This window comes from Lactuca virosa, chromosome 4, assembly GCF_052849685.1.
Source record: "Lactuca virosa cultivar CGN04683 chromosome 4, Lactuca_virosa_CGN04683_v6, whole genome shotgun sequence".
In the NCBI taxonomy this organism is placed as follows: domain Eukaryota; kingdom Viridiplantae; phylum Streptophyta; class Magnoliopsida; order Asterales; family Asteraceae; genus Lactuca; species Lactuca virosa.
The window spans coordinates 337,650,816-337,722,904 of NC_136429.1; positions in this window are offsets into that span (position 1 = coordinate 337,650,816).

Below are 72,089 nucleotides of genomic sequence, written 5' to 3' on the forward strand. Positions count from 1 at the left end.
GAGAAAGCTGGAGGAGATAAAGAAGAAGAAAGCTGCTAACGTCTCTATGAATGCTTTGATTGTGCAGGAAAACGTTATTGATGATGAGTTTGGTGGAGTGGATGTCTGGTCTACAGATTCTAAGGATGAAGAGGTACGAAGACCCTCGCATGGAAGAGCATATGTGGCGAGAGAAGGAGTTGCTGAGTCGGATGGGAGATGCTTAATGGTTACAACCGAAAGTAAGCATGAGGAAGCAAAGGTCTTGGAAGACAAATGTTTCGCTGCCAAGCCCATGAGTGAAAAGATCAGCGATTGCGATTAGTTGATCAAAAAGGTACAAACTATCCTAGAATCTCATAAAGTACCAATAACAAACTATGAAATAGACTTAAATGAATTAAAATTCAAGTTTTCTAATTTAAGTGGCAGTCTTATGCAAACTCGCCTAGCTAATTCTTACCTAACTGACCAACTCAGCAGGGAGTCTTCCGAGAGTGAGGAGAGAAGGATGTGGATTCAGCAGAAGCAGTTAGAATTAAGTAGGGCTAGGGATGAACTCATTTATGTGCAAAGATACAATTTGAAATTTTTGAAACAAAGAAATGTTTTCTGTTTGATTGATAAACGCCTATATACTAATATCACTCAGTTACATTTAGATTGTGAGATAGGAAACAGATTCAAAAAATGATTTTGCCCTTCCTTGAATTTAAGGAGGACGAAGTCATTGCTGAATGTGAATCTATAATGTCCTCGGATGAAATTTCAGTCAACTACAAATATGGACTGGAAAAAATTGAATCTTACATTGAGTCTAAAGAACATAAGTGCATGCTTAAGAATTTGTTGGACGAAAACGATAAACTAAAAATCAAGACCGAAACTATACAAAAGTTTGACTCATCCAACGCCAAAATAAGTTCAGAAAATAAAATAAATTTAGAAACCACTTCTAAATTTGATGAGGACAGTGGGATGAGCGAGATATCTGTATAAGACGTGATCGATTGTTCAAAATTTCTTAAGAGCGAACCCGAACCAACAAAACCCCTTATATCTAAAAATTCGGTTGAATACCCTCGGGTGTCAAAGGACAAGTCAAAGAAACTCAAAGAAAAAGCCGTTGTCTATCAGAAGGTACAAACTACACCAAACCAAGTGTATGCAGTCATTGGGGTAACTAAGAAGCAAACGGCGGAGTTGACATCAATGGTTGACAAAGATAATGCTGAAGGGTGTGATAACTTCTTCTGGTCTGCTCCCATCGATAATGCAAATGAAACAGTTGGTCTGTCAGAGAAAAACTCATGGGGAGTTAAGGGATGATATATTCCTGAACCACTCAATAATCCCTCAAGCTTTGATAAACCCAGTACAAGTGGTACAAAAGACTTACCAAACGAACCACTGAAAGCTACCAGCTACTCATCAACAACAATCGGTGCTCATGAGAAGAAAGTGAAACCTAAGGTCAACATTCACTTGACTCAATAGCAACTTGTTGAACAGAAACGACAGAGGAACAAAAGATACACGAAAAATCTCAATAAGAGAAAGCAGTTTTGGCAATCCCAAAACCCCTCTTATGTTCGCTCTGAAAAAGCTTCTACTCTCAAAAAGGAAGCACATGCCAAGTCTCATTCTAGCAATCACTGCCAGTCATGTAGTCAGGAAAACCGAACGATCCGTTTCGGTCCTAATTCTGGAAGTCACAAGAACCGAAAGTCAAGTTTCGGTCCTAACTCTTACTACGCCAAGAATCGAAAGTCCTGTTTCGGTTCCAACACAAGAGCTCAGAACCAAAAATCAAGTTTCGCTTCCAAATCTTATCCTCCTCACTCTCAACCATAGCCCAATTTTGTGAAGGATGTCAAAGGAAAGGGAAAGCTGTACTCCGAAACTGAAGTCCAAAACACCAAAAAGTCACCTAAACCTAGAATTCCAAAGAAAACATCAAGTGTGAAACCAATTAACATAAACTCACTCCAGTTAAAACAAGATGAAAATAAAATCAAAGTTTACACCATCAAACGAAAAGATGAAACCACTTTAATAAAAAGAACTTATATGGTTGATCTTTCGGTTGCAATTCCATATTCCGTAAAAGTATCACCAGGGCCCAAGAGACTTTGGGTTCCTAAATCTGCTTAATTTTTGCATGTTATCAGTGACGAGCAGTTTGACGAAGAATGGTATGTTAACAGTGGCTGCTCTCGTCACATGACAGGAAGAAGGGAAGAGCTAAGGGAGTTTCGGTCCCTTAAGGATGGTGGGTGTGTGAAATATGGAAACAACTCATACGACACGATCAAAGGGTATGGGATGATCACGAACGGAGAGTTCTCAATACAAAAAGTAGCCTACATGGAAGGATTGCAGCACAACATCATCAGTGTTTCCCAATTAGTTGTGGGAACCGGTTTCAAAGTCTCGTTTGATGATGAGGGCTCAGAGATAATTGAAAAGCAAACAAAGAAAGTTCTGTTGAAATCTGAGCGCAAATGGGAGATGTATCCTCTAAATCTCAATCCGATAAAAGGAAAGCCAGCAATATGCTTGCTGTCGAAGGCGAACTCAGATGAAAGTTGGTTGTGGCACAGAAGACTATCGCACCTGAACTTCAAAGATATTAATAAACTGGTGCTTGGTGATCACGTGCGTGGACTTCCTGTTCTTAAATTCGACAAAGAACATCTGTGCGCAACATGCGAGATGGGCAAGCAAAGCCGAAAGAGTCATCCTACTCGTATCAATACAAAGATCATCAAACCTCTTGAACTACTGCAGATCGACTTATGTGGTCCTTCTACTATTGATATATTCGGTGGTAGTAAGTTTATACTTGTAATTGTAGATGATTTTTCACGCTTCACCTGAGTTTTCTTTCTTAAACAGAAATCAGAGGCGACTCCCAAGCTAAAGGTCTTTATCAAGCAAGTGGAATTGCAGCTGCGAAAGGTGGTAAGAAATATAAGAAGCGATAATGGGCTAGAGTTCAAAAACAAAGACTTTGAAGAATTTCTGGCAGAAAAGGGAGTAACTCACAACTTCTCTGCTCCCTATACTCCACAACAGAATGGGATCGTTGAAAGACGAAACCGTTCTTTATGTGAAGCAACCAGAACCATGCTGAGCTTCGCTTCTTTCCATTGTACTTCTGGGCAGATGCAATTGTTGTTGCATGTTACACTCAGAACCGATCCTTCCTAAACAAGCGATTCTCCATCACTCCATACGAGATTTTGAATAATCGTAAGCCCAATGTGAAATTTTTCCACGTGTTTGGTTCAAGGTGCTTTATTTTCAATTCCAAAGAGAACTGAAACAAATTTGATGTCAAGGCAGACGAAGGGATCTTTCTTGGTTATTCGCTTACTTCAAAAGCATATAGGGTTCTGAATAAACGCTAAAATAAGATTGAAGAAACCTATTATGTCACTTTTGACGACAATTATCTGAAGAAAATACGAACAACCGAAAGTCCAATGGAGGAAATCTTTCCATAACCGGGTCAAGTCTCGGTTCCTATTTCCAATCTATTTCAAGAGTACATGCGGCTCTTTGATGAACCAGAGAAGGCGATTCACTCAGAAGCGAACGCAGCAGATAACAAAATCGATACCTTGAAGAAAATCATCGATGAAGCTGCTAAAGACATGGAAAGTGAGCCTCCACAATCAACTGAGAAGCAGACTCAAAGCGAACCTACTGCATCAGGTAATCATCCAGCTTCTGATGACCCTCCAAGAGAAAGCACAAGACTCCAAGGGGAGGGCTCGTCTACACCAAAAACAAACGACATGCCTTTGCAGGGGGAGAATCCTTCAAATACCCCAACCCATGAATATCCATTTGAGGAGGAGACTACTGAACCTGACATAGGATTTGGTTCGCCATTTGAGGGGGAGAATGAAAATGAAAATGACGAAGACGTGTCACACCCCAAAACCGGAACGGCGGAAACGTTATGGGGCGGAGGACATTATGTACAGTATCATAACAAAGCAAAATAGTAACGACAAGCAAACAACATCCATTGGATTAATATAATAATTTAGATACAAGTGTGTTCTGAATAGTATGTAAGACACCAAAAATGTATAATCAAAATAAAAGATGAGTCTTGTATGTGCTCCATCTTCTCAAAAGCTTCATCTGTACCTGTCTATTGATGACCTGAGAATACAAGTTATTTTGAAAGAGTTTATCAGCATAAAGCTGGTGAGTTCATAAGTATTTAGTGTCATTGCTTGTATAAAAATGTTTATAACAATGTAGGGTACTAATTGATTTCAAATGTTTTGTAGATAGTATACTCCCTAGAAAACCCCATGTTTTCCAGTAAAAAGGTAGTCTTCTACCAAGACCCAATTGTTTGTATAATTGTTCTTCTGTAAATATAAGGGTTTTCCCCAGTGAAACTATCTGTATGAAAAATATAGTTTTAGACTTCACTCTTGTAAGGTGATTTCAAAATAAGAGTAATAGGGGAAAATAATATTTTTCCTCAGCAGTGACACAGCTGGTCGTAAAGTGAATAAAACATAGACTCCAGGTGGTATAGAATGAACGATGTGCCTCGAAAAGTCTAAATGAATGAAGTGTAGACTCTCAGTGGTATCGAATGAACAATACGCCTCGAAAAGTCTATTTTCCCTTTAATCCTAAATTAAATTAAAGTTTGAATGTGAACTCGTATGTAACCATGCTGATCGACGACTGAATATCGGATGACCCTCTAGGTCATAAATAGTGAGGTAGCATTCTGTCACCCCTTGGCATTTCAGCTGGGACTCTAGCTAGCAGTCAGGATGTGGGAGTGTCTTCCCCATATAGATCTATACACACAATGCCCGCTCTCCCTCCAGGAGACTCTGGTTACAAAGTGATACCACGATGAAGTGTCGTATCAAGAAGTAGTATGTCACATTCTTTTATAGTATTTAATGTTTGTATAGTGTATAGTATATTCTCTTGTATAATGTGTAGTATGTTCTCTTTTATAGTGTATAGCATGTATTGTTACTCAATGTAGTACTTACGTAGTGACTCACAAAGGTACTGACTCTTGTATGGGTCGTTGTAATAGTAGTAGTGAGGAGTAATCCCTTAACTATACCTATTATAGTTAAATAGTAAGATGGTTTGGATGCCTTTGTTACACAAAGGTACTAAACTGAAGTGAAAGCTTTTATATCCAACATATATATATATATATATATATATATATATATATATATATATATATATATATATATATATATATATATATATATGATATATAACTAAGAATTCAACGACATTCGGACAAATAACGGAATACCCTAAGTCCACAACCAAACAAGGAACAGGAAGTAAGGTGAGCTATCAGTCCTAAGTCCTTCAAGTCTTACTTATATAAATAGATTAGTGTAGATATGAGTTTGAAAACAATGCAAGTTTAAAAGAGTTTTGGAAATAGTTTTAATATTTAAAAGTTTGATAAAAAGGGTTTTGAAACACTTGAAAATCCATATGTTTGCTAGAAATTTGAAAGCAATAGAAAATCTTTCTGTTTGTTCTAGTTATTAATCACATGTGATTAAAGCAATAACTAGAAATGTTCAACTTGTATTCCCCCCAATAAAAGCATTTAAAATCATTTCAAAGGTTAATTAAGGGGTATGAACTCACTTGCAGTGAGTAACTCGAATGGAAGATCGATATAGGATCGTTGGGTGTCAAATGGAGTCTGGAGCACAAACGAATCCAATTTAACATATAATTACACATATATGAATACATTAATGTATATAACCACTAATGGTGATAGGGACATGTCTTAAGGACATGAAAACACTTAGAATTAAGTGTTACCAACTCATATGGTTGCACAGAAGAGTGTATGGCCCTATATTGGGGTGTAAGGCCACAAAAGCATGGATTTTGTGTGTGTACGGCCAGACCTGTGTGCTACACTCACTATGAAGGGTGTCAAAAACGTGCTTCCAAGCCTTAGGGATGTTCTAGTGAAGGTGCTTTGACCATATCTTAGCCGGAATGGGAGTTTGTTGCCATTTTGGACCCTTAAAAGGGTGTGTGCGGTTGCACATGGTGTGTGTGGCTAGGTGTGTGCGGGCAGGCCTGTGTGCGGCCGAACACTCCCATACAAATGTGTCTAAATCTATTTTCTAAGGCTTGGTGATGATCCTAAGAACGTGTTTTGGTCGATGCTAAGCTTGGATGGGTGTTTAAGTCCATTTTAGGACCAAAAGATGTGTGTGCGGCCGTACACACATGAAGATCATCTAAAATGATGATTTTTATGGGTCAAACTCGAGGAAAAGGCTTTCAAACGTGTTGTAGTAATGATCTAAGGACGTTTACTTACTTGTTTTGATGATTGGAGAGGAAAACTTGAAGAACTCTTGAGAGAGAATGTTCCAGCTTTGAAAGAGTAGGAAAAGGGTGTATGGTTGACTTAGGGTCCTTTATATAGGCTGGAGTGTGAGGCTAGGAGGGTGTGCGGTTGGCTGTGTGCGGCTGGCTGGCCGCACACTCGGGTGTGCGGCCGCACACACCTTACATGGTGTGTTTGGCCCGATTTTGTGATGCTACATACATTCCAACCCTCTCTAAGACTCATATCTTAATTAAATTAAGCCCAAAGCACTTATATAGACCCAAAACTTTATTACCAAATAGCCAAACGAGGCTAACTTTGATAAAAAGAGGAATGTATAAGTTAGAAGTTTCGGGTTGTGACATCATCCCCCCGTTAGAGGGAATTTCGTCCCGAAATTAGAGTTCAAGCGACTAAGTTATTACAAATAACTAAGTAAAAAGATGAGGATATTTAAGTTTCATTTGATCCTCGCGCTCCCATGTGAATTCCGGTCCTGGCTTGGCGTTCCAGCGAACCTTCACGATTGGGATACGGCTCTGTTTCGTTCGTTTGACCTCTCGATCCATGATCTCTACAGGTTCTTCCACGAAGTTGAGGCTCTCGTTGATCTCGATCTCGTCGAGTGGGATTACAAGAGTTTCATCAGATAGACACTTTTTCAAGTTCGAGACGTGGAAGGTAGGATGTACATTACTAAGTTCGCGGGGTAAGTTGAGTTTGTACGCTACGGGGCCGATTCTAGCGAGAATCTCGAAAGGCCCTATGTATCTTGGATTTAGTTTTCAACGCTTTCCGAAACGTATCAAGCCCTTCCAGGGTGAGACTTTCAAAAGGACTCGGTCTCCCACCTGGAACTCCAAAGGTTTCCTTCGTTTGTCTGTGTAGCTTTTCTGTCGGTCTCTAGAGGCTTTCAATCGTTCTCGAATCTGAACGATCTTCTTTGTTGTTTCCCGAATGATCTTCGGACCTGTGAGAGTGTTGTCAGGAACTCGTCCTTTAGTTAACTGGGTGTCACCCACCTCAGCCCAGCACAGAGGGGATCTGCACTTCCGGCCGTAGAGGGCTTCAAATGGAGCAGCCTTTATGCTCGTGTGATAACTGTTGTTGTAAGAGAATTCGACGAGGGGTAAGTGAGTATCCCACGCCTTCCCAAAGTCGATCACACAGGCTCGCAACATATATTCTAAGGTTTGGATAGTTCTCTCACTTTGTCCGTCGGTCTGTAGATGGTAGGCTGTACTCATGTCCAGCCTCGTTCCTAGGGAGTTTTGTAGTGACTGCCAGAATCTTAAAGTGAATCTACTATCTCTATCAGAGATAATATATATAGGAACACCATGCAGTCGTACGATCTCCCTAATGTAGGTTCTCGTGAGTTTCTCCATTTTGTCAGTTTCTTTGATGGGTAGAAAGTGTGCAGAGTTGGTCAATCTGTCGACGATGACCCAAATGGTATCAAGCCCACCCGTTGTCTTGGGTAGCTTGGTTATGAAGTCCATAGTGATCCGATCCCACTTCCATTCATGTATCTTCGGTTGTTGAAGTAAACCTGATGGCTTCTGGTACTCGACCTTGACCTTCGCGCAAGTAAGGCATTTACTTACGAAGGTGGCAATCTCAGCTTTCATGTTAGGCCACCAATAAGACTTTTTAAGATCCAGATATATCTTATCTGAACCTGGGGGGACGGAATATCGAGTGTTGTGCGCTTCCTTCATGACCAAGTCTCTGAAGCCACCGTGTCTCGGTGTCCAGATCCGGTCCATGAGATATAAGACTCCGTCACCCTTGACTTCCAAGTTCTTATCCATTCCACGTAGGGATTCTCCCGCCACATTTTTAGGTTTTAAGGCTTCGAGCTGAGCCTCCTTAATTTGTGCGGATAGATGTGAATGGATAGTCATTGTTAATGACTTGACTCTTCGACCAGAATATTCCTTCCGACTTAGGGCGTCTGCTACCACGTTGGCTTTACCCGGATGATAACGAATTTCGCATTCGTAGTCATTGAGCAGCTCTACCCACCGTCGTTGTCTCATATGGAGCTCCTTCTGGTTGAATATGTGTTGTAGGATCTTGTGGTCTGTAAAGATAGTGCTCTTCGTACCGTATAGGTAGTGTCTCCAGATCTTCAGGGCAAACACATCTGCTCCTAATTCGAGGTCATGTGTGGTGTAGTTGACCTCGTGTGTCTTCAGCTGTCTTGAGGCGTAGGCGATGACCTTACCTCGTTGCATCAGAACACAGCCGAGCCCTTGGTTGGATGCATCGCAGTATACCACGAAGTCTTCTATCCCTTTGGGGAGGGATAGTATCGGTGCGGTGCATAAGGCTCGCTTTAGCGTTTGGAACGCTTTCTCCTGCTTCTCTTCCCAGTCAAAGGCCACGCCCTTCTGGGTCAATGTCGTGAGGGGTTTCGCAATTCGAGAGAAGTTCTGAATGAATCTGCGGTAGTAGCCAGCAAGGCCTAGAAATTGACGAATTTCCGTAGGCGTCTTTGGTGCTGACCAGTTCTCGATGGCTTTAATTTTGGAAGGGTCCACGTGGATTCCTTCTTTGCTAACCACGTGTCCTAAGAATTCGACTCTTCGGATCCAAAATTCGCATTTAGAGAACTTCGCGTATACCTTCTCCGATCGTAAGGTTCCTAGGACTTGTCATAAATGATCGTTATGCTCCTCCTTACTTCGAGAGTAGATGAGTATATCATCAATGAAGACAATGACGAACTGATCTAAGTAAGGACGACATACTCTATTCATCAAGTCCATGAATACTGCGGGCGCATTGGTCAATCCGAATGGCATCACTACGAACTCGTAGTGTCCGTAACGAGTTCGGAAGGCTGTTTTCGGAACATCCTCCTCAAGCACTCGTAACTGGTGATACCCGGACCTCAGATCAATCTTAGAAAAGTAGCTCGCCCCTTGCAGTTGGTCGAATAAATTGTCTATGCGAGGAAGAGGGTACCGATTTTTGACCGTAAGCTTGTTGAGTTCCCTGTAATCGATGCACATACGGAACGATCCATCTTTCTGCTTCACGAACAAGACTGGTGCTCCCCAGGGTGAGAAGCTTGGTCTTATAAAGCCCTTGCTGAGCAGTTCGTTAAGTTCACCGGACAGTTCTTGCATCTCAGCAGGTGCTAGACGATAGGGCGATTTGGCTACGGGGGTCGCTCCTGGAATTAAGTCGATTCGGAACTCGACTTGACGTTGCGGGGGTAACCCTGGGAGTTCTTCTGGAAAGACGTCGGGAAAATCGTGTACTATGGGGAGGTCTTTTAGGTCTTTTGTTTTCTGGCTCGTATCGACAACGTGCGCCAGGAATGCACGATATTACTTACGCAAGTACTTCTGGGCTTGAATACTTGAGATGATACGAAGGATCGTATTGGATTTGTCTCCGTAGATCAACAAGCTTTCGTTATTCGGTAGACTCAGGCGGACTGCTTTTTCGAAGCACAGAATGTCGGCACGATAAAGACTCAGCCAGTCCATGCCTATGATGACGTCGAAACTCTGGATAGCTACTGGTATGAGGTCGATTGGGAACGAATGATTATCTAGTGTAAGGGAACAATCTAAGTAAATCTCGTGAGAACTCTCTGTCTTGCCGTTAGCCATTTCTACGACGAAGGTTTCTTTTAGTGTTTGCGGTGATTGTTTAAGTAGGTGTTTAAATTTTTGGTTTACGAAGCTTCTTTCTGCCCCACTATCGAATAGGATACAAGCATAAGAGTTATCGAGAAGGAACGTACCCGTGACTACCGTAGGGTCTGCCACGGCCTCATTGTGGCCAATAGCAAGTAGTCTTCCCGCTCCTCCCGCACTACCAGCTTTAGGGCAGTTTCTTTTGAAATGTCCTATCTCGCCGCACCCGTAGCAGGCCTGACTCACTCCTGCACTGGGAATCTGATTGATGGGTTTGGGTTGTGTTCTGCAAAACCGGGCGGTATGGCCCTTCCGGTCGCAGTTAGTGCAGTGCATTTCACGGCAGGGGCCGTTATGATGGAAAGCGCACTTAGTGCACTTGGGTAGGTTCCCTGCATATGTTTTGGCTGGTACAAGGGCAGCAGGAGTTGTGGCAGCATGGATAGCCACTGTCTATTGTTTCTTGGAGGAGGGCTGATTTGATTTGCCCTTCTTTCGGTCCCAACGCCTTTTCTTGTTGTCAGCCGCGTTGGTTGTTGTTGGGGCAGTAGTTGTGGTTGTTGTTTGAGTAGAAGGAGCTTCATGATCGATGAGCCTTTGGGCCAATTCCTTCGCACTATCAAAGGTCGCAGGGTGTGATGCTAGAACGTTCGCTCGATATGGGGGTACCAGACCCCAGATGTATATTTCAATTTTCTTGCTTTCGGTGGGAACCATGTTAGGACATAGAGCCACCAGGTCGCAAAACCTGGCTGTATAAGCCACTATGTCGGAACCCTGCATTTTGAGGTTCCAGAGTTCTTCCTCTAGCTTCTGAATTTCGTCCCTCGGGCAGTACTCCCTTGTCATAAGGTCCTTCAGTGTGTTCCAGCCCATGGCGTTGGCTGTTACCAGTGAGAGTGATTTGACATAGCCATTCCACCATGTCAGGGCCCTTTGGGTGAAGGTGCAAGCAGCGAACTTTATCTTGCTTCCTTCAGGGCATGAGCACATCTCGAAGATTGCTTTTGTTCTCTCGATCCATTGGGACAATGCAAGGATCCCTCCGGTTCCGTTGAAGTATGTAGGTTTGCAGCTGATGAAATCTTTATAAATACACTCCCGTACACGTAGATGGATTTCACCTTGGCTAGAGTTAGTGCCAGTCCCCGTTCCACTAACACCCCCAGAGTTTACTTGTGCCAGGGCGGCGGTCACAGCTGCAGTCACAACTGCTTGAAACATCACCGGATCGAACTGCGGTGGGGGTGGTGGTGGTGGAGTTTGATTCGCAGGCGTGTTTCTGGTTGGACGCTTGCGAGGCGACATATTTTACTGAAATTTCATGAAAATGATGACAATAGTAAGTATCGACATGTAAGTAGAATGAGAGTGTTTCATGGACTAAATCGCCGTAGTCCAATTGTTAGATAGGAGCATAACAATAGAGTAGGGAAATACAAAAGTACAAACTTTCCCATAGATTAGATAACTGCCAATGTTACTGGTATTAATGATGTAAAATGAGTTCAGGAAAAGCGACCTAATAGTAGGTCTTACATCAAACCGTAAGGGAAAATGTTGGCAGCTTAGAAGTCTAGTTAGAGTACTTTCAAAGTTAGGAAAGTTTACAGACAAGTGCTCTATAGATCATAGAAAAGATAGGCTATTCCTTAATCAAAAGAGAAAGATGAGTCAACATCTTCTACTGGCGACGGGTATCCCTTGGGCTAACCCTTAGGTCTGCCAATTGACGTACAACTTCCTGAAGATGTCGCTCATGCACTCTCTGACGCACTCGGAGCTCCATGACTTCAGCTTGGGATGCAGCTAGCTGTTGCTGTAGAGCCTCATTGGTCCTCCTAGTCCTATCCATAGCCTCTTCGAGTTGGCGAATGCGGACTGTGTTAAGGCCAGAGTTGGCATCAATTTCCACTACCCGGTCGATGGCTGTATGACCTTGCTCGACGTTCCTAGCAATCCTACGGACCATGATGGGCAGGACTCGGTCAGCGGAACCTCCCTCGCTTATGTTGTAGAAGCTTCGGTCCCTGTTGAAAGGTAAGGGCTGACCCTGTTTATCACTCCATCGACTCAAGGTGGTTTCCCACAAGGGAGTGGGACCTTGAAATGTTGGACGGGGGTTGAGGTTTGGAATTGGAACTCCTTGGGAAAGGTTGTTAACTTCTGGTTCGGAGTCGGAGCTATCAGAAAAGCCTTCTGCACGGTGATCATCCAGAGGGATTGGGTGATCATCTTCTGGCTCCTCATCAAGCCATCCACCAATGCCTTGGTTGGGATAGTACGGATCGCCAGGGAGATGGAAGCCAGCCATGATATCTACGTGAGAAATGGGGAAAGAATAGTTAATAGACGTACTAACCTAAGATAATTATAAGATGATCGTTATTAGTTGACTCGACATTTGCATAGTGCATACTAATTACATGCAACCAAAACAGGATAGACCTTCGAATGAGTGACCCTAACTCTAAATCCACAACCAAACAAGGAACATGAAATAAAGCAAAGATCACATATTCTAAGTCTATAGCGCCTTAGTCACATGTAACCTTAGAGTATCCACTTAACAACTATTTCCCTACTAGTAACGACCTTTTTAGTTCTCACATATGTAATCTATAGTAATGCAGAATACTCCTATAGTATTATGTTCTAACGTTCTTGTTGTAGTAGTGTTGGTAAGTTTTTAGACTTGTTGCAACATTACAATCATTCTTAGGCACATGCTAGTCACTCCTCAGAAAATATAGTTGATCAGGCTATATCCTCCTAGGTGTGACTACATGTCTCTAAGCCTAATTGTGTTGTTCAACAATCATAATACTTTTGTTCTGTTCTAGTATGATACTGACCTTGGCATGAATAGATGTATGTATATACTTAGTTAAATATTTTATTATTTAAAAGTATATCTTCTTGGTTAGAGTGTTTTAATCCCGGTGTGTTTATAGTTCGTATATCTTTTATGGGTTGATATACTTGATTCACTATAAACAGTGCTCTGATACCAATCTGTCACACCCCAAAACCGGAACGGCGGAAACGTTCTGGGGCGGAGGACGTCATGTACAATATCATAACAAAGCAAAATAGTAAAGACAAGCAAACAACATCCATTGCATTAATATAATAATTTAGATACAAGCGTGTTCTGAATAGTATGTAAGACACCAAAAATGTATAATCAAAATAAAAGATGAGTCTTGTATGTGCTCCATCTTCTCAAAAGCTTCATCTATGCCTGTCTACTGATGACCTGAGAATACAAGTTATTTTGAAAGAGTGTATCAGCATAAAGCTGGTGAGTTCATAAGTATTTAGTGTCATTGCTTGTATAAAAATGTTTAAAACAATGTAGGGTAGTAATTGATTTCAAATGTTTTGTAGATAGTATACTCCCTAGAAAACCCTATGTTTTCCAGTAAAAAGGTAGTCTTCTACCAAGACCCGATTGTTTGTATAATTGTTCTTCTGTAAATATAAGGGTTTTCCCCAGTGAAAGTATCTGTATGAAAAATATAGTTTTAGACTTCACTCTTGTAAGGTGATTTCAAAATAAGAGTAATAGGGGAAAATAATATTTTTCCTCAGCAGTGACACAGCTGGTCGTAAAGTGAATAAAACATAGACTCCAGGTGGTATCGAATGAACGATACGCCTCGAAAAGTCTAAATGAATGAAGTGTAGACTCCATGTTGTATCGAATGAACAATACGCCTCGAAAAGTCTATTTTGCCTTTAATCGTAAATTAGTTAATTAAAGGTTTGAATGTGAACTCGTATGTAACCATGCTGATCGACGGCTGAATATCGGATGACCCTCCAGGTCATAAATAGTGAGGTAGTATTCTGTCACCCCTTCGCCTTTCGGCTGGGACTGTAGCTAGCAGTCAGGATGTGGGAGTGTCTGCCCCATATAGATCTATACACACAATGCCCGCTCTCCCTCCAGGAGACTGTGGTTACAAAGTGATACCACGATGAAGTGTCGTATCGAGAAGTAGTATGTCACATTCTTTTATAGTATTTAATGTTTGTATAGTGTATAGTATATTCTCTTGTATAGTGTATAGTATGTTCTCTTTTATAGTGTATAGCATGTATTGTTACTCAATGTAGTACTTATGTAGTGACTCATAAAGGTATTGACTCTTGTATGGGTCGTTGTAATAGTAGTAGTGAGTAGTAATCCCTTAACTATACCTATTATAGTTAAATAGTAAGATGGTTTGGATGCCTTTGTTACACAAAGTTGCTGAACTGAAGTGAAAGCTTTTACATCCAACACATATTTATATGATATATAACTAAGAATTCAACGACATTCGGACAAATAACGGAATACCCTAAGTCCACAACCAAACAAGGAACAGGAAGTAAGGTGAGCTATCAGTCCTAAGTCCTTCAAGTCTTACTTATATAAATAGATTAGTGTACATATGAGTTTGAAAACAATGCAAGTTTAAAAGAGTTTTGTAAATAGTTTTAATATTTAAAAGTTTGATAAAAAGGGTTTTGAAACACTTGCAAATCCATATGTTTGCTAGAAATTTGAAAGCAATAGAAAATCTTTCTGTTTGTTCTAGTTATTAATCACATGTGATTAAAGCAATAACTAGAAATGTTCAACTTGTATTCCCCCCCCCCATAAAAGCATTTAAAATCATTTCAAAGGTTAATTAAGGGGTATGAACTCACCTGCAGTGAGTAACTCGAATGGAAGATCGATATAGGATCGTTGGGTGTCAAATGGAGTCTCGAGCACAAACGAATCCTATTTAACATATAATTACACATATATGAATACATTAATCTATATAATCACTAATGGAGATAGGGACATGTGTTAAGGACATGAAAACACTTAGAATTAAGTGTTACCAACTCATATGGTTGCACATAAGAGTGTATGGCCCTATATTGGGGTGTAAGGCCACAAAAGCATGGATTTTATGTGTGTGCGGCCAGGGCTGTGTGCGGCCGTACACTCACTATGAAGGGTGTCAAAAACGTGTTTCCAAGCCTTAGGGATGTTCTAGTGAAGGTGCTTTGACCATTTCTTAACCGGAATGGGAGTTTGTTGCCATTTTGGACCCTTAAAAGGGTGTGTGCGGCCAGGTGTGTGCGGCCGTACACTCCCATACAAATGTGTCTAAATCTATTTTCTAAGGCTTGGTGATGATCCTAAGAAGGTGTTTTGGTCGATGCTTAGCTTGGGTGGGTGTTTAAGTCCATTTTAGGACCAAAAGATGTGTGTGCGGTCACACATGAAGTGTGTACCGCCGTACACACATCAAGATCATCTAAAATGATGATTTTTATGGGTCAAACTCGAGGAAAAGGCTTTTAAACGTGTTGTAGTAATGATCTAAGGACGTTTACTTACTTGTTTTGATGATTGGAGAGGAAAACTTGAAGAACTCTTGAGAGAGTGTGTTCCAGCTTTGAAAGAGTGGGAAAAGGGTGTATGGTTGACTTAGGGTTCTTTTTATAGGCTGGAGTGTGAGGCTAAGAGGGTGTGCGGTTGGCTGTGTGCGGCTGGCTGGCCGCACACTCGGGTGTGCGGCCGCACACACCTTGCATGGTGTGTTTGGCCCGATTTTGTGATGCTACATACATTCCAACCCTCTCTAAGACTCATATCTTAATTAAATTAAGCCCAAAGCACTTATATAGACCCAAAACTTTATTACCAAATAGCCAAACGAGGCTAACTTTGATAAAAAGAGGAATGTATAAGTTAGAAGTTCCGGGTTGTCACAAGACGATATGTCAGAATTGGAAGAAGAAGTCAATGTTGAGCTGGATCCTGCTAATGATCCAAATTACCCTCCTCTCATAAAATGGACAAAGGATCATCCTAATACTCAAATTATTGGTGAATCATCTAAAGGTTTTCTCACACGCTCACAAATGAAAGCGAAGCAAACTGCTTTATTCTCTCAAGTAGAATTCTGCATGTTTAATTCGTTTGTCTCTAAAGTTGAACCGAAGACGGTAAATGATGCTCTTCATCACTCTGATTAGGTGCAAGCTATGCAAGACAAACTCCATGACTTTGAACGAAATCGAGTTTGGAGACTGATTCCCACACCAAAGGATGCATCTGTAGTTGGTCTAAAATGGGTTTTTAGAAATAAGTTAGATAAAGAGGGAAACGTCATTCGCAACAAAGCGAGGTTGGTGGTGAAAGGATATTACCAGGAAGATGGAATAGACTATGAAGAGACCTTTTCTCCAGTAGCAAGGTTGGAATTTGTAAGAATCTTCTTGGCATATGCTGCACATAAAAACTTCGAAGTCTTCCAAATGGACGTAAAATGCGCTTTCTTGAATGGAGAATTAGAAGAAACGGTATACTTTGAGCAACCACCTTGATTTGTGAACGAGAAGTATCCTGATCACTGCTACATTCTGCAGAAAGCAGTCTATGGATTGAAGCAAGCCCCGAGAGCCTAGTATGAAACTCTAACTCGTTTTCTCAAAATATCAAAATTCAAGCAAGGTTCGGTCGACCCAACCTTCTTTCTCAAGAAAAAAGGCGAACACTTAATGATTGTTCAAATTTATGTCGATGACATCATCTTCGACTCCACGAATCCTAGCGTAACAGCTGAATTCAGGAAGTTGATGGAGACTAAATTTGAAATGAGCGCAATGGGTCCGATTAACTTTTTCCTTGGATTGAATATAAGACAGAGACCAGAAGGCATCTTCATCAATCAGGAAGCATACACGAAGACTCTGTTAGCAAAGTTCGGCATGATGGGAGACTCCAAAGTAAAGGTTCCAATGGCATTTGGCACGAAGTTGACTCCATCACTTGAGAAACCGGCTGTTGATATGACTCTTTATCGTCAAATGATAGGATCTCTTATGTATCTAACAGCGAGTAGACCGGACATTATGTTTTTTGTCTGCTACTGTTCCAGGTTTCAAGCAAATCCAAGGGAACCTCATATGCTTGCAGTAAAAAATATCTTTCGTTATTTGAAGCAAACCTCATCTCTCGGTCTTTGGTATCCTGCTAAATCTGGCTTCTTTGTTCAAGCTTTTTCTGACGCGGATTTTGGTGGATGTGGATTGGATCGAAATAGAACAACCGGCGGATGCCAGTTCCTTGATGCCAAACTTGTCAGCTGGCAGTCAAAGAAACAAACTTGTGTGTCCCTTTCCACTGCCGAAGCTGAGTACATCGTTGTAGCGTCCTGTACATCACAGGTCATATGGATACAAATCCAACTTAGAGATTATGGCTTAAGCATGAAGAAGATCCCTCTCTATTGTGACTCTGAAAGTGCGATTCGAATATGTCATAATCCAGTGCAACACTCCAAGAGAAAGCATATCGCATTGAGATACCACTTCATAAAGGACCACGTTGAAGATGGAAATGTAGAAGTTCACTTCGTTCGGTCCTCTGATGAACTGGCTGATATCTTCACCAAGGCCTTACCAGAAGCAAGCTTTAACAAGATACTCCAAGGCTTGGGAATGATGGAAGTTGAGTCAGTACCGAAACCCCTTTCGTCTCACTAAAATTGAACAAGCGAAATAGAGCGAACGCTCGGTCTATTTCGGCTCTCGAATTTTTCGGGAACCGAAATGAACCGAACGCTCGGTCTATTTCGGCTCTTGAATGTTTTTGGAACCGAAATGAACCGAACGCTCGGTTTATTTCGACTCTTGGATTTTTTTGGGAACCGAAATGAACCGAACGCTCGGTCTATTTCGGCTCTAGAATTTTTCGGGAACCGAAATGAACCGAACGCTCGGTCTATTTCGCTTCATCTTTTTAAAGGGTATGGTTTCGGTTGTATATTTTTGTAAAACTTTCTTGTTCTTTCAAGTGTTCTTTCAAGTTTCTTGTAAAACTTCATCTTTTTTTTTCTGTTTTTATTATTTTCAGAAAAATCCAAAAACCTTTAAAAATATTTCTATGTGTTTTTATGTTTTATATCTCAATTCTAAATATCAATTCAAGTTCATAGATGCGAAACACGATGTCGATGGGGCAGGTATAACATTCTAATCTATGTACTAGTTAAGAGTCCCTAGAAGCATGATGCTGCATGTAGACCAAAGCCTCCATGACTCTGAGTGAAGCCTTAATGATTCTATAAAATCCAATAGTCTCTTCCTAATCAGGCTGTTAAAATCACTCAAGTCACGAGCTACCTAACTCTTCTCATAGTATGTTAAGAGTTTTCTGATTTGTCCTTATTATATATCAGAGGTATTTTCGGTTCCTTAACCTCCTCACATTTCTCCATTAAAGTTTCGTTTCACATTCGTAACCCTTGAGACTCTCAGAAATTACCACTAAGGTTTATGGTTACACAACATCTGTGTTGATGATCTTAGTTTCGTTTACCACGAGCTAAGTGAAACCCAAAATCCAACACCTTGCATGAATTGACGGTGAACGTTCTAATGTTCAAGCTATTACTTGTCAGCTCACGAAATCTCCTTTTATTTTTTGTGTGATCTTTATGAAATTGTCTAACACCAGGACGTTTCTTCCCATGAGGTCCAGTTTATTTTTGTTTTGAGATTTCTAAAATACATCCAGTCACTGAATATTCTATCAAACCTACTTGTTCAACAGGCCACATCGGTCTCACAAGTACTTCATCCAATTTTCGGTCTTATTTTAAGTATCGATGTTCGGTTGAAGATAAACTGCCCACTAAAGCCTATATTTGAAAAGATGCCTTTCAATGTTTCTTTACAAACATTTGATCGTAATTCACGGGAAACCACACAGACACTTCTCAGTCTCTCTTGACTTTGAAAGAAGAGATTCGTGCCCGGGATCCACAGTTCCGTGTCTAAATACACATCACTTAAAGCCCACAAATATTGTGCTTTATTTCCTTCTCATTGACACACTCTAGCACAAAGATCTTTATGATTTTCTAAATTCTTGTTTGTAATACTAATGGCACTTTTCCAGATTTGTGCTTTCGGCTCTAAATTCAATGGTTGGTCACTCTAATATGGAGCGAAGGTTCTTTCGTATAAAGAGAAAGGATGAGTCATGATTTATTTTACTCAAATCAGGGTGAGTCAGCATGAAGTTGAAACGGTTCAAAATTTGAATAGGAGATAAGGTCGAAAAGGCGCGTGAATTTGAAACGACACCTACTTTCACGCCGACTGACGTAACTGGGCTGTCAAATCCCGCTTTTTCTGGCGACGTTTCAGAGATCGAATCATTATCACAAACGAATTTTTCTCTCTCCTAGCGACGGTATAAAAGGTTTTCTCACACCTATTAGGCTACTTTACCAAATCTCCTCTCTCTCAAGAACATATCGGCGATTTCTTCACTGTTCATCTTCTTCTTCCTCACTGCAACAATGGCGGAATCATCCTCTTTCCAAGATCAGACTGTGTCATCGTCTTTGCTCACGATAAAACCTAATCAGAACCTCATCATCCAACTGGACCCTTTTCTTTACGATTCATACATGCTTCATGTTGTCGAGTGCCTCAAGTATTCTCCATTGGTGATTGCAATCACACAGGTCGTATCAGTTCCCATGTCTCCTCTATCCCAGGTGTATTTCACTGCTTCATACAATAAATGCAAGGAGCGCATCTTCTTTGATATCTTTAATCAAAAGACCTCAGTTTCCAAGGCACGATTTTGTTCGTTGCTAGGGCTTGCTGCTGATGCCTCTGTCATCTCACCGTATTTTATCACTACGGCCCAGTTGTTTTCCATGCTCTACGACATGGGGTACACCGATGTTCTAACGACGGTGACGAAGTTCAAAAAGTCATGTTTGCCACCTCAGTGGAATGGTCTTCTTGCCCTTCTCTACAAGGGATTAGCAGAACGTGTTGCAGGGTCGGATGGGGCCACTAAAGGATTACTGACCATTCTATATGGTATCTATAACGGTATAAATCTGGATTACGGGTCATTTTTTTGGGCACAACTGGTGCAGAGTCTCAACTCGTCAACAAAGCATTCTGAGATCTCCTGCGGCGTTTCTCGACTTTGTTCACTAACAGAGCTATTCAGACCTTTCAGATTCCTGTCATGGAAGGTGCTCTGAGGTCTTCTATTGCGACTTTTCACACAGTCAAAATCATTTTGAATGACCCAACGAAGTTTGCATACATCGGTTCTATTCCTGAATCAATGAGCTGATGTGTCTCCAATGAAAGTAAAGTAATGGCTGATTACAGGAAGTTGCCTCCTTCGGGTCTGCGACAACTCACTCCCGATATTCAAAGCTCGTTGGATGCTGCAGGCAAGCCAGCTAAACGAGGAAAGAAGTCTGATAACAAAGGGGAAAAAGTTGGTCAATCATCCAAAGTTTCGACCCCTAAGAAACGCAAGTGAGAGCAAGCCGAGCCTCCTGCTCCAAAGAAACGCAAGACTAAGAAGCAAGCTCGAATACCGAAGTCTCCTTCCCCATCTACCAGTAACCCTGAGTATGTTCCTTCTGATGGCCAGCCTGAACTTGAGTCAAATGACGATGAATCTACTGAAACCGACAGTCCACCTAGAGGTAATTCGCCTCCACCTCCACCCACTAATGATAGCAACCGAACCTCACCTCCTCCACATTCGGTTCCTATTATTATCGCTCCTTGTCCTCCACCTATCTCCTCTACCACTGCAACCTCTATCCTGTTGGATTAGGTGTCTAAGCCCATAACTATTATTGGTATGTATTCGACCCGAGAGTAGCATGGTCCATTTGGGTTGCATATCATCAGGACAATTTGTTAGGATGGACTTTTGAGAGAAGGTTATTTATGGTTTATTAATATATTATAAGTAATAATATATTAATATGAAATCATATGTTTTAATTAGTAGTGATCAAGAATTAATTTGGAATTAATTTAGTGGTCGAAAGAGACTAATTAAATCTATGGGGACTAATTATGATAATTAGTTATATTTATATGTGTTGGGCTTATGATCCATGTTGGACCAAGTTTATGTATGGATACATAAAGAGTTGGGCCACATGAACCATGGATCATAAAACCCATGGGTATGGATTTGGGATATATCCATGACCCTAGAAATCCCACATATAAATAGATACTTCATTGCCCAAAATCGCCACTTGTATCTTTTTAGAGTTCATGGTGTCTTTTGTGTGCATGGTATTCTCTCTCAAGTTCATCCTTTGTCCATGGTGTGTTGTGATTCCATTTGAGGCTTCCACACTATTGGGGCTAAGCTCTTTAAGGCCAAATACACCAAGAATTCAAGCTCCATCAAAAGGTATGTCATGCTAACTAGTATATTATAATTTTATGTTAAATGCATGCTAGTTGTAAGATTAATACCTTGGAAACCATTTGCATGTATAATTAGTGAAAACATAGATCCAAGGTATTTAGGGTTGTATGTGCACAATAGGATGTTGTAGTATACCAAAACCCAATAGTGGTATCAGAGCCATGCGTTGTTTTCAATTATACTTGATGCAAGTTGCTGAAAAAAAAAACTGAAAAAAAATCGAATTTTTTGCTATCGGCACAGCAGACTCGACGAGTCCAGTGATGGACTCGACGAGTCCAGTGATGGACTCGACGAGTCCATGAACAAAATCATCCAACTCGTCGAGTTGGTTCATGCACTCGACGAGTTGGACCCCCTGACAGCTTATCTTCGAGTTTTTTGGCCTGTTTTGGATTAGAATCATTACCACAAAGTGTTTTTGTTCATAAAATTTATTTTTTGATACTATCGTAATGTTTATTCTCATCCACATAAAGGATAATAATCAAAGCTTCAAGTTTTATACATGTTTATATGATGCTTGAAAAATATTGATTATGAATGTTCATGTTTATGAGTTTGTTTAGATTAATAGGAAAAATTATGAGATAGTTGTTTTCAATCCAAATTAATCTTGAAGTTGTTCATAATATGTGTTTTTGTAACTTGTCCTCAAGTTACATGAAAAGTCACATTTATGAATTTTAAAACCCATAAAAATTCCATAAGTTATGAAAAAATGAAGAGTCACATTTTTAATGCTTTTAAAGTCTTCCATAACTTGTCTACAAGTTATGGAACTTGAAGGGTTTTTTCCATTAAACCACTTTAAAATTCATAAGTTATGGAAACCATAAGTTTTTTTAATTGTTCAAAACTTGTCCTCAAGTTTTGGAATTTGTAAAGTCAAACCCCATATACACTTTAATTCCAAACCCAAGAATTTTAAAAGTTAAAGTTCAAACTTTATGGAGTTCATTAAATTAATTAAAGTGTCTAATTAAAAGAGTTAATAATTCCATAAAGACATGGTTTAAGTTTAATTAAATTAAGAGTATAGTTTAATTAATAGATTAAACCACCAAATATTTTAAATGTTTAAAATACACCCTTATACTATTATAATATTAATAGTTAATACTTATATATATATATATATATATATATATATATATATATATATATATATATATATATATATATATATATATATATATATGTATAAGAACAAAGTCAGTCTTACCGTTAGTAGGCCTCATTCACGAAGCCGGTCTATAAGGGGGGTATAAGGTTACTGCCTATAAAATGGCAGTTTAATGAGTGTCCACTCTCACCCACCGCTTCCTTGACCGGTGGAGGGTCGTTAGCCGAACGGGTAGGACAAGGACTATAATTCTCCCTTCATTAAAAGTATTAATGATAAATACTAAGTAACTAAACCTTTTATAAATACCCAATCTTAGTTACTTAGAAAAAAGTGAATAAGGTGCTAATCCATGAAATTACACTTTGCACTTTGTTTAAGTCGGTTAGTGGAGCGTGTGTGGTTAACCGGCACACTAACTCGTATTTAACAAGGTAGGCAAAGGGTAACCTAATGTTTATCATAGTATCGATGGAGCGTGTGTGGTTAACCGGCACATCGATTGAGGGGTAAACACTTAAGGGTACCAAGTAATTTGCATGGTTACTTCACACCTTGTTTTGTGATCCTCGGCATCCCAGTCACAAAACCTGAAGGGCACACTCAAGATTGAAACATGCCATTGAACAGTTCAATGAATCTCAAAGATCTAGGAGTTTCAAAAACCAATTAAAACCTAATAATATATATTTCGTTTTCATGGTGGAAATTGGTGAATCGTCATTCGCCTACCTTCAAATATTTTATAGCTTGGATTACGGCATCCCTCTTCCAAGTTATAAAAGTATTGTGTTGGGTCCTAGCCTTAATATTTCATAGTGGGTGTTATATTAAGGACTTTAAATCAACTATCTTGAGTATCTCCCAAAAGATATCTGGTTTTGACATTTATGATCTTCCCAAATCTCTTGAAACAAGCTTTCCTAAATGAAGATGATGTCCCATGGAAATCATACTTCTTTCATCTCCTCCAATTATTCTCCCTAACCCACAAGTTCCTGAAAAGTTTAAGGTCACTCAAGCCCTATTGGCAAGCAAATGTCTATGTGTGATCACATCTTGGAGATGTAGTCACATATTGACAAGCCGGGAGAGTTGGGTGTCAAAGTCTTGAGAAAGTTGGTGGCTCAACTACTTTCTAAGTCACATAGTGAGTTCTTTTGGAACACCTATGAAACAGACTATGACAAGACCCTTAATGATCTTATCTAATTGCTAAGATCAACTTCCTAAAAACTTTATGGACATTGACAATGATGACACTGGGAATCCAAAAAAGTATTCTCTTCCCAATGGAAATGGATCGGCCATAGTCAACTCGGTTGACCAAATGGTAAAGAGAAAAGCTAAGTCTGAGATAGTCCCATTACCAAAGGGTCCATATGTTTATATTGCCAAAGAAAGGGGCATTGGTTGCGAAGCTGCCAAATTTACCAAAGGATGTTAAAGTCAATAAGTTTGACTCTACTTCAGGTAAAGTCCACTATCTAACTCTGCTAAGTTTCTATTCTGAGATTCTTGATACATGATGTGACTGGGTCACATGTTGATGTTTTAAGAATCAAAGAAAAGTCAAGAAACTTAAAGAAAGAATATGCAGAAATCTGATCGTGTGGATGGATTTCTATCGCATAGTTTGAAGATCGGATTCTTGAGCTACTTCTTAGGAGTTATGATATTTTGCTTAGGAATAGATAACAACAAGTTTTCATATGGATCGTAAGGATAAGTTTTTCCGCAAAGTTTTAAAATAAAAGGTAAATCTTTTGATTTTATTTATTTTAAAATATCCTTACAATGGCATTTGTGAAAATTTGTGTTGCTTATAAGATTCCATTAAGAGCAAGAGTGGAAATATGAATTTGATTCTTTCATTTGTGGTAGTGTCTAAATTTACCAAATAAGGAAAGATTCTCATCACCCAAGTTTCAGTTGGATAGAAACTTGGAATCATGCAAGTTGTATAGCATGATGAATGAGAACTTTCGAGCATTGGAAAAATTAAGACTAACTACTTGTTCACATGGGTGTGTGAGTCAAGTGAAGGACTAAGGGATCGGGTACACATTCTTGTGCATTGGTCAGAGTCCACCACAAAAGATCGATAAGACTATTCGTCATAATTTACTATAGCTCATTAAATATGGTTATACTTACAAGCTTAAGTGTAATTCTGAGACATTGGAAAAGGTTCCAATGTATGGCAGAGCGAATAAGAAGAATCAATTTAGGCAGAAAGATAAAAGTTTCGCAAATCTGAAAAGGTGGGAGAGTACTTTAGTATCATGTTTTAAGACCATCTTAATGATTTTGAGACCTTATCACAATTCATCCTCTAAGTGCATTCTGATAGTTAAGAAGAGGAGTTATGAATTATTGAAGTGGTTAAATCAAGAAGATGATTCATACTTCATTCCAAAAACAATTCTTCGAGTTATACTCTAAGATTGTAACTTGAGTGACATGTCTTAAAGAAGGTTTAAAACACTTATCAAATGTAAGAGTAAAAGTTTTCTACTCTTGTACATTTGAAATTGGTAAGTTGTGATGTTTTGGATAAAACAAAGACCAACGAAGGCCAATTGTGTGAAGTGTTTGCCTTGATTAGAATCCACACTATCTCTTGAATATCTGACAAGAAAGTCTTATATGTCAAGAGGACAGTGGGAGTCTTAAAGGTCTTGAAAGTCTCAAGAACTAATCAAGAATAAAACCTGAAGTTCTTCACTAGCACACGAGTTGAGGTTTATAACCTATCGTGTTGACATATTATGTGCCCATTCCAGTTAAAGTTGGCTTTGCATATGAGTTCTTAGAGTTCTCAATTGGTTCCACAACAACTTGGAAGCAATGGCAGGCCCTTGAGCTGCCAGGTGGCAAGAAATTAAGATTGAGTTTAGTCCATATGAGTTTGGATTTGTCATTATCCTTGTCTTGTGACTATGGTTTTGACAATTCACATGGATAAGAACACATACACCATTAAATCTAAGGGTCATAAGGTTTCTCTCCGATTCATGAAAATGATGGTGAGGAAACACTTCCACCAAGTAGATTTGAAGTAGATAGCAATTGTGATATTTGCATTCTCAAAGTCGTTAGTGGAGCTGTGTGGTTAACCGGCACACTAACATGGACTTGTGAGAAGTGGCAAAGGTCTAAACAATTGAGACTATGATTACGGCATCCCTTTTCATAGTTCTGAAATTGTTTAGACACACCTGTGAGCTATCTAAGATAAGGTGTATGATATTGATAAAGTTTTATCAAAGCAATCTAGTATCAGAAATCTGAACATTGGTAAGAAAGTCAATAAAGTATTGTTTTTTCTAGAAGTTCAACTGATTTCTGAGTACATGTCAAAGCTAGTGGGAGCATAGGTGTTATGCTAATAATCATCATGTTAGTGGGAGCATGATAATTATGATAAAGGTTGCAAGTTAGCAATGTTAATTATAGAAAACAAAAGGTTTCAATTGGGAAAAAGTTGTTTTGCTATAATTAAGGGAGAGGAAATTATACTTCATCTCAAATCTAAAAGCTTAGATTAAGGTTTTAATCGTATTTAGTCAAGTATATATATGAATGTTATGTTGGAATGGCTCAACATAAGAAAATTCTAATATAGGGTCCATTATTTGCGTTCTAAAATTCGATTATGATTACGACATCCCTTTTCATAATCTGAATTATGAGAACTTGGCAAATTGAAATGGAAATATTATAGCAAAAGACTGGTTTAGTCTTTATGTGATACATCATGAATCGTGTCCCATATGCTTCGGATATAGGATCGATTGCATGTGCTATATTCATCCTTTCTAAAATTTTCCAAATGCCTGGGGGATTAAGAAGGGAAATGGTCTAGAATTGGATATGACTAAAAGGATTAAACAATTGTCGAGGACAATCTTAGGTTTACCAAAGATTGGTTGCTCAAGGACAGTTGGAAGTATAATGATAATTCTGGAAGGACCATATTGACATAATCTGTAAGGAGGAAACTCTTGTTCAGAAGTGATAGTCAAAATGGAATATGGAAATGTTTCAAAGTTAGAAATTATTCAATATGTGTAAGATTAGGAAACTTAATGCAAGAAGGATGTTTCCAAGGAGTTGATCTCCTTTGGAATGCTCTGTAATGTTTGTTGTCAAGTCTATCTGACTTTGTGCATAATCAATCATTACAAGAGGATCAATGCATATAAGTTTAGAATCTAACAGATTTCAGTAAATGGCATGAATTTGGAATTCTTGCATTTGCAGTAAGGATTTGGGACTATGAAAAGAGGATCATTGGAGTTATGTTCAATTGATCTATTTCACAAAGTAAAGATCATAGACAAACATAGTATGCATACTTGGTGTATGGCATGACTAGTGTTTAGAAAACATAGTGTACATGCTTGGAGCATGGGACAACTATTGTTTTAAATTCAAGAATAAAGTTGATAGCTGAAACAGTATACAATGAATAATGTGTAATCATATGGTGATAAATAAAAGGTGTTTTTTTTATGTTCATAGGCTTTGATACCATATTCGATTCAATTATTCTTGTGTTTCATTTTGCATGTTTTGACTTCCGGAATAAACTAGGTCATTGTTCTGGATGACTAAGTTATTCAAACCATCCACAGTCGGTCATATGTTGGAAGTAGATATGAATTAAGACTGTCATGGGTTGGCTTGTAGAGGTCTAAGATGTTGGACAGAGGGCTACAACACTCATGAGTGCTCATAAGTTCTAAGTATTGGATTCAACCCGCGCTCATTGGAATCACTTCATGGATTTTATCACGAGTGATCATGAGACGATAATATCTTATATTCTTCAAACCTAGAGATATGAGTTGTTACTATGAGTTGGTTATACATTGATTGCACGAAAACGCATTGGTAACTCGATGTTATAAAACGTGCCTTTGTGTATGATTCAACAAGTAGTAGAACAAGCCATATGAGTCGAAGTTTATCCATTCCTTTTACCTTCGGGATAAAAGCGATATCTGTGGGCCCCTCGATGATTTGGTGATGACAAACGTAAGTGCTCGGCCGGGCCTGGACTGATTTGATTTGTTCAATTAGTCAGTCGTCATAAATCGGAAATCGGGAAACAACAAATGGACAGAGAGAATGATTATAATCCTGTCTCAGTCCATATGATATCTAGAATGGAGGAATATATGATCCCTTATCTAATGGACATGTCATTTGATTTGTTCAGAGTTTGACTGCGGCTTTAAGAGCTACGATTGCTAGTCGGGATCTTGGAGTCATACTTGAATAATAGTTTTAGACTTATCCAAGTGGGAGACTGTTGGATTAGGTGTCTAAGCCCATAACTATTATTGGTATGTATTCGACCCGAGAGTAGCATGGTCCATTTGGGTTGCATATCATCAGGACAATTTGTTAGGATGGACTTTTGAGAGAAGGTTATTTATGGTTTATTAATATATTATAAGTAATAATATATTAATATGAAATCATATGTTTTAATTAGTAGTGATCAAGAATTAATTTGGAATTAATTTAGTGGTCGAAAGAGACTAATTAAATCTATGGGGACTAATTATGATAATTAGTTATATTTATATGTGTTGGGCTTATAATTCATGTTGGACCAAGTTTATGTATGGATACATAAAGAGTTGGGCCACATGAACCATGGATCATAAAACCCATGGGTATGGATTTGGGTTATATCCATGACCCTAGAAATCCCACATATAAATAGATACTTCATTGCCCAAAATCGCCACTTGTATCTTTTTAGAGTTCATGGTGTCTTTTGTGTGCATGGAATTCTCTCTCAAGTTCATCCTTTGTCCATGGTGTGTTGTGATTCCGTTTGAGGCTTCCACACTATTGGGGCTAAGCTCTTTAAGGCCAAATACACCAAGAATTCAAGCTCCATCAAAAGGTATGTCATGCTAACTAGTATATTATAATTTTATGTTAAATGCACGCTAGTTGTAAGATTAATACCTTGGAAACCATTTGCATGTATAATTAGTGAAAACATAGATCCAAGGTATTTAGGGTTGTATGTGCACCATAGGATGTTGTAGTATACCAAAACCCAACATATCCCACATGCAACCTCCATCCCAATTCCAACCCCACTATTCTCTACAGCTACTACTACTACCACTCATCCAACCGAACCTACTGTTCATGTCAATGTATGTGATACGGGGGCATCTACTTTCGGTTCTGATCCTCCCGTTACCTCAACACCTTTATCCCCACCTCTATCACCTGAACCTGTTCTTGGCGGTGAAAACATGGACTTTGATTCCACTTATTTCAGTCCTTGGCGGTGAAAACATGACGCCCATGTTACCAAAAAGCATCTCAAGGCTGTGACTGACAAGCTTGATCAATTTCTCTCTTCCTCTTCTGCCAGTGCATATTCAGAGGCAGCACTCAAAGCCATGTTCTCATCTGTTGCCAAGGAACATGAGACCTCCATCTCCGGTGCTGCCAAAGCAATTGAAGCCTCAACCTTAACCTGCCAGAAAGCTTCACTTGCAGTTGAAGCGTCCACCAAAGATTGTAAGCAAGGGACCGCAATAGTCGAAAAACTAGTTTTAGAGGCCCATATCTTTCTTGATTCTCTTCAAGTAGCTGCTCAGAAAAAATTCTCAAACAGTGAATGCATCGGTTGATAATCTTACGCGTTCACTAGAGGACGAAAAGAGACATTTTGAAGAAGCTCGCCAAGCAGTTGAGGCTGCTAACAAAGAGATTCACACTTCAGTTGATGCTCGTCTGACTCAACTTGAAGCTGAGCTTGCTGTATAAAACAAGGTTATGGATGAGCTGGATAAGCGAACTTCCTAGCATAAAATTCAGAATCTCAAGCTCAAGACTGCAACCAAAGAGATCGAAGAATTAAAATTTGAACGTGAAGTGATTAAAAGCTCGGTTGGTGATGTGCATTCCATTCTCCTACATCTCCTGGAAGCCCATGACTCCATTCTTACCATCTCCATTCGATGCCACTTGGCGAAAAAGCTGCGACCTGCTTTGGATGTTTTGAGCAGGATTGAAGTTGTTTCGGCGTCTGGTGTCCCTCCGAAACCAGGGGGAGATAAGGTTACTCGAGGCAAAGCCCAATCTCAACCACCTCCAAAACCGAAAGTCACTACTGAGCCGAAGGGTAATGAAGCTTCGGGTAGTATGAGGGACAAGAGAAAGAAGTAGATTGGAGAAGATGATGTGGATGACGATGATGATGATACAGAAGGGAATGCTTCAAAAATTGAAGATCGGAAAGTCAAGCCTACTGATCAAGAGATTCGGGAGAAGATTCAAAGAGAAAAGGAACTTCTTGACAAAGAGATGAAAGCGAAAGAATTGCTAGAGCAGAAGAAGTCTATGTTTCTTGAATGGACTACGGAATCGCTCCTGAGAGAGGTGATAGATGCACCGAGCACTCACTGGCTCGAACCGGTTCTTTCGTTCGGGCTTGAGAACTCCAAAGACTCACAGTTTGACATGCCAATCACCCGAAAGGCGTTCATTTTCCACTGTTTTGAGTCAACGGCTGGCATTCGTTCCCCAGACCCAAAGGTCGATCGGGAGTTGCTTGAGTATTATCTTGAGTTTGCTCAGCCACAATACCTGACCTGGAGTAATCATAAAATCACAACGGTCAAGGTGTTGAAACCCACATCGGCAGGGAAATTCATCAACATCAAATTCAAAGTGACCCGGGGCTCTGATAGCTCAGTCCATATGATTTCCCTTGTTGACTTGCCAAACCTGAATCCTCATGATTGGATACTTCTTAATAATATTTTGCTAACAAATCCACAGGAGTATCAGCCTATTATTGATCACATCAAGTGAATGCTCGTTTGCTACATTCATGAAGTCGCGAAGATGGATCAGGAGATTGCTTCAGCCATTCATAAGAAGACCACAATGAAGCCGATAGGAAGAGCAGGCGATGTGAATACAATGATTAAGGGAAAGATTGATCCCAAGTTTCACAGTATCATGTTCATGAGGGGCGAAGGTTAAAAATTCATGTTCGCTCTGATTGACAAACACCTATTCTCCACCACCTGTTTGGAGCATATTTTGGAGATCATTCAAAGGTGTAATCAGAACAGCGAAGCTGATAAAAAGTTGTTTACTGATATGCTTCGGTGGTATATTCAGTTTCGACAAAATATTCTTGCGATCATCCCTCAGCTGTTCAAGGTTGTAAAGAAGACCAAAGTCACTCAACCGAAGTAGTCTCTCGCCTCAATTGATGCAAATGGGGAGATTGTTGGGTTCAAGCGTTGCGTCTTTGGGCTCGGTTGTTGGTCCATTTTGTTTACCCGGTTTGGGCCTGTCCAACCGTGGATAATCATTAGGGTTAGCATATATATTGTGCATGGATCTATAGCTTTTAGGGCATCGTTCTCATTAATTACTTTGCATTGTAACCCTAGCACACCTCTACAGTCGAAGTTCTTCATCGAGCTCTTCTGAGGTGTGAGTTATTAATCATTTCACATCATTGATCCATTCTTGTGTTCATTATTTTGTTTTTCCGTTTAGAATCTATCTATCTGCCGTGCATTATTCCCAACACTTTGTGTATAGATCTTGATTTTTGGGACTTTTTCCTTCATCTTTTTAAGCCCTAGAGAGGTGGTATTCGAGATTTAGTGTTAGAAGTCAGTGTATGCTTTAGATCCAGGTCTATTGGGGGGTTTTATGGCACAAAAGTGCCCATTTTGTTGCCATGAACACCCCATGCACCTTGGAGGCCATCTTTTCTGGCTTTTTGGGCCAAAGACCCCTTGCATGTGTACCAAGTTTAGAACTTTACGTGTAAAATGGACATTAGGAGGCCAGATCTATGGATTTGGTGTGTTAAGACCCATTTAAATTGACTGTATAGTGTTGGTCAAGGATAAACTCAATGAGTTGTTCTTGGGACTCGGCGAGTCGCGGTGTATTGACCACCATATCCTTTCTGTGGATGGACCAGCTGTTAGGGAGGAAGTCCTATGTTTAGACACGAAAAGGGACCTAGGAATCATGGGACTTGACGAGGGTATGAACAGACTCGACGAGTCCAAGGCAATCTCCCAATCTTTGAAGATGAACTCGACGATTTGTTCATACAACTCAGCGAGTCGTAGACCAGACACATTCTTATGAGGGAGTTGAACTCGCCGAGTTCAAGGAGGAACTCGACGAGTCGGATGAAGATGGTCCCGATGTTTTGAATGAAGGAGAACCCGTCGAGTTCTTGCTAGACTCGACGATTGGAGTCGGGGTTGGATCGGGTTAGTGGAGTATGGACTCGACGAGTTGGTAGACCAACTCGGCGAGTCAGGTCAACTGGTTGTTGACTTTGACCAATGTTGACCTTGCTTGGTTTTGGTATTGACCCTGGTTAGCGTTGTTTGTTCTGTTTGATGACTTAAGGGTTGTCGTGTAGGGATTGAGGAGTCGAGGAGAGCCGACCTTCACGCCGAGGACAGTTCAGACACTACACGACATTGAGGTGAGTTACCTTCCAGTAGGAGAGGTTCTAAGGCACCAAGGCCAGCCCACTAGTGATTGTTTAGTTGGGATGATTATCTTTGTGATAATTGTCTGGTCTGTTATCGTTGGATATGTGAGTATGCTAGATTTCTTGTTATGGAAGATTGCTAGTTGCTTTGTTATGTGAGATAGTATCAGTAGGAGGGGACTAGTCCCCGATTCGGTCGTTAGGATCAATGGGTGGGTCGGACACCCTAGATATGTCTGACAGCATGATTGTGATATGATATTATGTGTTAGCAGTAGGGGTGAAATAGTCCCTGTGTTCGGTTGAGATAGACCGGAGGGTAGGTCAGCACCCCAGAATGACAAGAAATGGGTAGGTCAACACCCCAGAATGGCTTGACATGGGTAGGTTAGCACCCTAGAATGGCTCGACATGGGTACGTCAGCACTCCATAATGGCTTGACATGGGTAGGACGGGCGCCCCAAAATTGCCCGGCAGTATGTATGCTATGTGATTGTATGGTATGTGGTATGATGGGGGAACTCACTAAGCTTTGTGCTTACATTTTTCGTTTTGGTTTCAGGTACCTCTTCGTCTAAGGGGAAGAACCGGCAGTATAGTAGCACGTCACACACACCTTTGATTTCCGCTTAGAGTTTTCTGGGATTGTACTATGATATTTTGGTACTTCAGATGTTTTGGTTTTTGAGACTTGATATTATGGTTTTATGTATTGACATGATTTGGGAAATGTTTTGATAAACTATTTCATAAATCACTTAATTAAGAATGAAATTTTTGGCCTTGAATTTTAGGATGTTACATCTTCATTTTGAACGGTTGCTTCAATCTGGGACATCCATTTCTGAATCTTCAAGGTGTCATGAACTTTTTTCGCATCGCGAAATGAGTCTGCCCAATATTTTGCCACATATTGAAGAGCTTCATCTGTAACACCCCGTTTTAGAAAGTAATTTGGTGGCGGTCTCGGAGGCCCTGGATATAAACGATTCGGTTGTTTATGGGTCTCGGGTTCTATTCGAAAGGATTTAAGAATCGGATGTGTAGCTAGGAGCGTAGGGCTTCTCGTCACCTTTTCGTGGATATAAATGTCACACCCCAAAACCGGAACGGCGGAAACGTTCAGGGGTGGAGGACGTCATGTATAGTATCACAACAATAAATAGTAGTAAACAAGCAACAACATCATCCATTTCATTAATAATATAATTTCAAGCAAGTGTGTTCTGTAAAGTTATAAGACACCAAAAATGTAAAACAAAATATGAGATGAGTCTTGAACGTGCTTCATCTTCTCAAAAGCCTGGCATCGGTACCTGTCTACTGATGACTTGAGAATACAAGTTATTTTGAAAGAGTTGATCAGCTTTAAAGCTGGTGAGTTCATAAGCATTTTAGTGTCATTGTTTGTTATGAAAGTGTTTGTATGTACTTGCTGTATAAGTTTGTAAACGTTTGTACATGTTTGTAAATGTTTGTATCTCCTAGAAAATCCTATATTTTCTACTAAACGTAGCCTTCTACCAAGGCATCAAATGAAATGTGTGTTTGTTTCTTGTAAAAGTGTGTATTTTCCCAAGTATGACTATCATTAACCAAGAACATAGTTTTACATTATCTTTTATGTGAAAAGATCACAATGTGAATGCAATGGGAAAATAATAAAGCACTGTAGTGTTGTATTATAGTAACTACTGCTGTACTACTTACCTTAAACCAATTGTTATTTAAAGTAACATGTGATATGCCTGTACCATACTACCGACTAAAACACGACGATGAAAGACGTCGGAAGAAATGACATTTGGCACCTGTAGACTTGCAACTCCCACTCTAGCGAGCAACAAGATGTAGGATAGTCAATCCAGTATAGATCTATACACAAATTCAACGCTCTCCTTCTAGGAGACTCTAGATACAAAACGAGCCATGACAGGTGATGCCATGCCTCGTTACGTGGCTCACATTTCTGTTGTAATGTTCATGTATATGTATTGTATGTACTAGTGTAATGTATGTTTTCTCTGTCTAGTATGCTCTGTTTGTTTCTCATCATAGTATTCTCTATCTGTATGTTATTGTTTGTTTCTCATCATAGTATTCTCTATCCATATGTTATTGTTTGTTTCTCATCGTAGTATTTTCTATCTGTATGTTATTGTTTGTTTCTCATCATAGTATTCTCTATCTGTATGTTATTGACTCATGCATGAACTGACTCGTTGTATGTTTCATTGTTCTAGTAATAGTATTAGTAACTTCCTAAACTATACCTACTATAGTTTACTAGTAATGTTATTTGTATGTGTGAACATGATTGTATACCTTTGCTACCCAAAGGTATTGAACTGAATGAAGGAACTTTTATATCTATACACATATACATAATATATAACTAAGATTCAAACGACATTTGGACAAATAACCGATACCCTAAGTCCACAACCAAACAAGGAACAAGAAGCAAGGCGAGCTATCAGTCCTAAGTCCTTTCAATCCTACTTATATATGTATATCTATATAGATATGCATTTGACAATGTAGCACCTGGTTCCTGGAAGAAGGAAGAGCATAGAAGGATCAAGAGGAGACTGAAGGATTCGAGTTTGGTTCATCATTTGCAGTCTTTGAAAGGTATAAAGTCTGTACCTTGCTCTTTCATTTGATAGATCCCTTTCTGGGGAGATTTAGGGCTTTTATAAGCCATTTTGGTAACCAACCATGATTGCAAACATGGTTGGGGGTCAAGACTTCAGATCTAGCACTTGGGAAGAGTCACAAGGCAGATTTGGGTTGCTTTTGCACCCAAGAAAGGTCCCATGCATCATAAGAGCTTATTTTATGTCCTTTTGAGCTCAAAGTCCCATGCATGCACGTAAAGTTTGTAACTTTACATGCTAGAACGATTGAAGGAGCTTAGATCTACCTTTTGGTCAAGTGTTGTACATCAGAAATCGAGGATTTAGGGTGTGGATGTCATCGACTCGGCGAGTCCATTCTTGGGACTCGACGAGTCCAAGGCTTTGAGTCCCATATCTGTTGAGGGTCAAAAGGACTTAGTTGGGTGTTAGAAGGGCTGTAGCAGGACATAAAGAGTGAACCAACGTATTGGAGTTAATTTTAGACCTGGAGTTCATGGGACTCGACGAGTGCTAGAACAGACTCGGTGATCCCAAGGCAATCTCCTTATGTTTGAAGATGAACTCGACGAGTTGTTCATACAACTTGTCGAATCAAGGTCAGGACTTGTTCATCAGTTGAAGGTGAACTCGGCGAGTATTCATCCGACTCGGCGAGTCGGATGAAGGTTCTTTGATATTCGTAAGGAAGGGGAACTCGTCGAGTCATTGCCAAACTCGACGAGTCGAATCGTGGATAAGGACGAGTAAAGGGAAGGGACTCGACGAGTTGACGGCCCAACTCGGCCAGTCGGGTCAACTGGAAGTTGACTTTGACTTGGACTTGGTTGGGGGTAAAATAGTCATTTTACCCTAGGAGTAGATGTCAGATTCTGATTGAGTGTTTTGTGGGGATTGTAGCCGGAGGATTTCCGGAGCAGCACCAGTCAGAGGTTTCCCGCCCGGAGTATCAGTAGCTACTCGTACGAGGTGAGTTACCTTCCAGTAGGGGTGGGTCTAAGGCCACAATGTCGGCCCACCAAAGAGGAGTATTTAGAAGGTGATTGTCTTTGTGATAATTATCTTGGTCTGGTTACATGCTTTGGTCATGAGTTTTATTTGTATGATATGTTACGTGTATGATAGGGATTAGTTTGCCTGGCAGCGGTCCTTAGGACCGAAGGGTAGGTCAGTACCCGGATATGCCTGACTGTATGTTTATATCTTGTTGTGGTATGCTAGTGGTAGGGGGTGGAATAGTCCCCAATTACCGGTTGAAAGATACCGATGATAGTTACCGGTTGAAAGATACCGATGATGGTTACCGGTTGAAAGATACCGATGATGATTACCGGTTGAAAGATACCGATGAAGATTACCGGTTGAAAGATACCGATGATATTGTATGACATGTAGTATGATGGGGGAACTCACTAAGCTTTGTGCTTACGGTTTACAGTTTTGCTTTCAGCCACCTCTTCGTCTAAGGGTAAGGAGCCGGCGGCGTAGCATCGCATCACACACACACACATGATTTCCGCATGGAGTTTTCTGGGATTGTACTATGATATGTATTATTTTATGATTTGGGTTTTCAGACATGATGCATTGTTTTATGAGATGATGTGTTTTCACAGTATTCTCTTATGAAAGTTTTTATGAGTCGGTTAATTAAAAAGAAATTTTGGACTTGAAAATTGGGTCGTTACAAGTTGGTATCAGAGCCCTGGTTTGAGGGATTCAGACACACCCTCGGGGGTGTCTGGACTCAAACTGAGGGGCTAAAAAGTTTTTACAAGGAAAAATGGTTTTCTAAAATCTAAATGGAAGGATTTTAAGAAAGACGAAGTGTGTGATGCATGCGACCGGCCGGGCTCAAGTAAGTTTTCCCAAAGATACCCATACTTGATATGTTATGCTATATGGTTTTGATTAAGAAAACTGCATGCTAGAATAGGACTAAGGATCTAGGAGGATGCCTTGTGTGCCTGATATATGATTCTGAGAATTGCATGCTAGTTAGGGCTGAGGATCTAGGAGGATGCCTTATATGCCTGTTGTATGAGTTGTATGCTAGGATTGTTTAGTCAGCAGTAGGATGGCCTGTGTAGGTTATGCCTAATTTGGTTACCCAATGCACGAATGCTGCTTGCTTTGTACTATGGGGGTTCTGGCCATTTTCAACTAGCTAAGGAACATATATGTAATAGTATCTGCAAGTTAGTTAAGGGAAAGTGGCGGGGACTCCTAGTGGTATCCTTGGTGGGAGTCGGTCGGCGACTCTCTGGGAGCCTCGGCTGTTGAGGCTATGACCTGGTCAGACTTTGTGACCAGATTCAGGGCGGAGTTTGCGCCAGCTGTGGAGCTTCAGTAACTGGCCAGGGAGTTCTTGGACATGAGACAGACTACGGAGACTGTGGCGGAGATCACCACCAAGTTCCGGGAGAGGGCATTGCTGGTGCCCCAGTATGCGGGTGATGAGGACATGAGGAGGACCCGCTACCATGATCTGTTACGAGCTGACATCAGGGAGCATGTCAGTTTCTCAGCTTTCCCTACCGTAGATTCCATGATTGCTAGGGCTAGGGAGAGGGAGATTGATCTGGAGCACATCCGGAAAAGGAAGGCAGCGGAAGGGCTGACGACAGGGGCTTCGGGGAAGAAGCCCAATGGATCCGATGATAGGCCCAAAGGCCAGTCAGGGCGGGACCGCTGTGGGAAATGCGGTCGGTCACACGAGGGAGCTTGTCGCACTCGGCCGGGTTCAGGCTGCTATAAGTGTGGCAAGATTGGGCATTTTGGCAAAGATTGCACTGCCCCTGCTCCTGCGATTCAGATATCGGACCTGATTTGCTTTCATTGCAATCAGAAGGGCCATAAAAAGGCCAATTGCCCTAGATTGACAGCAGCAGTGGCGCCGGCGGTGGCGCCGACTCCAGCGACAGCACGGGTTGTGGATGGCCAGAAGGCCAAGTTGGAGGCTCCAGTGGTTCGGAGCTGAGCATTTCAGCTGACAGCCGAGGAGGCACACGCTGCACCCGATGTAGTGACGGGTATGATTTCTTATTTTTATGCTTTTATGTTATCTCGTTGTGATTTTGATATAGTATGTGACTTGCTTAGGATCGTTCCATGTGAACGGTATCCCAGTTCAGGTGTTGTTTGATTCGGGTGCCACCCGATCGTTTGTCTCTCTTGCGCTTAGCAAGAAGTTTCCAGAGTCTTCGGGCAGGTTGGATTGCCCTCTAGAGGTCGAGATTGCGGATGACCGGTCGGTACGGGCGTCAGAGGTCTACCAGGATTGTGTTTTGAGGCTGTTCGAGGAACGTTACCTGGTGGACTTGGTTCCCATACCTTTGCGGGGGAACAAGGTTATTATTGGTATGGATTGGCTGAGCCGCAATGGGGCAGTGATTGACTGCGCGCAGTAGTCGGTACAGATCAGGACCCCTAGTGGGGGAGAGCTGGTGGTTCAGGGCGAAGGGCCACAGCGAGGACCAGCTTTATGTTCGGCAGCGAGGGCTAGGCGCTACCTCTAACAGGGTTGCGCATGTTATGTCGCCTATGTTATGGATACCCAGGAGGCGGGTAGGGCGACGGTGGGCGATGTGCCCGTGGTACGAGAGTTTACGGACGTATTCCCCAAGGAGTTGCCTGGAATACCTCCGGAGCGACAGGTGGAGTTCAGGATCGACCTAGTCCCTGGTGCGGCTCCGATAGCCAGGGCACCGTATCAGTTGGCTCCTCCTGAGATGCAGGAGTTGTCTACACAGCTGCAGGAGCTGTTAGACAAGGGATTCATTAGACCGAGTAGTTCTCCCTGGGGAGCCCCGATTCTGTTTGTGAAGAAGAAGGACGGGTCGCATCGGATGTGTATAGATTATCGGGAGTTGAATAAGGTAACGGTGAAGAACCGTTACCCACTCCCGAGGATTGATGACCTCTTTGACCAGCTACAAGGAGCATCTTGGTTCTCCAAGATTAATTTGCGATCAGGGTATTATCAGATGAGGGTCAGAGAGGAGGATGTACAGAAGACTGTGTTTCGGACGCGCTATGGCCACTATGAGTTTGTGGTGATGCCTTTCGGGCTCACCAATGCTCCTGCCGCGTTCGTGGACCTCATGAACGACATGTGTAGACCGATGTTAAACCGGTCTATGATAGTGTTTATTGATGAGATCTTGGTTTACTCCAAGACGCGAGAGCAGCATGAGGAGCATCTGCGAGAGGTTTTGGAGACTTTGAGGAGGGAGAGCTTGTATGCTAAGTTCTCCAAGTGTGAGTTCTGGTTGCGCGAGGTGCAGTTTCTTGGGCACCTTGTCAACCAGAACGGGATTTCGGTAGATCCGGCCAAAGTGGAGGCCGTGATGAGATGGGAGGTTCCGAGGTCTCCATCTGAGATTCGGAGCTTTCTGGGATTGGCAGGCTACTATTGGAGATTCATTCAGGACTTCTCCAAGATAGCTGTACCCCTGACCAGGCGGACGAGAAAAGCCGTGGTCTTTCGCTGGGGGCCTGAGCAGCAGCCCGCATTCGAGAAACTGAGACAGAGATTATGCGAGGCGCCAATCTTAGCCCTGCCAGAGGGATGGAGGATCTTGTTGTATACTGTGATGCGTCCATCTCGGGTTTGGGCGCAGTATTGATGCAGAGGGGGCATGTCATTGCTTACGCTTCGAGGCAGCTGAATCCTCACGAGGCGAACTACCCGACGCATGATTTGGAGCTGGGGGCTGTGGTGTTCGCCCTCAAGATTTGGCGTCATTACCTCTATGGTGTTCGTTGTACAATCTACACGGACCATAAGTGTTTGAGGTACCTCATGGATCAGCCGAATCTAAACATAAGGCAGCGTCGGTGGTTAGACGTGCTGAAGGATTACGATTGCGAGATCCTTTACCACCCGGGGAAGGCCAATGTGGTGGCCGACGCGCTTAGCCGCAAGGCAGCGCCGATCAGGGATATCTGTCTGAGGATGACAGTGGTGACTCTTCTGTTTGGAGCAGATTCGGGAGGCCCAGCAGGAGGCCATGAAGGAGGAACATCGAAAGAGCGAGCGGATTGTGGGGCAGGTTTCCTCCTTCGACTATGATAGCCGAGGGTTATTGACTCTTCACCATAGGGTGTGGGTCCCTTATCATGGAGGCGTGCACCAGATCCTGATGGAGGAGGCACACAAATCCAGATTTTCTATCCATCCCGTAGCGACGAAGATGTATAGAGATCTTCGTCCTGATTATTGGTGGCCCTGCATGAAGCGGGACGTAGCATGGTATGTGGAGCGGTGCTTGACCTGCAGGAAGGTCAAAGCCGAGCACCAGAGGCCACACGGCAAGATGAAGCCGTTGGATATCTCGCTGTGGAAATTGGAAGACATTACGATGGATTTTATCACAAAGCTTCCCAGGACCGCGCGGGGAGTGGATTCGATTTGGGTCATCGTCGATCGATTGACCAAGAGCGCCCATTTTATCCCGATTCAGGAAAGTATTTCGGCCGAAAGGTTGGCCGATATCTATATCAGGGAGGTAGTGGCGCGGCACGGGGTGCCAGTATCGGTGATTTCAGACAGGGATGTGCGGTTCACTTCCTGGTTTTGGAAGAAGTTTCATGACGAGCTGGGTACTCGTCTGCATTTTGGCACCGCCTTTCACCCGCAGACGGATGGTCAGAGCGAGCGGACCATCCAGGCATTAGAGGATATGCTGCGGGCATGTGTTTTAGACTTCGGAGGTAGCTGGGATACCTACCTTCCGTTGGCGGAGTTCTCGTATAATAATAGCTATCATGCGAGTATTGACCGTCCTCCCTTCGAGATGTTATACGGGAGGAAGTGCAGAACCCCGATATGTTGGGGTGAGGTTGGCCAGAGGGTCATGGGGAGCACCGAAGTGGTGCTCAAGACGACATAGAGGATTCAGCAGGTTCGGAGCAGACTTCAGACTGCTCAGAGTCGGCAGAAAAGTTATGCCGACAAGCGCCGATCGGACCTGGAGTTTCAGGTCGGGGATATGGTTCTCCTGAAGGTGTCGCCATGGAAGGGCGTCATCCGATTCAGGAAACGGGGCAAGTTGGGTCCCAGGTATATTGGACCCTTCAGGGTTATAGCCCGGGTGGGCAAGGTGGCATATAGGTTGGATCTACCAGCCGAACTCAGTCAGATTCATAGCACTTTTCACAGCTCCCAGCTACGGAAATGTTTGGTGGACGACTCGGCAGTGGTACCATTAGAGGATATTGAGGTCGATGACAGCCTGAATTACATTGAGTGACCTGTAGCAATCCTCGACCGGAAGTCGAAGGATCTGAGAAACAAGAGGGTGGAGCTCGTGAAGGTGCAGTGGCAGCACCGGAAGGGCTTGGAATGGACCTGGGAGCCGGTGGATGAGATGATGGAGCATTACCCAGAGCTATTCCAGGATCGAGCAGCAGACTTCGAGGACGAAGTCTAAAATAAGTGGGGGAGATTTGTAGCACCTGGTTCCTGGAAGAAGGAAGAGCATAGAAGGATCAAGAGGAGACTGAAGGATTCGAGTTTGGTTCATCATTTGCAGTCTTTGAAAGGTATAAAGTCTATACCTTGCTCTTTCATTTGATAGATCCCTTTTTGGGGAGATTTAGGGCTTTTATAAGCCATTTTGGTAACCAACCATGATTGCAAACATGGTTGGGGGTCAAGACTTCGGATCTAGCACTTGGGAAGAGTCATAAGGCAGATTTGGGTTGCTTTTGCACCCAAGAAAGGTCCCATGCATCATAAGAGCTTATTTTATGTCCTTTTGAGCTCAAAGTCCCATGCATGCACGTAAAGTTTGTAACTTTACATGCTAGAACGATTGAAGGAGCTTAGATCTACCTTTTGGTCAAGTGTTGTACATCATAAATCGAGGATTTAGGGTGTGGATGTCATCGACTCGGCGAGTCCATTCTTGGGACTCGACGAGTCCAAGGCTTTGAGTCCCATATCTGTTGAGGGTCAAAAGGACTTAGTTGGGTGTTAGAAGGGCTGTAGCAGGACAGAAAGAGTGACCCAACATATTGGAGTTAATTTTAGACCTGGAGTTCATGGGACTCGACGAGTGCTAGAACAGACTCGGTGATCCCAAGGCAATCTCCTTATGTTTGAAGATGAACTCGACGAGTTGTTCATACAACTCGTCGAATCAAGGTCAGGACTTGTTCATCAGTTGAAGGTGAACTCGGCGAGTATTCATCCGACTCGGCGAGTCGGATGAAGGTTCTTTGATATTCGTAAGGAAGGGGAACTCGTCGAGTCATTGCCAAACTCGATGTGTCGAATCGTGGATAAGGACGAGTAAAGGGAAGGGACTCGACGAGTTGACGGCCCAACTCGGCGAGTCGGGTCAACTGGAAGTTGACTTTGACTTGGACTTGGTTGGGGGTAAAATAGTCATTTTACCCTAGGAGTAGATGTCAGATTCTGATTGAGTGTTTTGTGGGGATTGTAGCCGGAGGATTTCCGGAGCAGCAGCAGTCAGAGGTTTCCTGCCCGGAGTATCAGCAGCTACTCGTACGAGGTGAGTTACCTTCTAGTAGGGGTGGGTCTAAGGCCACAATGTCGGCCCACCAAAGAGGAGTATTTAGAAGGTGATTGTCTTTGTCATAATTATCTTGGTCTGGTTACATGCTTTGGTCATGAGTTTTATTTGTATGACATGTTACGTGTATGATAGGGATTAGTTTGCCTGGCAGCGGTCCTTAGGACCGAAGGGTAGGTCAGTACCCGTATATGCCTGATTGTATGTTTATATCTTGTTGTGGTATGCTAGTGGTAGGGGGTGGAATAGTCCCCAATTCCTGCCTGAAAGATACCGATGACAGTTACCGGTTGAAAGATACCGATGATGATTACCGGTTGAAAGATACCAATGATGATTACCGGTTGAAAGATACCGATGAAGATTACCGGTTGAAAGATACCGATGATATTGTATGATATGTGGTATGATGGGGGAACTCACTAAGCTTTGTGCTTACGGTTTACAGTTTTGGTTTCAGGCACCTCTTTGTCTAAGGGGAAGGAGCCGGCGGCGTAGCATCGCATCACACACACACACATGATTTCCGCATGGAGTTTTCTGGGATTCTACTCTGATATGTATTATTTTATGATTTGGGTTTTCAGACATGATGCATTGTTTTATGAGATGATATGTTTTCATAGTATTCTCTTATGAACGTTTTTATGAGTCGGTTAATTAAAAAGAAATTTTTGGACTTGAAAATTGGGTCGTTACAGACAAAGTATAAGTTTAAAAGAGTTTGAATAGAAAGTATTTAACAAGTGAAAGTATTTGATAACCATTTGAAGTAGTTTTGTTTGATAAAAAAGCTAATTGAATAGCAAATCCTTTGTTTGACAATTATTAATCACATGTGATTGATATAATAACTATAATGTTTCAACTTGTATTCCCCCCCCCCCCCATAAAAGCATTTAAAATCATTTAAAAGGTAGATTAAGGGGTATGAACTCACCTGTAGTGAGTGGTTTGGATGAACGGATGGTATAGGATGCTAAGTGTCAAGTGAAGACTTGAGCACACACACGGATCCTATTTGATATATAATGACACATATATGTATCTAATTAGTCATTTAACAACTAATTAATTAAGTAAAGACACCATAGGATATGGAAAACACTTTGATTCAAGTGCTAGAAGTACTAAGGGTTGCATCTAAGGGTTATAGGGTTTTGCTTTGGAGTTTACGGTCCAAGAGTAAACTCCCCATGAGTTTACGGCCTAGGGTTTGCGGCCCTAATGGGTTTACGGTCATAAACCCATGGTGACTTCTACCATTTGATGTTTTAAGGCCATATGAATGTATTGGGAGTGTTCTATGATTAAGTCTAAGCCTTAGGAAGGATTAGTGGCACATATGCACCCTTAACTAGTGTTTACGGCCCACGGACCATTTCTCCATGAGTTTACGGCCGTAAACTCATGGTATTTTGCACCATTTTGAAGTTTAAGGTCCTTAGTTCATGTTGGAAGTGTTCTAGACTTTGTTCCAAGGCTTTGGAAGGGACTAGGGCTCATATTGCCCCCTTTATTAGGGTTTACGGCCCAAGGAGATTGCCTTGGCCGTAAACACCTTATGATCTTGTGTTCTTGATGTTTACTAGGTATAATCTAAGTGATTCAAGCACACAACAAGCTATGGTAAGAGTACTTACAATATAAAAGCTTGTAAGGGTGTTTAAGGCTCAAGAACACTAGTGTGTGTTCTTAGGGTTCTTGGTGAAATGAAGAACACTTGAAGATCTATCAAAATGAAGAGATTTCATGGATGAAATCATGTACAATCACTAGATGTTGTAGTATTTCAACTAATCAAGGAAAGAAACACTTACAAAGTTGAAGATGAAGAAGAAAAATCGGATGATACTTGAGAGAGAATGACTTCTAGGCTTGAAAATGGTGAAAAAAATGAATAAAATGACGAAGTGTCATATTTATACTCTTAGATTTTACGGCCGTAAACTCCATGTTACGGCCGTAAACTCCAAACTCTTGGAGTTTTGAGACTTAAGTGTTGCACAATTAACTCTAAAGTATACTTCCTATATTTACCTCTTGAAGTACTAGGCTTTAGAACACTCAAACGGCTCTAAACGGTGCTACAAGTTAACAGAAATGAGTCTGACTTCTATTGAAGTGAATGGTTGTACAAGATAGAAATTTCGAGTTGCCACATCATCCCCCCGTTAGAGGGAATTTCGTCCCGAAATTAGAGTTTAAGCAAATAAGTAGTTACAAATAACTAAGTAAAAAGTTGAGGATATTTCAGTTTCATTTGATCCTCATGCTCCCAAGTGAATTCAGGTCCTCGCTTGGCGTTCCAGCGAACCTTCACTACCGGGATACGACTTTGCTTCGTTTGCTTGACCTCTCGGTCCATGATCTCTACAGGTTCTTCCATGAAGTTGAGGCTCTCGTTGATCTCGATCTCGTCGAGTGGGATTACAAGAGTCTCGTCGGACATACACTTTTTCAAGTTCAAAATGTGGAAAGTAGAATGTACGTTACTGAGTTCGCGGGGTAAGTTGAGTTTGTAAGCTACATGACCGATTCTAGCGAGAATCTCGAAAGGCCCTATGTATCATCGATTTAGCTTTCCACGCTTTCCGAAGCGTATCAAGCTTTTCCAGGGTGAGACCTTCAATAGAACACGGTCACCCACCTGGAATTCCAACGGTTTCCTTCGTTTATCTGCATAGCTTTTCTGTCGGTCTCTAGAGGCTTTCAATCGTTCACGAATTTGAACGATTTTCTCTGTCGTTTCCCGAATGATCTCCGGACCGGTGAGAGTGCTGTCAGGAACTTGTCCTTTAGCTAATTGGGTGTCACCCACCTCAGCCCAGCACAGAGGGGATCTGCACTTTCGGCCATAGAGGGCTTCGAATGGAGCAGCCTTTATGCTCGTGTGATAACTATTGTTGTAGGAAAACTCGACAAGAGGTAAATGAGTATCCCATGCCTTCCCAAAGTCGATCACATAGGCTCGCAACATATCCTCCAAGGTTTGGATAGTCCTCTCACTTTGTCCGTCAGTCTGTGGATGGTAGGCTGTACTCATGTCCAGCCTAGTTCCTAGGGAACTTTGTAGCGACTGCCAGAACCTCGAAGTGAATCTACTATCTCTATCGGAGATAATAGATATAGGAACACCATGCATTAGTACGATCTCCCTAATGTAGGTTCTTGTTAGCTTCTCCATCTTGTCAGTTTCTTTGATAGGCAGGAAGTGTGCGGACTTGGTTAACCTGTCTACGATCACCCAAATGGTATCGAGACCACCTGCTGTCATGGGCAACTTGGTTATGAAGTCCATCGTGATTCGCTCCCACTTCCATTCCGGTATCTCCGGCTATTGTAGTAAACCTGAGGGTTTTTGGTATTCGACCTTAACCTTGGCGCAAGTAAGGCATTTACTTACGAAGGTAGCAATCTCTGCTTTCATGTTAGGCCACCAGTATAGCTTTTTAAGATCCGGATACATCTTATCTGAACCTGGGTGGATGGAATATCGAGTGTTGTGAGCTTCGGTCATGATCAAGTCTTTGAAACCACCGTGTTTCGTGTCCAGATCCGATCCATGAGATATAAGGCTCTGCCACCCTTGACTTCCAAATTCTAATTCATCCCTCTCAGGGATTCACCCGCCACATTTTCAGGTTTCAAGGATTCGAGTTGTGCTTCCTTGATTTGTGTGGACAAGTGTGAATGGATAGTCATAGTCAAAGATTTGACCTTACGACCAGAGTATTCTTTCCGACTTAGGGCGTCAGCTACTACATTGGCCTTGCCGGGATGATAATGAATTTCGCATTCATAATCACTGAGCAGCTCGACCCACCGTCGTTGTCTCATGTTGAGCTCCTTCTGTTCGAATATATGTTGTAGGCTTTTGTGGTGTGTAAAGATAGTGCTCTTCGTACCGTATAGGTAGTGTCTCCAGATCTTTAAAGCAAACACAACTGCTCCCAGCTCAAGATCGTGAGTGGTGTAGTTGACCTCGTGTGTCTTCAGCTGTCTCGAGGCATAGGCGATGACCTTACCTCTCTGCATCAGAACACAGCCGAGCCCTTGATTTGACGCATCGCAGTAGACCACAAAGTCTTCTATCCCTTCAGGGAGGGATAGTATCGGTGCGGTGCATAAGGCTCGCTTTAGCGTTTGGAACGCTCTCTCCTGCTTCTCTTCCCAGTCAAAGGTCACGACCTTCTGGGTCAAAGTCGTAAGAGGCTTCGCAATCCGTGAGAAGTTCTGTATGAACCTGCGATAGTAGCCAGCGAGGCCTAGAAATTGACGAATTTCTGTAGGCGTCTTCGGTGCTGACCAGTTCACAATTGCTTTGATTTTGGAAGGGTCAACATGTATACCTTCTTCGCTAACCACGTGTCTTAACAATTCGACTCTTAGGATCCAAAATTCGAATTTCGAGAACTTCGCATAGAGCTTCTCCGATCGTAATGTTTCCAAAACTTGTTGAAGATGTTGACTATGCTCTTCCTTACTACGAGAGTAGATAAGTATGTCATCGATGAAGACGATGACGAACTGATCCAAGTAAGGACGACACACCCTATTCATTAAATCCATGAATATTGCGGGCTCGTTGGTTAATCCGAACGGCATCACTACGAATTTGTAGTGTCCATAACGAGTTCGGAAGGCTGTCTTCGGAACATCCTCCCCTAACACCCGTAACTGGTGATACCCGGATCTTAGGTCGATTTTTGAAAAGAAGTTCGCCCCTTGAAGTTGGTCGAACAAATCGTCTATACGAGGCATAGGGTAACGATTCTTGACGGTCAGTTTGTTGAGCTCCCTGTAGTATATGCACATACGAAACGATCCGTCCTTCTTCTTGACGAACAAGACTGGAGCTCCACAGGGTGAGAAGCTTGGTCTTATAAAGCTCTTGCTGAGCAGTTCGTTAAGTTGACTGGACAGTTCTTGCATCTCTACAGGTGCTAGACGATAGGGCGATTTGGCTACTGGGTAGCCCCTAGAACTAAGTCGATTCTCAACTCGACTTGATGTTGTGGAGGCAATCCTGGGAGTTCGTCTGGAAAGATGTCGGGAAAATCGCGTACTACTGGAATGTTCTTAATGTATTTCATTTCTTGGCTCATATCGACAACATGAGCAAGGAATGCGCGACATTCCTTTCGCAAGAATTTCTAGGCTTGAATACTCGAGATGAGGCTAAGGTTAGTGTCGGGTTTGTCATCATAGATTACTAGGGTTTCGCTAGACGGCAGACTAAGGCGAACAGCCTTTTCATAACACATGATGTCGGCACGATGCAGACTCAACCAATCCATGCCGATAATGACGTCGATACTTTTAATTGAAACCGACATGAGGTCGATTGTAAATGAATGGTTATCGAGAGTTAGTGAACAACCTATGTATATGCAGCTAGTACTCTCTGTCTTTCCATTAGCCATTTCTACTGTAAACGGTTCTTTTAGTGCATGCGATTTATTCTTAAGCAAGTGAGCAAATTTCTGGTTCACGAAACTCCTCTTCGCTCCACTATCAAACAGAATGCAGGCATAAGAGTTATCGAGGAGGAACGTACCAGTGACCTCTGTGGGGTCGGCAACCGCTTCCTCGTGGCCTATAGCCAGAACTCTTCCCACTCCGCCGACGATCCCTGCCTTTGGGCAGTTCCTTTTGTAGTGGCCCGTTTCGCCACAATTGTAGCAAGCTTGGCCCACTGCAGCGCCGGGGACTTGGTTGACTGGCCTCGCCGGGGCTTTGCAGAAACGGGTAGTGTGCCCCTTCCTGTTGCAGTTAGAGCACTGCATTTCCCGGCAGGCTCCTGTATGGTGGAAGTTGCATTTGTTGCACTTTTGCAAACTTCCAGCGTACTGATTTACCTTAGCAGCAGCGGCAGGCGCAATCGCAGCATGAACTGCCACGACCTGCTGCTTTTTGGCAGCCTTCTTCTTCTTCTTGTCATCTCAGAATTTCCGCTTGTTGTCGGTGGATTTGGAGGGTTCCGAGATGGCTAGATTTGTTGTTGCTGATGGGGTACGGACCCCATGGTCAATGAGCCTTTGTGCCAACCTCTTGGCACTATCGAATGTAGTGGGGTTTGAAGCTAAAACATTCCCCTGAAATGGAGGCACCAGCCCCCAGATGTACCTCTCTATTTTCTTTCCCTCTGTGTGAACCATATTGGGACAAAGGGCCACCAGCTCGCTGAACTTGGCGGTATAGGAAACTATGTCGGAGCCCTTCAAGGTTAGGCTCCATAGTTCCTGTTCCAATTTCTGGATTTCGCCCCTCAGGCAGTATTCTTCAATCATTAGCTCTCGGAGAGCTTCCCAACCTATAGCATTTGCCATCACTAGAGATAGTGACTTGACATGGCTATTCCACCATGTCAGGGCTTTTTCCTCGAAGGTGCAAGCAGCGAACTTGACCTTGCTCCCTTCTGGACAGGATAAGATTTCAAAAACCGATTCGGTCTTCTCGAACCATTGCGAGAGGGCAATGACCCCGCCAGTCCCTTTAAAGGACTTTGGCTTGCAGTTGGTGAAGTCCTTGTAGGAGCACTCTCTCGAGCGCACGGGGATTTCACCGTGAGTAGAATGAACAGGTGTTCCACCTCTGGTGGAACCGGAAGAATGATATTGAGCCATGGCTGTTGCCACAGCCGCAGCAACTGCAGCATTTAGTGCTGCCGTATCAATTTAAGGAGTAGGTGGTGGTGTTGAAGTTACTGGAGGATTGCAGCTCGTTGATCGGCACGGAGGCACCTTTTAACTAAAAGTTTACAAAGATGACAATACGGGTAAGAATAGAGAAATTGATGAGAGTGACTCATGGACTAACTCTCCGTAGCCGAACAACACAAATGAATAGTATGATTGAATGTAAATCTAGTACTAACAGATGATAGTATTTGGATATTAAATTCCATGGGATTAGATATCTGTCAAATGTACTGGTATTACAGATGTAACAAGTTCGGGAAAAGTGACTTAGAAGTAGGCCTTACATCAAACCAAGATGGGAAAATTTTGAAAGAACTAAGACCAAATCATGACTTAACAGATCTAAGGTCTTCACAAAGATAGGAAATTAAACTAGAGTTTTTACATAAACTAAGTTATATCCAAAAGAGAAAGTTGAGTAGGCTCTATCTACGACGAGAGCCACTTGAGTGAGTCCTTGATTCTGACAGACGGCGCTCCATGTCTCTCATGCGCCTTTCTGTTATTGCCTATCGAGCTCGAAGTTCCCTGACTTCAGCTTGGGTTTCAGTAAGTTCTCTCTGCAGGGCTGCATTATGGATATGAGTCCTTTCATGAGCAGACTCCAGCTGACGAATGCGGACTGTGTTAACGCCAGAGTTGGCGTCAGTTTCCACTACTCGGTCGATAGCTGCTCGACCTTGCTCGGTGTTCCGAGCAATCCTACGGACCATGATGGGCAGGACTCGGTCAGCTGAACCTCCCTCGCTTAGGATGTAAAAGCTTCTGTCCCCATTGTAGGGCACGGGTTGACCCTATTCCTGACTCCATCTGTTCAAGTTTGTGGCCCACAGAGGTGTGAGTCCTTGAAATGCTGGACGAGGGTTCGGGTTTGGAGCTACTGGGGGTAGGTTGTTGACTTCTGCTCGGAGTCAGAACTATCCAAAAAGCCTTCAGCGTGGTGATCATCCAAAGGGATTGGATGATCATCTTCTGGCTCTTCTTCAAGCCATCCAGCATTGCCTTCGTTTGGGAAGTATGGATCTCCGGGAAGATGGAATCCAGCCATGATATCTACGCGAGAAAAGGGGTATAAGTAATAACTAAATAGACGTACTAATTAGATAATTATAAGATAATCTTTATCAGTTACTTCAATACTTGTTTAGTGCATACCAGTTATATGTAATCAAAACAGGATAGACCTTCGAATAAGTGACCCTAACTCAAAACCCACAACCAAACAAGGAACAGGGAGTAGAGCAAAGATTACATATTCTAAGTCTATGACATTCCAGTTACATATAACTTTAACGTATCCACTTAGCAACTATTGACCTACTGGTAAAGACCTTTTTAGTTTGCACATAAGTAATTTATAGTAACACAAAATACTCCTATAGTATTTTAAGTTTATGTTTTGTTCTAATGTTTTCATTGTAGTAGTGTTGGTAAGTTTTTAGACTTGTTGCAACCTCACAACCACTCTTAGGCACATGCTAGTCACTCCTCGAAAAAACTATAGTTGATCAGGCTATATCATTCCCAGGGTTGGCCATATGTCTCTAAGTCTAATTGTGTTGCCCAACAATCGTAATACTTTTGTTCTGTCCTAGTGACACTGATTTTAGTATGAATGCAGGTATGTATACCTAGTTAAATATTTTATTATTTAAAAGTATAAACTCTTGGTCAGAGTATTTTAATCCCGTTGTGTTTATAGTTTGTATATCTTTCACGGGTTGATATACTCGGTTCACTATAAACAATGCTCTGATACCAATCTGTCACACCCCAAAACCGGAACGGCGGAAACGTTCAGGGGTGGAGGACGTCATGTACAGTATCACAACAATGAATAGTAGTAAACAAGCAACAACATCATCCATTTCATTAATAATATAATTTCATACAAGTGTGTTCTGTAAAGTTATAAGACACCAAAAATGTAAATCAAAATATGAGATGAGTCTTGAACGTGCTTCATCTTCTCAAAAGCCTGGCATCGGTACCTGTCTACTGATGACCTGAGAATACAAGTTATTTTGAAAGAGTTGATCAGCTTTAAAGGTGGTGAGTTCATAAGCATTTTAGTGTCATTGTTTGTTATGAAAGTGTTTCTATGTACTTAATGTATAAGTTTGTAAATGTTTGTACATGTTTGTATCTCCTAGAAAATCCTATATTTTCTACTAAACGTAGCCTTCTACCAAGGCATCAAACGAAATGTGTGTTTGTTTCTTGTAAAAGTGTGTATTTTCCCTAGTATGACTATCATTAACCAAGAACATAGTTTTACATTATCTTTTATGTGTAAAGATCACAATGTGAATGCAATGGGAAAATAATAAAGCACTGTAGTGTTGTATTATAGTAACTACTGTTGTACTACTTACCTTAAACCAATTGTTATTTAAAGTAACATGTGATATGCCTGTACCATACTACCGACTAAAACACGACGATGAAAGACGTCGGAAGAAATGACATTTGCCACCCGTAGACTTGCAAGTCCCACTGTAGCGAGCAGCAAGGTGTAGGATAGTCAATCCAGTATAGATCTATACACAAATTAAACGCTCTCCTTCTAGTAGACTCTGTATACAAAACGAGCTATGACATGTGATGCCATGCCTCATTACGTGGCTCACATTTATGTTGTAATGTTCTTGTATATGTATTGTATGTACTAGTGTAATGTATGTTTTCTCTGTCTAGTATGCTCTGTTTGTTTCTCATCATAGTATTCTCTATCTGTATGTTATTGTTTGTTTCTCATCATAGTATTCTCTATCCATATGTTATTGTTTGTTTCTCATCATAGTATTCTCTATCTGTATGTTATTGTTTGTTTCTCATCATAGTATTCTCTATCTGTATGTTATTGACTCATGCATGAACTGACTCGTTGTATGTTTCATTGTTCTAGTAATAGTATTAGTAACTTCCTAAACTATACCTATTATAGTTTACTAGTAATGTTATTTGTATGTGTGAACATGATTGTATACCTTTGCTACCCAAAGGGATTGAACTGAATGAAGGAACTTTTATATCTATACACATATACATAATATATAACTAAGATTCAAACGACCTTCGGACAAATAACCGATACCCTAAGTCCACAACCAAACAAGGAACAGGAAGCAAGGCGAGCTATCAGTGCTAAGTCCTTTCAATCCTACTTATATATCTATATCTATATAGATATGTATTTGACAAAGTATAAGTTTAAAAGAGTTTGAATAGAAAGTATTTAACAAGTGAAAGTATTTGATAACCATTTGAAGTAGTTTTGTTTGATAAAACAGCTAATTGAATAGCAAATCCTTTGTTTGATAGTTATTAATCACATGTGATTGATATAATAACTATAATGCTTCAACTTGTATTCCCCCCCCCCCATAAGAGCATTTAAAATCATTTAAGAGATAGATTAAGGGGTATGAACTCACCTGTAGTGAGTGGTTTGGATGAACGGATGGTATAGGATGCTAAGTGTCAAGTGAAGACTTGAGCACACACACGGATCCTATTTGACATATAATGACACATATATGTATCTAATTAGTCATTTAACAACTAATTAATCAAGTAAAGACACCCTAGGATATGGAAAACACTTTGATTCAAGTGTTAGAAGTACTAAGGGTTGCATCTAAGGGTTGTAGGGTCTTGCTTTGGAGTTTACGGTCCAAGAGTAAACTCCCCATGAGTTTACGGCCTAGGGTTTGCGGCCCTAATGGGTTTACAGCCGTAAACCCATGGTGACTTCTACCATTTGATGTTTTAAGGCCATATGAATGTATTGGGAGTGTTCTATGATCAAGTCTAAGCCTTAGGAAGGATTAGTGGTACATATGCACCCTTAACTAGTGTTTACGGCCCAAGGACCATTTCTCCATGAGTTTACGGCCGTAAACTCATGGTATTTTGCACCATTTTGAAGTTTAAGGTCCTTAGTTCATGTTGGTAGTGTTCTAGACTTGGTTCCAAGGCTTTGGAAGGGACTAGGGCTCATATTTCCCCCTTTATTAGGGTTTACGGCCCAAGGAGATTGCCTTGGCAGTGAACACCTTATGATCTTGTGTTCTTGATGTTTTCTAGGTGTAATCTAAGTGATTCAAGCACACAACAAGTTGAGGTAAGAGTAATTACAATATTGAAGCTTGTAAGGGTGTTTAAGGCTCAAGAACACTAGTGTGTGTTCTTGGGGTTCTTGGTGAAATGAAGAACACTTGAAGATCTATCAAAGTGAAGAGATTTCATGGATGAAATCATGTACAATCAGTAGATGTTGTAGTAATTCAACTAATCAAGGAAAGAAACACTTACAAAGTTGAAGATCAAGAAGAAAAATCGGATGATACTTGAGAGAGAATGACTTCTAGGCTTGAAAATGGTGAAGAAAATGAATAAAATGACTAAGTGTCATATTTATACTCTTAGAGTTTACTGCCGTAAACTCCATGTTAGGGCCGTAAACTCCAAACTCTTGGAGTTTTGAGACTTAAGTGTTGCACAATTAACTCTAGAGTATACTTCCTATATTTACCTCTTGAAGTACTAGGCTTTAGAACACTCAAACGGCTCTAAACAGTGCTACAAGTTAACAGAAATGAGTCTGACTTCTATTGAAATGAATGGTTGTACAACATAGATATTTCGAGTTGTCACAATAAAGATCGTCAGAAACTGACTTAAAACGAAGGAATTATAGCACTTTGAATTTCCTGGCAGAATTGGTCCCTGGAGGGAAAAACTTGCATTTCAGCAAGCATGCAAAGGTGGCAATTGGGTGAGTACGCCCAGCGTAAGCTGGGGTATGCCCAGCGTAGTAGAGTAAGAGGATCACGGGTGTAGGAGGAGTACGCCCAACCTACGGGAAGTACGCCCAGCGTACTCCCAGAGACCGTAAACCCTAATTTTGGGGCTAACCACTATATAAAGAACATTATGGCTCAAAGCCTAGACCCTTATCAGTCTCCCCAACCTCAAAGAAATTGTAGAATGCCTCATCCCTTCATCCTTGGGTGATCTTGACCTTGAGAAGCTCATTTTGGTGGTGTATGTTTGGAAGAGGAAAAGAAGAAGTTAGCAAGGAAGAACTTGGGAAGTTGGAGCTCATAGATATGGGATAGCATCATCATCTGGAACTCCTTGGAGGTATAAATTTCATAACATTACCTAAGAGTGCTTAGATCTAGTGAGGTTTAGTTTTGAAGTAATTTTGGTCCAAAGGTGGAAGCTTTATAGCCCAAATCCAATTTCCAGGACAAAGGCTGCCACCCTTGGTGCTAAATGACTCCCTAGGACAGAAAGTGGACACCTTAATGGCCTTAGTGGTTTCATGCAAGTGTCAATACCATCTTCATGTAAGTAATACATCATTTTTTGATATTGGGTTTGTTTGGGACAAGTAAAGTCACCAAGTCAGCGACTTTATGGATTAGGACGAGGAAAAGGACTTGGATCTGTAATTGTAGCTTCTGGATCTGAGTATTAAGCACTTAATGAGAAATGGACTTAACAGAGGAGTACGCAGAGCGTACATGCAGGTACGCCCCAACATACGCATCATTTTGAAAGTACGCTTAGCGTACATTGGAGTACGCCCAGTGTACTCATTAGAGATGTGCCTTGTGTATTTTGGGCCTCAACTTAAGCCATGAAAAGGGATTTTGGTTCTTTGAGCTTAAGTGGCCCATCAGAAGTTAGTTAATGTGGGCCAAGAAGATGTGTGGGCTTAGGGTAAGGGCTATTAGAGGGATTGGGCCCAATTTAGCAAATTGAGCCATTAGTGGGCCACTAGTGGGTTCGGAAGGCCATCTAGTGTTGGGCTTTTTATATTAGAGTTTTGAGCCTTAGATATGGACCAAGTGACACTAGGGGTAAAATGGTAATTTTACCCTAAGAAGAATTATTATTTTGGACGAAGTGATATTTTAGTATTGACAGCTCGGGAGTCGAGAGTTCAGCAGGTCGGGGATCTGCCAGCCAGCAACGAGGGGTTATTTGCAGGATTTCACAGTCAGCCTTGCGAGGTGAGTTTTCTCCAGTAGGAATGGGTCTACAGCCACAATGCCGGCTTGTTTAGTTGTTAGTAGTTCCGGATCTAGATCTGATGCCGAGGTTAGCCTGATGCAGTTTATATGTTCCGGATTTCGGTCTGATGTCGGGTGGTACCCGAGGCAGTAGTTTATGTTTAGTTATACTTGTTGTCTTTGTGATACTTGTATGTGCCTGGTAGGGAGGTGAGTGTTATGATATGTGCTTTAGAACTGCATGCTAGATTAGGACTAAGTATCTACGAGGATGCCTTATGTGCCGTTTTATGTGAATCAGCTTATGAATTTCATGCTAGTACAGATTCCTGATTAGAGGATAGAACAACTTGATTGGATTATGTGATTAGTTTCCCAATGCTCGAATGCTACTTGCTTTGTGCTTTTAGGAGTTCTAGTTATCTTTTACTAACTAGTAAACGAATACGTTAAGTTACATATTAAGCAGCTCTCGTCTGAGTCCAACCGTTGTGGGGTAGGACCTCTCATTCGAAGAATTATATAGTCTGAGTGATATGTAATGGTATTCGTGAGTTAGTTAGGGGGATAATAGGGACTTCTTATGCAGCTGATGGCAGAAAGTGAGTTAGAGATTACCCTAGGGCAAGCCTAGGATGAGTTTAGTGCTGGGAGCAGTAGTAGTAGTGAAAGGCACTTGGTGGAGTCGAGGCAATTCTTTTGGAAAGTACGGATAGATGTGGAAGGTAGTATGGCCCCGTACTACTGAAAGTAGAATATCTGTACTCGATTCAAGAGGGGCTGAGATAAAACCAGGGGATTTGTTGGGCGTGTGTGATCCCTTAGTAGTGATGTGTATTCTGATGGTTTCTATGATATGTTTTCAGCATGGAGACGTTGCGGGATAGAGCGGTGGGCGGATCAGGCGCCGAAGAGGGATCAGGATCGGGTTCAGGAACCGAGCAGCTCGAGGAGCGGATGAGGGAGTTTGTATCAGCTGAGATTACGCGCAATATTCTAGATGAGACTCATGTGATCTTTGGCACGGTCATGGAGGGCATACTGAAGATATTGGATGAGAGGCTGGGAGCCTTCCGCGCTGAGATGGTGGATATGATGGGAGCGCGTACTTTGCATTCCGAGAGTTCAGAGCTTGTGGCGCACCAGATTACCATGGGGCAAGGGACCCCATTGCTAGCATTAGATGTCTGGCTGATGTCGCCAATGATTTTCGTTCTAGCCGGTGTCCCGAGGGGGACAAGGTTCGAATCGCCTCCTGTCTCCTGAAGGACAGAGCATGTGATTGGTGGGAGGAGGTTGGACATGCTATTAGAGATGATGTCGCGTTGGACACGATGACATGGACTGATTTCTCGGCTAGGTTCAGGGCCGAGTTTGCACCAGTTATTGAGGTGCAGCAGTTAGCACGGGAGTTTCAGGACCTCCAGCAGACGACAGAGACAGTGGCAGAGATCATCGTCAATTTCAGAGAGAGAGCTCTCCTGCTTCCGCAGTATGTGGAGGATGAGGGGATGAAGAAGGCTCGGTATCATGAGATGTTGAGGAGCGATATCAGGCAGTTTGTGAGCCGGTCCAGCTGCAAGACGCTGGAGGATATGATTGCTTGAGCTAGGGACAGGGAGATTGACTTAGAGGTTGACAGGAAGAGGAAACCAGTCGAGGTGCAGACATCCGCATGATCGGGCAAGAGGCCCAAGACGTCAGATTCTAGAACGAGAGGTCATCAGGATCGTAGCCACTGTGGAAAATGTGGCAAGATGCACGAGGGTCCATGTAGGAGTGGCAGTGGTGGCGATTCTGGTTGTTTCAGGTGCGACCAGATTAGTCATTATAGCAGGGATTGAACTGCTACCACAACCCAGGGATCAGAACTGATCTGCTTTCATTGCAGTAAACAGGGCCACAAGAAGGCCCAGTGTCCGAGTTTGGTTACTGTGGGATAGGTGATAGCACCTGCCCCTGCGACTTTGAGGATTATCGACAGCCGTCAGGGCCGGGCGGAGGCACCCGCGGTGAGGAGCAGGGCATTCCAGCTGGTTACAGAGGAGACGCGAGTAGCCCCTGATGTGGTAGGTGCATAACTTTCCCTTTCCTATCAGCTTTTATGTATGATTTATTTGCTATGGTACTGCATCGATATTAGTAAATGTATTTCAAAATATTATACTACCTGCTTATGATAAAGTTATATGCCATCTGCAGACCATGGGGGTTAGATTAGTAGTTCGAAGAGATTTCCCTTAGGGCAGGTTCTCAGGATGTGGTCACTGTAGCAAGTGTAAGTGGGGCTCGAGAGGTGTTTTGTTACTCATCCAGAGTGATTCAGTTTTAGGATTGGTTAGTTTTGGAGCACTAGCAATAGTAAATACTGGTTGTCGACAAATCGACCCTTAGATGGAGAAAAGGATTGAGAATCCTTTCCAAGCTGGGAGTTGTAGGGAACTAGTTGAATCGAAGTTGGGGAGAACCATCCCAGCGGTCAGGTAGTAAGTGCAACACTGGGATGAGTTCGCAGCTTTGTTAGGAAGGTAAGCCGCCCAAGTGGTTGTCTGGATATAAGAGCATGTGATTTTGGAGTTTGGGAAACTTCCCAACATTAAGTTAGTGTATTCATGGTAGTTGATGACTAGTTGGGAACCAGGCTAGAGATCCTCTCGGTAGGATGCGAGTTTAGTCAGGATATAAGACTATGAGATAGCCATAACATTCACCAGCAGTTAGACCATGTGGGATGTGTTTTAAGACGGCGGAAGGACCATAGAATTCGATAGTAGTGGGTCAGTGCAGGAAGTGTAGTAGGAATGTGAGTGAGCCATAACATTGTTAGTAGCCAGTTAGGGGAGTGTGGGCGAGGTCCCGTATCTCCTCGTCTGCAGGGTGTGGGCGAGGCCCGTATCACCGAGCGAGTGAGATCAGGATCAGTAAAGGATAGTAAGTTGAGATTCGAAGAGGAGTGGCCTGCATAGCCCTAAATAGGTGAGACCTGTGGGAGAGGCCGCTCCGAAATATAGTTGGGTGAGACTCGTGGGTGAGGCCTGTGTACTTATAGCAGCGTAGGTGGGACCTGGTAGAGACCGTAGGGTCAAGGTAGGGGATCGAGGGACCCAGGGATTATAGAGCCATAGTGGCAAGGTAGATAGAGCGGTTTTAGATAGCAGAAGCTTCCTTCGGAAGTCGTCAGGAGCGACCGAGAAATGAAGTTTGAGTTCAGTAACCTGTGGGAGTCCAGAGAGCGGAAAAGAGACAGCAGGACCTCTGGACAGGAGCAAGGTTGGGATAATCGTTGTGCGCATCAGCCAGATGACCAAGTGGTGCTGCGCCCCTCACACCAGGATCAAATAATCTCAGAGGGAAAGATTTGATTCTGTTGCACAGCTCTCGTTTGAGTCTAACCGTTGCGGGAATGAATCTGTTACTCGAAGGATTAACTGATCTATTCGTTGGGTTGGGTGTTCAACACTAAAACGAGATAAGAGGAAACATTCAGTGGGTAGCAGCGAAGAGACAGCACTGGAAGTGACAGTAGATTTAGTTACAGCGTAAGGTTGTCCTACTCAGAGATAGAGAAGGTTGTTGCTTATGGAAAGTTTCCTCGAGAAGGCCAGTTAGCGCGTAGAGAAAAGAAGGGGTGGACCCCCCTAGAATGTTCAGCATGAGTACTCAGGGAGTACCAGAAGTAGTACCGATTGGGTAAGAGCGGTGTACTAAAGGTTTATAGCGATTGGATGGTTCTCCAGAGGATACCCTAGAGTGTCAGCATTTCGATCAGAAAGATTGTACGGGAGACAAATAGAAGCGGTTCTTCGAGGATTGGACCGAACAGACAGAGTATGCATCATACCTGAGCACCGTTAGATGTTGCAGGTAGTTGGCCGTAGCGGACTTCGGGGACAAAGTCCAATTTAAGTTGGGGAGATTTATAACACCCCGTTTTAGAAAGTACTTTGGTGGCGGTCTCGGAGGCCCATGGTATAAGCGATTCGGTTTTTTATGGGTCTTGGGTTCTATTCGGAAGGTTTTAAGACTCAGATGTGTAGCCAGGAGCGTAGGGCTTCTCGTCACCTTTTCATGGATATAAAGATCGTCGAAAACGGACTTAGAACGAAGGAGTTATAGCACTTTGAAGTTCCTGGCAGAATTGATCCCTTGAGGGAAAAACTTGCATTTGAGCATGAATGAAAATGTGACAACTGGGTGAGTACTCCAAGTGTAAGTTGGGTTACGCCCAACGTAGCAGAGTAAGAGGATCGCGGGTGTAGGATAAGTACGCCCATCGTACTCTCAGAGACCTTAAACCCTAATTTTAGGGCTAACCACTATATACAGAACATTATGGCTCAAACCCTATCCCCTTATCAGCCTCCCCAACCTCAGAGAAACCCTAGAACGCCTCATCCCTTCATCCTTGGGTGATCTTGACCTTGAGAAGCTCATTTTGGTGGTGTAAGATAGGAAGAGGAAAAGAAGAAGTTGGCAAGGAAGAACTTGGCAAGTTGGAGCTCATAGATCTGGGATAACATCATCATCTGGAACTCCTTGGAGGTATAAAGTTCATAACTTTACCTAAGAGTGCTTAGATGTAGTGAGGTTTAGTTTTGAAGTAATTTTGGTCCAAAGGTGGAAGCTTTATAGCCTAAATCTGACTTCCAGGCCAAAGGTTGCCACCCTTGTTGCTAAATGAGTCCCTAGGACAGAAACTGGACACCTTGATGGTCTTAGTGGTTTCATGCAAGAGTTAATACCATCTTCATGGAAGTAATAAATCATTTTTGGAGTTTGGGTTTGTTTGGGCCAAGTAAAGTCACCAAGTCAGTGACTTTATGGATTTGGACGATGAAAAGGACCTGTATCTGTAATTGTAGCTTCGGGATCTAAGTATTAAGCAATTAATGAGAAATGGAGTTAATTGAGGAGTACGTTGAGCATACATGTAGGTACACCCCATCGTACGCATCATTTGGCCAGTACGCTTAGCGTACATAGGAGTACGCCCAAGGTACTCATCAGAGATGGGCCTTGTGTATTTTGGGCCTCGGCTTGGGCCATGCAGGGGGATTGTGGTTCTTTGGGCTTAAGTGGGCCATCAGAAGTCAGTTAATGTGGGCCAAGAAGATGTTTGGGCTTAGGTAAGGCCCATTATAGGGATTGGGCCCAATTTAGCAAATTGGGCCATTAGTGGGCCTCTAATGGGTTCAGAAGCCCATCTAGTGTTGGGCTTTTTATATTAGAGTTTTGAGCCTTTGTTATGGACCGAGTGGGACTAGGGGTAAAATGGTCATTTTATCCTAAGAAGGATTATTGTTTTGGACTAAGTGATATTTTGGTATTGATAGCTCGGGAGTCGAGAGATCAGTAGTTCAGGGATCTGCCAGCTAGGAGCGAGGGGTTATTCGCATGATTTCACAGTCAGCCTTGCGAGGTGAGTTTTGTACAGTAGGAATGGGTCTACGGCCACAATGTCGGCATGTTTAGTTGTTAGTAGTTCTAGATCTAGATCTGATGTCGGGGTTAGCCTAATGCAGAGTATATGTTCCAGACTTCGGTCTGATGTCGGATGGTACTCGAGGTAGTAGTGTATGTTTAGTTATACTTGTTGTCTTTGTGATACTTGTATGTGCCTGGTATGGAGGTGAGTGTGGGCGGGGGCCCGTATCTCATCACTAGCTGAGAGTGGACGGGGTTCCATATCTCATCAGTAGCAGAGTAGGGGCAGTGCCCAAGATAGGCGGGGCCTTGAGACTAGCAGTTATAGTGTAGCGATTGTTGGTTATGTATTAGCATAATTATATGTTATTTTTTGCATTAGTATAGCGGGCGGGGCCTGGAGACAGACGGGGTCGAGTAGAAACAGATCTGTATACCGAGCGGGGCTCGATGCCAGTGTTAGGTCACATTTAGATGGTTTGGGTTAGGAATTTATCTTGTATAGGTCTTGATTAGGGTTTGGTCATGTGTTTAGGTATTCGCGGCTGTTTGTTCACGGTTGTATGGTGTTCACGGCCGTGAACCCGTTTGCGGTGTCTTGTCCCTATATATAGGTGTCAGATGTGTCAAATGAAGAAGCCGGGAGTGTGTGTATCCAAGTGTACCTGACGTTTGCGGCCAGTTATAAACGTGTGTGTTGTTGGATTACTCTTTGCTTCTACTCCTTCTTATTCTTAATTGATTACTGCTTGTTTTTATGCGTTTGATCACTGGTTGGATCGGTATTTGAGGACTTACAATTGGTATCAGAGCGTAGGCTTGCTTTGAGCACTCTAATTTCTTCAAAGTAACAGCACCGGAGGCATGATCCGGACAATTAAGGCCAGGAGCACATCGCCGACAGAAGGGACGAGTAAATCGGTGCACACCTGAAGGCAGACCGGCCGACCGAACCCAAAATCCAACTGGTACCGCCTTTTAGTACAAAAACTGGTACCGCCTTTTTCTGATTTTATGCGCTTATTTACTCCTCTATTTTTCCCACATGAACAAGTTCAAGAATAAGACTGTGTGACATGTGTGGGTGGAATATGTGTGCTAGAAATAGAAACAATAGACTTATAAGATACATCACCACTCTTATCAGAATCATTAGATTTCGAAATAAAAAAATATCACAAATCAAAACATCAGGTTTAGTAACACAAGAATCACTGTTTGAAATAAACACACCAAATTTTGAAACAAATTTATTTTCTAACACATTCTCTCCGGCGTCTTGCTTTCCTTGACTTAAATCTTGCATAGGAAGTAGAAACGTTAGTATCTTTTTCCTTATCACTACTTTCCTTCGCAGGTGCAGTAGGTTTGCCATACACATATATGGCTCTCTATCTATCTCTTTCTGATTCAAAGTAAATGTAGTATAATTGTGATTATATGGAGGAGGGATGCTCTCATATCCTAGACCTACTTGTTTTTGGTCTTTCCATTTCATTTTTTTCTATGATGGTTACAACTCTCTCACTTAACACATCAAATTTATTCATTAGTCTGAAATTTGCTTGATTTATCAATCAGATCCAATTGATGGTGCGGAATCCCAATCAATTGGATGATGCAAGATCAAGTGAAGAAGAAGGAGAAGAAGAATAAGATGAATCTTCAATGTATTCAAGATATTAATGATGATCAATACAAGAGATTCACACACTCTCTCTTCTTCTCTACACTTTCTCTCTCTAGGACACCTTGAGTTTCACACACTTAGAACCGTCCTAGCCGTCTTGTTTTGTGACTTCTCACCCTTACATCTATATATATTGGCCGAAAACACAACCAAAACACGTTCACGACCGTAAACAGGTTCACGGCCGTGAACACCCATATAGCCGTAAACACCAGGTTGTTTACGATCCTGACTAAAACATATATTTTCCTAGAAAAGTAAAGTATAAACCATATTTTTGACCCAATAGCCAGGCGGGCCCTAATGCCAGGCTGGGCCCGATGCCGGAGCTAGTCCGATGCCGGGCGGGGCCCGATGCAATGGGCGGGCGCCCAATATATTTTCTTATGTGTATGGTATGTCGTAGATTGGGAAGCTCACTAAGCTTCGTGCTTATAGTTTTCAATTTTGGTTTCAGGTACTTCCAGTAGCGGAGGGAAGAGCTCGGGATGACTGCATAGCACACACCAAGAAGTTTTAGCCTGGCATGTTTTACTCTGATAAAAAGGATCATGTTTTGAAAGGATAGTTTGATTTGATATAACGATTTTGTTTATGAATGAAATGGTTGATAATTATGGTTTTTATTAATGATTTAAAATAAAATTTTCGGACCGTATAGTTGGGTTGTTTCATCATCCTTTTGCTATTGTTGTTGTTTCTACTGTGCCCTTCTTGCTGTCACTTCTCTTTGGAATGCTTCAAACTTCCTGATTCCGGACTCAGTACTTGGTCGGTATCGAGACCATGAATCATCAGAACGATATTCGTCAAATCCTTGTCGCGCCGAGGTGTCCCTTGGGTTCGTGGTTCCTTGCATAGTTGTGCTCCCCAGGCCTAGACCATTTATACGTAATGGTGGTGGAATAGTATTTCCTGAGCTTCCTCGTTCTCCTTGACCTGAAGTCAAGTTTGGCCTCGACTCATTTCTGGCTAGGGCGGAAGAAATGCCATGCGGTGCGACTGGTGTTTGCAATGTTTCTATGACACGAAGTAAAATTGAGTGCAACTCCTCAGGATCAAATATGTGCAAGTGTGATACCCTAGACACCTTAGCGCGACTCAAACCAATAGGATCCACTTAGGATCCGACTGGGGATGTGTCTCAACTATGAGATGAAACAGATACACTTAAAGTATCTTAGTGGTGAGATGGGGTGTGACCAGGTGAGCCTGCGGTGGCTCCAGTGACTACCGGAGTCTTTTGAGAGACTACAGTTTGAGTCGTGGTTCGCATATGGCTTTGATCGGAGGTAAGTTTGAGTTTCTTTCTCCTAAAAATATCTCCTGAAGCCGAAGACTCATGATGATTGTCGTCTTCAACATTGATTGGGGATTCTAAAGTCTTGGATGGAGAAAGATGAACCGCAACAGAGGATTTTGCAGTCTTGAACTTGCATTTCGTAGATGGAACAACTCCCTTTTTCATAGTGTTACTTGGTGCTTTCTTTGAAGTCATAATGTTTTTGACTCGTTTGAGTTTGGGTTGAGCTACTTGGTTTGCGGTAGAAGGGGGGATCTGTGTTGCGGTCTGGGCTACAGTAGTAGGAGGGACCTGTATTGGTCTTGGTGGGGAAGAGTGGTATGGGTCAGTACCACTCGTAGCCATAATGTGGTCAACTAACTGAGTGTTTGTGAGTTCAATAGACTGCAAGATATACATGGGCAAATGTCTAAGGGGTCCGAAAATAGTTTGATCTTTAAAGGTTGTGTACCTTTTTAGATCGTGAGTAGCAAACAAGTTTGTGTCATCACACATATCCAAATTGGCTTCCTTGTGCAAATCTAAGATGCAAAGTGACCTGAAATGAGCAAAAGTAAGCTCGGTTGCATCTTCTCTTCCAGCTTCCTTGGGAATGTACTACAGAAAATCGTCCAATAAAATTTGACCATAGTTCACGGCATTCCCATTGTAGATACTCCAGACGAGTTCCAGGAGCTATATCCCCATGTTATCAGTTCCACCCGTTCTTCCTGAAAGACTTCTGATGATGAAGTGGCACACAAACTGCCATACTGCATGAAGTTGGTTCTTCTTGAACTCATCAATTTCTTTGAGTTTCTTCTGGTAACCCATTTAGTACAGAGTTGATACCACATCATTAGGGCTTGGGGAGTAAAATTATGTCGAAGGAAGAACCCAAAGTTGACTCCATCCAGAAACTGAGCTTTTGTGAGCACCACCAGTGAATCATCCACTAGATTGAGATGAACTTCTTGTAAGTTGTGACTTGGTCGAAAAGTAGAGAAGGCACACTTGAACAGAACCACCATTGTAACTGCTTCTGTGAAGGAGTTAAAAGCGCCATACAGTGGGTGTTTTGGGAGAAACTTGATCATCAATCTTATTGTGTCGTTGTAAGAATGGTGATCTTCAAAGATGGCTCTGAAGTTACTTGAAGCAATGGAATGAGTTTGATCCTTGATGGTTCATTTAGAACCAGTAGGGCGAACAGAACGAAAAGATTTGGATTGCTTCCTTGAAACACCAGATTTCACCATTGTTGCTCAAAAGGCTTTTTTTAGAGAACTTGCAGAAAAAGGGTTTTAGCAAGAAGATGGAGAAGAATAAGATCGTCGAAGGATTCAGATAGCGTAAAAGCTATCTTGGAAGAATTTGGGGGTTTAATACCTCCGGATTTCAAAAAACACTGTAATTAATTCAATTACAGTTGTTAAAGTTAAAAACCCTTGGGTTTTACCATTATCGGCCACAATTAGAATAAATCAAAAAGAAAAGGATTACCGGGAAAAAAGGAACATTTATTGCCTTAACAGTGCCATTATCACATGCCGCCTAAACATGGGGTTGAAAATCGTTTTATCCGTTGTGAAAAATGGGGAAGTCTAAATGGACTTAACAACCAACGGTCGGGTAATATGACTGGTTGAGGAAAAGATTCATTAAAAGATTTCATTTATGGGAAAAATGATTCATTTTGTTTTTATCCGAAAAAGGAACCTGTCGATGGAAGGAAATTTGAAAGACGACTGACACTGTCACGTGCGACAAAATGAATGTTTTTGAAAGAATGTTTTTTTTATTAATGTCCATTAAATAGCACAGAACATTAGTCGCAACGTTTATGAAGTTATGACTGCGAGATCATTTATTGCTACTGCGGTTGGATTCAGATGACTGCAGTAGTATGCAGTGTGACTGCGGTAGCATTAGCTGAAAGAACACTTGATCATGAAGGTTAGTAATAAAGGAAGTAAAAGGACCCAAAGAATATATTGATCATATATGATTGTGGTATACTAGGTATACTGAAAATGAATATGAGGAATATATTATTCTAGAAGCGCAGTGAAGAGAATGCTTCAAGAGTTTTAGTTTTGAAAAGAAAAGAAGCAATTCTTTCACTCTTGGAGACCATATGTGGTATGCGGTACTTATCAATTCAAAAAGAATTGCGAGTCTGGGTTCATCATTCCTAGCATTTCCAAAAACGCATTCAGCTTCGTAAAATCGAGTGCCTTAGTAAAACCATCAGCTATTTCTTCGTGAGTGGGAACAAAAATGAGTTCGATGTTACCTTTGAGAATGTGATCCTTGAAGCAGTGGTACCGTAGTTCAGTGTGCTTTGTCTTAGAGTGGTGAATAGGATTATGAGAAATCGCTATAGCACTCTCTGAATCACAAAAAATTGGCACCCGAAGCATTCTATATTTGTAGTCCATGATTTGAGATTTCATCCAAAGAACTTGTGAACAACAGCCGGCTGCAGCCACATATTCAGCCTCTGCGGTATGAAAAGAAACACAATTCTACTTTCCTGATGACCACCTAATCAATCCTCCTCCTAAGAGTTGGCATCCACCTGAAGTACATTTACGATGTAATCTGCGTCCTGCATGATCCACATCTGTAAACGCTTGATGGCTGAAGTCATTGCCTGCGGGGTACCAGAGGCCTAACGCTTTACTTCCTTTTAGATATCTGAGGATTTTCTTGACTACAGTCAAGTTAGATAGTTTAGGGTCATCTTGGTACCGAGCACATAAGCCTGTTGCAAAGACAATATCTGGTTGACTTGTGGTGAGGTACATTAATGACCCAATCATTCGTCGGTAAGTTTTGTGGTCAACTGACTCTCCGGTAGGGTCAACTGAAATCTTGTATCCGAAGGCCATTGGGACCTTGGCTGAGGAGCAATTGTCCATTGAGAATTTCTTCAGCAACACAGTGGTATACTTTTCTTGATGAAAGAATATCCCTTGAGGGACTTGTTTCACTTAAAGTCATAGAAAGAAGTTGATCTCTCTATTCATGCTCATTTGATATTTACTTGTCATGAGCTTTGCAAAATCATTCACTATACCCTGATCAGTTGATCCAAAAGGATATCATCCACATATATTTGGACGAGCATCAACTGATTACAATTTTCCCTTCTAAATTACGTCGGATTAATCACACCTCTTTTGTATCCAGACATGATAAGAAACTCAGAGAGATTCTCATACTGTGACAACCCGAAATTTCTATTTGTGCAAACCCTTCAGCCAAGCACTACATATAATAGTCAAGTTCATTTTGTAAATTTTTAGTTGGTTTAAAGTCCGTTTGGGTGTTTTTGATTTAAATTCGTCAAACGAACAAATAAAAGGAAGTACCTTCTAGGAAGTAATGTGTAACAAATAAACATTTCACACCATAAGAAGGTGTTTACGGCCAAACTTGGGAATTTGGGCCGTAAACTCCTCTTGGCCGTGAACTCATGATTAAGGCATGAGTTTGCTCCTCATTTCCTCACTTCTCACTTCCAAGCTCAAGAACACCCACATTTCTCTCTCAAGTATCATAACATATTTCTTCCAATCTTTCAAAAATGTAAGTGTTTCTTCTCTTGATTTGTTGTTATAACTCTTCATCTAGTAGTTATACATGATTTCATCCATGGAATCTTCTCTTTTTCATAGATTTTCAAGTGTTCTTCAAAACACCAAGAACACCAAGAACACACACTAGTGTTCTTGGACCTTAAGCACTCTTACAAGCTTCCTATAAGTAAGTACACTCCTCCTAGCTAGTTATTTACTTAGAATACTTGTTAAACCATTGAAAAACATCAAGAATACCCAAGAACACATGGGTTTACGGCCAAGGCAATCTCCTTGGACCGTAAACACCATAAGGTGGTGCATATGTGCCACCATTGCCTTCTAGGGTTTGGATAATGGACTAGAACCTTGCATGCATGAGCTAAAGACCTTAAACCACGAAATGGTAGGAGTTACCATGGGTTTACGGCCGTAAACCCACTAGGACCGTAAACCCTAAACCGTAAACTCCATGGGAGTTGGTCCATGAACCGTAAACCCTAATAAGGGGGCCATTATGAGCCCTAGTCCCTTCTAAAGCCTTGGAACCAAGCCTAGGTCACTTCTTTGAGGAGTATAGCACCTTAAACCAACAAAAGAGTCAAGCACACATGAGTTTACGGCCGTAAACTCATGGGGTTATGACCATGGGCCGTAAACTCTAAAAGGTGGTGCAAATTGTGCCACTATTACTTCCTAAGGCTTGGACTTGATCATAGGATGCTTAACCTTGACTTGTAAGACCCTAAAACACACAATGGTACTAATTACCATGAGTTTACGGTCGTAAACTCATTGGGGGAAATGACCATAAACCGTAAACTTATATGGTGTTACCATATGGGTAGTAAACTCCAATGTGAGGCCATACTTTACTTAGATGCAACCCTTTGATACTCCTAGCACCTGAATCAAGGTGTTATCCATGTTTCAGGGTGTCCTTACTTGGTTAATTAGTTGTTAAATGACTAATTAGATACATATATGTGTCATTACCTGTTAAATCGGATCCGTGTGTGTGTTTAAGTCTTCACTTGACACTTAGCATCCTATCCGGCACTTCCATCCAAACCACTCATTGCAGGTGAGTTCATACCCCTTAATCAACCTTTGAAATGATTTTACATGCTTTTATGGGGGGGGGGAATACAAGTCGAAACATTCTACTTATTGCTTTAATCACATGTGATTAATAACTAGAACAAACAGAAAGATTTACTATTACTTTCAAATTGCTATTAAACTTATGGGTTTCAAGCGTTTCAAACCTTTTATTAAACTCTTTTAAATGCTAAAAATGTTTTCAAAACTCTTTAAAACTTACATTGTTTTCAAACTCATATCTACACCTATATATTTATATAAGTAAGACTTGAAGGACTTAAGACTGATAGCTCACCTTATTTCCTGTTCCTTGTTTGGTTGTGGACTTAGGGTACCCTGTTATTTGTCCGAATGTCATTGAAATGTTATATATATATATATATATATATATATATATATATATATATATATATATATATATATATATATATATGTTGGATATAAAAGCTTTCACTTCAGTTCGGTACCTTTGTGTAACGAAGGTATACAAATAACATTACTATTTAACTATAATAGGTATAGTTAAGGGATTACTACTCACTATTACTACTACAACGATACATACAAGAGTCAGTACGTTTATGAGTCACTACATAAGTACTACAATGAGAAACAATACATACTATACACTATACAAGAGAACATACTATTCACTATACAAGATAACATACTATATACTAGTACAGAGAAAACATCACTACACTATGACATACTATACAAACATTTGAATACGATAAACAGAATGTGACATACTACTTCTCGATACGACACTTCTTTGTGGTATCACTTTGTAACCAAAGTCTCCTGGAGGGAGAGCGGGCATTGTGTGTATAGATCTATACGGGACAGACACTCCCACATCCCGACTGCTAGCTATAGTCCGAGCCGAAAGGCCAAGGGGTGACAGAATGTTACCTCACTACATATGACCTGGAGGGTCATCAGTTATTCAGCCGTCGATCAATATGGTTACATACGAGTTCACATTCAAACCTTTAATTAACCAATTAAGAATTAAAGGTAAAACGGACTCCCCGAGGTGTATTGTACATTTAATGTGACATCCCCATTTTCACGGCCAGAAAAGACCGATTTTGTTTATGCTTTATAAAAATCAGAGTTCTTCTTTCAATAAAAATGTTGCGGAATTTGTTCCTAGTAAAATATGATAAATACGTTATCAAAGCATTTCTAAAGAAATGTATTTTTATTTACTTTTAAAACATTTGGGATATCATCGTCAATATAGAAACATAAGCATAAATAGAACTTACATTCATTTACACTAGTGATCAACATCTCTTTTAAATCTCTCAATGTAATGTAACTCCATATCGACACATGTGATACAAATAAACTGAGTAGGTCAGGTTGGGAAACCTGGTGAGTACATAGGGTTTTCAACCCACAATAATATAATTATTATGTTTAATCATCAAACAATTAACACAATTACCCATCCCCATTATCTTATTTACTCTTCAGGATCTAACCTAAGAATCAGCTATTTCTTGATCATTCATTCCTAAGGATCATTCTAAGGAATAGGCACGAAATCCATCGTTGCCAAGGTTTACTCAACGGGCACTAAATCCATAGTTGCCAGGGTTTACTCAGCGGGCACTAAATCCATAGCTGCCAGGGCTATTTCGTTTATCAACAGTATCGTTTCCGAGAATCCACTCGCAATACATGTCAATGGTTTTTTTTTAGAGTACACCGGAGAACACATCATTCAGAACACCTACAGGTTGCAAGCCTGCTAGTGTTCCACTCGACTGTCTAGAATAGTCTGTGGTTGTCATCCATACTCTGTTAGATGACGGGGCTAGCATTTGGGAATAAGGCTTCTCACATCGTCCACCTCTCACCCTTACCTCATGGTCTATATCACCTCTCAACTCATCATCCAACTCATATTTCATCTACCCATGTTTTACCCAACATATTATGTAGATATAAAATACATATACAGTTTAAATCATTTAAAACATGTATAAAATTGTTCATCCAACATAGATAGCAAGTATACAGATAATATTCACACATAGCACGTAATTTATATTAAATACTTCATATCTATATGTAAGATGAAAGTAAAGATGCACTCACCTGAAAAGGTGGTGATTCTGCCTTCGAACAGCGCTTCATTATCTCAAAACAATTATCCCTCGATAAAACCTAGTATCAATATCACTAGGGTTTAGTCTAACGTTAACCGCGACTAATTAATAGTCTAGCTATTATTATTATTAAATAAGCCTTAAACAACACTATATAACTCATAATAATAGCCCAAATAATTATTTTAAGGTCCTAATCATGTTACTATATTAAAACATAAGCTATACTAAAGATAGGGTAGGCATAGCTCACTTACAGCGGGTTTTTCGCAAAAACCGGGTTTCGCTGGAGCAGCATTCCCGAGCCGAAAGGCTCTTTTCTCAGGACTCCGGGAGCCTCGGGGCTTCCTTCGGGTGCTAGGGGGTTTACCTAGGCTTTATGGGGCTTAAGGGGAGCTAGAGAGAGGTTCTAGAGAGAGAAAGAAGGCTTGAGAGGTGTGGAGAAATGGCAATGCCTGACACCTCTATTTATAGGCTAAATTCCTGATGGACTCGCCGAGTCGGTTCATGGACTCGCCGAGTCGGTGCCACGTGTCATCACCTGATGGCTTTTCTTGGGGAGAAAGCCTTGGCCCATATTCAGCCACGTCACCCCTTTTGCAGCAGCACCCTGCCGACTTCTAAACCCCGTAACTTTCGCATACGACCTTCGTTTTCGACGTTCTTTTTTTTCCACGCGTAGGTAAAAACAAGATCTACAACTTCATTTTAATTCCGTCGGCTAATTCTCGACTGATCTTAAATTTAACAGTAGGAGGAGATTAGACTGTTAAATGACCGCGAAGAATTCCTAACTCCTTCATACGGACTCCGTTTTCGTCTGTCTTTTTATCGTTGAGTTCCTACTAATGAGATCTTCAACTCTCATTTAGGTCGTGTAGGCCAAAAACCGCTCAAACTAAAATTCGAGTTTCGGGCCGTGCACTGCTATGCCAAATCTTAGAAAATTCATAACTTCCTCATACGAAGTCAGATTTGGGCGTTCTTTTTATGGATGTTCTCGGTTTAACATATTCTACAACTTTCAGTCAGATTGCTAATGCTAAAAATCACTCTATCGTAAATTCACTATTTACGTCTCCCGGTGCCGTGCCGGTTTTGCCGTAAAACTTCGACGGGCCATAACTTCTTCATTATAACTCGGATTTCGGCGTTATTTATATGTACAGAACCCTTGAGACATATTCTACAACTTAGTTAAGATTATTTATTCTAAATAATCTTTTGTCGAAAAGTCGTTTTCGACCCCTATTATCTCTAAATTGACTAGCCCGGATCTACGGGCGTTACAATTATCTCCCCCTTAGGATGATTACGTCCCGGAATCATCAACGAAACAGGACAGTATAATGACTCCATACGTTATCTCTTCATCCTAGGTAATAATCGTAACTTCCTCGTTTCTTCGAATGAGTATCTAACTCTTGGACTCCTTGACTGCAGGTGGTGCTCGATATTGCACTTGCTCCCTATCTCACGTTAACTCCAAATTATGACCTTCAACTCACAATCTCGATCCTCACTGGATACGAACTTAAGATAAGTTCTTCTATTACTACAATGGAACGATGTGTCATATTCTAATGACCTATCATCGTATGTTGCTACGCTTAGACTCAGGTCTCTTAGAGTCTTTCAGAACAGACTATACTTTCCTTCATGTTCTAATCTCATCTTAAAAGGTAGCATTTCTAGCTACAAGCAACCGTCGTGATACCTCTACTAATCGCTTTGATTAATTCTTCCGGCTTAAGTCAGGTGCTACATCGAACTTGGTTCTCGGAACCACGTAACATACTCGTCGTAGTCGGACTCAATTCGATATGACCACTAGGGTCGGAATAACAATCATCTTCTTAGTCATTACCGAAACGATGGTAACGACATATTTGAATAAAACGAAATCAATTACTAGCTCCTTGTTAACCTTGTGACTTTCCCTGATCCAAGCGTGAGTCCTGTGCTTCCGGTAGTATAGGCCTCTACTACCATTCACACCTACTCATACTCGTCCCAAG